We start from the raw sequence: 71,710 nt of genomic DNA, 5'->3' as shown, positions 1-71,710 counted from the left end.
GGTATGTAAATTTGTTTCGCGCTTTTGGTGCAAACACTGCAATTTACTTGGAAGCGTAACACACCAGCAAGGAATACAGCAAGATTCATCTAGGAGACAGTAGTCCAAACAGGTGCTGTGTGAGGTTGCCACAGTAGCTGTGTTTGCTGGCAGGGGAGGAACAGTATTGGTTTGTTTGTTTATTTATTTATTTAGATGGAGAGAGGTTTTGTAATTAATTAATTTGCCCACAGGTGCCCCAACGTTCCTACTTGTGCCACAGAAGCTACCTGTCCCTTTCAGGCTTGTAAGGGGATACTGCTTTCTTGCTGTTTGAAATGAAAAACAAAACAGGGTATTAGTTTGAGTGGTGGAAATGAATATAAATGGACATTAAAAGTCTAGAGTAAAGGGAACCTGTGGTAAACAACAACAAAACCTCCCAAATTTCTGCTATTTGCATGATGATTATGTGGTACTGTTATTTCCTTAGTGCCACTTTCCTGTTCTCTGATAATTTTGACCCTGTCGTCTGTGAACTGTTCAAGCCTTGGAGAATGCCTTTAATTGTTGTCTGAGGAACGCTTTATCAGAGCCATGGAAATAGGCTGGTGCCCGAGACAGGGAGGGATCGTTGGGATCCCTCCTGGGGATCATCGATCCTGCTCTCCAGAGCAGGGACAAAAAAGGGGGGGCTGCAGGCTCCCTACTCTGCCAGCTGCTGGGGGGCAGACACAGAATTATGCCGAGGCTTCTTTTGACCCCATCAGATAGTAAAGTTTAAATCCTCATTGTCCATTTAAAAGGAGAAAGTACCCATAATTTCTCAAATAAAAATAAAACCAAGATAATATCAAAACCATATCAGAGTTGCAGCCCACTATATACCTGCGTTATTGCCTACTTAGAAATTTCAGCCTTGTAAATGTTTAATACTAACATGCCATCTATTACCGGAGAAGGCTGAGAAATAGAATTGGAGAAGCATTGCTGGTATAATAATCAGTTTTACAGACCTGTAGGGCTGCTTTTGCGCTCTCCTCCAGCAGCTGGAGTTTGCTGATCACAGTACAATGTTACACCTTCATAACCTGGAATAATGCTATGCTGGTGTTCAGACGGTTCCCAGGCTTTTTATCCTGTGAACAGATAATAAAAACATACTCAAATACATACAGATTGTGCAGTTTGTAAGAAAAATACCCAATTTTTTTTTTTTCCCCATAGGTGTGATATTGAGATGCTAACAAAAATTGTATTTATTATCAGTTGAACACAGTGAGTTATAGAGGTTAACCAGGAGAGCTGGGACTCGGGATGCAAGATAATCTCCCTATTAAATGGCTTTGGGGAGAGTTTTTAAGAAGTTTCAAAAATGGTAAATGACTTGGCTTTCTGAGTATCTGAAAGGTCATCGGAATTCCTGTATCTTTGAAGGAGTCTTCATATTAATTTCATAAAACTCAGAAATGTTAAATAATGATAATTTAAATCATGCAGAAACAGACCATTGAGCATTTAGAAAAAAAATAAAATAAAAATACATACCTCGTTGGCTATGATTTTCAATGCAGTAATCTGTAATCTAATGATAGTATACACCGGAGTAGCAAACTCATCGACATTATGATTGCATTTTATTTAGTAATCGAAGGTAAGATTAATTTTGACTCTTTCCTCTCTTAGACTATTAAAATACTTGTAGTAAACAGCGAAGGTATTCCTGGATGATTTTAAGTAAAGAATGTTGCGATAAAATGGTAGCCTGGAACATCATGATCGCTGTGCCAGAGCTATTCTAAACTCGACTGTGGGGGACATACCCCCCAGCTCCCAAAATGCTGCCAGAGCAAGTAAGTAAAGGGAATAAGTGTTGGGTCTTAAGCCCTGCTTGCCGTGGGGAGTGAGCTTGATGAAGCTCTACCAGCCGCAAGCCTTGTCTTCCTGTAAGCGTGCTGCGCGCTTTCGGAGCCTCTTTTGAGGATAAAATACCAGTCTTCCTCAAAAAGCGACATTTTTAAGTATTGAAATTTTTCTTTAGCGGCATCACGAATGTTTTGGCACATGCTTGTGGCTGTTGCCGGGGAGACAGAATTGGTTTGGGGGAAGCAGGTCAGACATAAATCTCGTATTTAATAAATTATTTAAATATTTTTTTTTGCTAACACCTCTCCCGTATTTAATGACTTGTCATCTCTACTCGCTGGCACGAGGTACAACAGCAGAGAAGAAAGCACCCACGGATTTCAAAGGCTTGACTTTGTGGAGTGCACCGGAGTGACTGAACTGCAGCTTCAGCAACTGCCAACCGTAAAAGGCTGTTAAAACTTACGAGAATTAAATGAAGTGAGAAGAAATTTAAAACTTTTCTTCGTAATGCAAGTCATGCAAGTCCATCTCGGGAGGAACGTCTTGACTACAACCAGAAACGTTCTATTCTGTCTCTGGATGAAGGTTTAAAAATAATAATAAAATTAAATGCTGATATTTTGGAATACAGCCCCTAGGCAGATATTTAAAAAAAAAAAAAAAACTCGGTAGGAAAAGGTTTTTATTGCATTAAGACCGTGTTATTTTGCTTGCCAAAACAACAGATCATTTGATAAGGCTCCTTCTTGAAACTTATGGCCAAAGTAAATCTGCGTATAAGGATATCTAAAAGATATATAGTCCTAGTTTACCTTCTCAGTAAATTAAGCACAGCTTCTAATTGAATCATCTGATTAATATGAAAATTACATACTTCCATTCAGTTCTTTATAGCTGAAGCGAACGTCTTTAGGCTGACTGCTTTCAAACACCTTTTATTTTCTCACTGATGTTATTTTCTAACAGCTTGTGCCTTTCTTCTCTACCTGTTTCTCCAAAGGTGTTGTGCAAAGGCGCTCTTCAGCAGATGCTTCATCTCCCACTCAACAGCCTGGATAAATGATAAGACCAAGGTACAATTTTAAATCATGGCCTTGGCAAAATAAGGAATCTGCACAAAGCAGGTTTGGTCTCTGTTCAGAAGCTGGCTCTATTGAAAAAATAAAGCCATAATGATGTTGAAACTCTTTATTTTTGCCTTGCGTAGCAAAAATGAGGAGAGACAGGGGGTATAAGCTCCTGAACTAAAGCCAGTCATGGCTTTAGTGGCTAATGAGATGGCACCAAGCTCATTCATGTAAGATACTACTTGAGTTGTGAGCAAAAACGCCCAAGTTTCTACTGATGACTCAAGTGCATCAACCAAAAGCATTTAAGATACCCTAGATGAGGTCATCTAACTCAAGGCTCTAAACCAGCCAACCTTCTGCTGGGTCAGGGTTCTTCAACTCCACGGGGAGCAGCTGAAGCAGTAAATGTGGTACTGCTACTTCCGCTGCACTTTTCAACCACGTAGGGAGATATAATATTTAATGGAACATTGTGAGTGTCAGTTGAAGATGGTGCTGATTGATAGAAACAACTCCATTAAAATAGACTGTGTAATAGCTTTGGCATAGTTTTATTTCAGTGTACAATTTCAAGCAGATCTCTGGTCAAACCTTAAATAAAACCCATTAGAGATCACCATGTACGCTGTTATACTTGGAAAGATCACAAAACAGCACAACTGGAGAGGCTGACTGGGCTTCTAATAGCTCTAAATAAATGGCATGCAGAGCTTCTCTCAGTTGTCTCTCATTACTACTGTGCAAGCCTTAAAAACATTAAGTTTCTTCTAATTCTTATTTTGTCTATGAATATAGACACTGGAGTCCTGTCACCTTCTACTGGAACCTCACTGGGTAGCCGGGGCTGGCTGGCTGCTTTGATCACTGAATTTTCCCTAGATCTCTTTGTTTGTTTGATGCTTGGGCTTCTAAATGGTACCTTCTTCAGCTCAGAGCCTCCCCATGTTGTTTGTCATTACTGCGATTAGATGGAATGATCATCATCTGCTTCATCTGGGAAAAGAGGGGGCCGTTCACAAATAGTCATACTTAAAACCTGAGTCCCATCTAAAGAGAGCACTGATCAATAAAGATGACACAACAAAGCCCAATTTCCAACAAATCATGCAACTCTTCAGTAATGACTGCCCCATGTTCCTGCTTGTTTCCGGTTTAGATCAGAATACGTAAGCAGAAACTGATGTATTTGTAATTTTAAACTATCGATTATCTGTCATTTGTCTCATTTCTTAAGGTAGCAAAAAGCTGGCAAGATGACCAACCGTTGTTTTATTGTACTTAGTGAAAGGATGCGAGTGGAAGAAAATGATGTAAGAGTCATTTTGTTTGAAAAGATGACTCAAAGTAAGTTTCAGAAACCTGCAAAATCCTTGAGTTATCTTATTCTTTGCATTTCATGAAGTTACTTTATCAGCATTAGCCAGCTTCCTTGATTTTTTCCTGTCTGGGTGAGTGATTCTGTAGAGGAACTTGATGGCTGTGGAGTGTTCCATTCATGTAATAACAGACGGGGAACATATTCAGGAGTTTACCTGTTTTCCATCATGACTCCAAAACCTTCTCTACTGGCATCATCTGTAATTGTCAAGCAGTACACATCTGGCTCATTTTTCAATTTTTTTTTAAACCTAAAATTTGGAAAAATAATAATTTTGAGTATCTGTCAGACAAACACCTCTACTATTAATTTGATATTAATCTTAAGTGGGAGGTGTCCCTGCCCATGGCAGGGGGGTTGGAACTGGGTGATCTTTAAGGTCCCTTCCAACCTGAACCATTCTATGATTAAGGAATAGCACTTAAATTATTATTTAATATAGTACAATAATCAATTTCAATAAAAATCCCTAGGATTTGAAGGGAGTAAGATCAACATGTCACTAATTTGGCCCCATTGCAAAAAAAAAAAAACAAAACAAATGTTGTGAGATGAATAAATAGAAATGCTGTTTTAAGACACTAAGTAATTAAATGCTATTCAGTTTTGGAAACCACACTTTAGGGGGGAGGGAGTTCAAATAAGCAACAAGATAGAGAAGAGTTGTAGAAGACAATGACTTCTAATGAAAAATAGAACAAAGCCTAGAAACAAGAGGACTGAAGTCAATAGTCCGCAGTAATGTGAAAGCTTCCACGAGGAAATGGACAATCTGTCTAAGTGAAAAGGGCGATAATTAATGTCCTTTGGATGGAGCACTGAAGGTTTAAATAAGACACTAGGGAGAAAACAAAACAAAAAAGAACTGTTCAACCAAAATGACAGTGAAGCACTGGAATATATTACTTTGGGAAAGTAAAGATCTCTGGTGATGAAGATGCTATGAGACAGGCTAGACAATCATGTCAGCATTGGTTTAATTGTAACCGATCCTGCCTTTGGGCAGGGGAAATGGGTTGGATCAGCTGTTCTTGAGCTGTGGGAAGGCACTGACATCTCCTTGGAGGCTTAGACAAAGCACCAGGAGAATTTAATCTGATATTTCTCCTTCTTCCTACCTTTTCCCCTGAAAGTCCTCTCTGAAAACTAAATGGATTTCCAGCTCAGCTTTCTACTTCTTGCATATGTAATTTATTAATAACTAATTATATTCTCCACACTCGTAGAAAATCAGATAGATGTTCAGGTATTTTGAGAAGCAAACCTGGATACTACGCTTTGGTTTCTACCTATTCAAGAAACACTGGAATAATGTTTCACAGAATTTTCTTTGGTGTTAATTTTTGGTGGAAGGGACTGGCAAAATGAGTACATGAATTTTTAGCAACTAAGGAACATGTTCAGTAAGTAATCCTTGCTGCGCTGATCATTTCTGAGTAGCTTCAGGCAAATAGTCACCATCCAAGCTCTTGGCTATTTTTGTAAATACCGCATCTAGCAGTCACTTTTCAAGATGAAAAGTGCATTTAAGCTTACAAAAAAAAAATAATACCTACTGTTCCGGTTTCTATTCACATTCTGATAAGGTTTTTTTTCTCTTCTTCATTGCAGTCTGGGAAGCACCAGGTAGTGGCCAATGTAGGTCAAGGCAGTGGTCTATAGAAAGAGGGTGGATGTGCTGGTTTCAAGAATCATGGAATGGTTTGGGTTGGAAGGGACCTTAAAGATCATGCAGTTCCAACCCCCCTGCCCTGGGCAGGGACACCTCCCACCAGACCAGGTTGCTCAAAGCCCCATCCAACCTGGCCTTGAACTCCTCCAGGGATGGGGCAGCCACAGCTTCTCTGGGCAACCTGGGCCAGGGTCTCACCACCCTCACAGGAAAGAATTTCTCCCTAATATCTAATCTAAATCTCCCCTCTTTCAGTTTAAAACCATTACCCCTTGTCTTATCGCTCCACTCCCTGATAAAGAGTTCCTCCCCATCTCTTCTTCCCAAGAAGCAGAAGCTTGGTGAATGCAGAGAGATGGTGCACGTGGTAGGAACACACTGCAACCATGGGAGCAGGAGATCGACTGGCAGGTCAGTCACAAGCTCAAGAACTTTCTGCAGAGTTATAAACGAGATTTTAAAAGTGCTGACATATCTAATTAAAAATACGTATCCTTTTCTCAATTCTTAGCATAATTATTTCTATGAGTCGTTAAGCAGCATTGGTGTTGGTCAATGAACTTTAAAACCAAATGGACCTCTAGGCGTAAAACCCCTTCACATGGACATATAAATTATTGCATATGTACACATATGTACATGTGAAGAACGACTCCAGCTGATCTCTCTGTTGACCTGATGCAGTGATGACAGAGACAATGTGGGTAAACCATGTCAAATGAACACAGGACAGACTATACAGAGTAAGTCAGATGGGAAACTATTCATAGCAAGGCCAAACACAGGCCACCAGTGGTACTTTGTATAGGCACATGGCAATAAATAGCAAAGATAATTAATAAACTTTGAAAACTAGTGAAAAAAAGCATTCTGGTTACAACAAACTATGAAAATCTTATTACAATTTAAAATTTGATCTTTAGGAATAAAAAACCATAGCGTTTCCGCTTGGAAAATTAATCATCAGTGTAAATTAAGCAATCAAAAGGTGGACTTAATTATGACTATGACACCAAAACACTCGCCTATTCAAGAACTTCCTGATACTGGACCACAATGGAAACCATGGAGTGAAAACAAGATAGAAACAAGTAACATTAAAAAAAAACAAAAACACAAAAAAAAACCCCAAAAAACCAAACAAAAAACCAAACAAAAAACCAAGACAAAGCAGCTTCTCAGCATTCCAACAGGTACTGCATAACTTATCCATCAGTAAGTGGAAAAACATCTCGAGATTTGAGTGAAACTGTAATGGTGTGAATTTTGTGTTGTGTTAGGAAAAGAGATCTGCATCATACCGAATGATAAAATAGTTTTTTTCATTCTGTGATATAATTTATCCGTTAGTATGATGACAGCATTTTTGATTATTTGTATTCTAGCATCTACAATGCAGCAGATGTCAATAAATATAATTGCAAATCCATGGAAATAGAAGGCATGGGCAGAGAGTGATGCCACTCACTTCATCTGACACAAATTGTGCACATGTGCAAGAAAATGCATGTACACTGTAATTAAAGAAAACACGATATATTCGGATGTTCTCACCTTTCCATCTCCACTAAGCAAGTACTGATCAACGGCGTTCCGTTTTTCACTAGCAAGTTGCATTTTTCCCATTTCTTGTTACGCTTTCTTCTCCTGTCTTCATTTCCTTGCACCTTTTCCATGGGGCCCAACATTCTGAAAAAATATTGAATATTGACATTTGTCACCCGATACAACCTTTTGATTACATTCATTGTGGCAAAATTCCTCGGAAGGATGCACGATTCACTTAATGGGTGGCCACTACAATTTTAAGACTTCAGGACAGCTCACTTCCTTCTGATCTTTCGGATATTATAAGCAGGTGGTGAAAAACTGCACCTTAAATTATTACTGTGAACCACAATAGTAGATTCGAGATAAATTCCTTGCATTTACTCAGAAGTCAGAATAGTCTACAAATAAAGACTTTACGAGGTCAATAGAAAGAAGTGAGGAAAACTGTCCGTACGCTTACCTTCACTTCACCCAGGACAGCCCTGCCAGTGGAGGAAAATCTATGGGTTACAGATGGAAAAAAGATTGGAAACCCCTGGTCTAGAGTGATGTCTAAAGAGACAGTGATGCCTCTTAAATAGTATTTAAGTGAGCATAGTCACAATTCATCCCTCTCACTTTTCAGGCAGCTAGAGGGTCACTAATTCTTGCAGTTGAAGGAATATAATAATTGTACATCACTCTGGTCTTCGTTTCTTTGATCTCCCTGCTTCAAGACAAGGACACTCTGGCCTTGAGCTGGTTTATTTATTACAATAATTCATATTTCTGTGCCAATACACAGCCTGGACAACCAATGTTTCAGCTCCAGCTCTGCAGTGCTAAAGAAGTTAGAGTTGTCTAGACCTGTCGCTCCCTTCCTCATTCTCCTTTTGGGTGTAGTCTCCTGGTAGAGGTCCCTGGTGGCCTTTGACAGAAGATGGCCTGCCAGAATAGGTTGCTCAGGAGTTTTGTCTTTGTATTCTGGCCTCAGCCAACGCCTTACAAACCCAGTCTCCAAATTCCCGACGACAAAAAAAAGGTCCCTGGCAAAAAGTCAGGATTCTTTGACATCATATGAACCATGTTCTGGGAACAGCACCAAAAGATCTTATCCAAACATTTCTCACAGGCCTCACAAACGCTAGGGAAAACCAACTCAGGCCAACAGGCAGGGAAGAACAAGTTGCATCTTTCTGCTCCAGTGAGGTCTTTATTACTGTTAAAGGGTTTTATCCCCAGAAAGTGACTTCATTTGTCTTCCTCCATTTCTGGAAAAGGGATCCTGAGCTCACAGTTGGGTCCCACAGCAGCTTTGAAACTAAGAAGTGCAGGTGACCTTAACCAGACTTAAAGTTTTCCACTCAGATACACAATATGCTGTAAAGAATTGCTTATTTTCAGATTTTAACTTTATTTAGAGACACTTCCATAAGTTTCTGATGGATTTTAGGAGAATGCCCTTCTCTTAAGCTGATGACTATCGTGACTCAAAAAAATAAAAAAAATAAGAATGGATGACTGAACAATCATTCTATTTAAAAGTACTTAGCGACTGGTTGTACAGAGTGTGAACATATGGTTTGTTCTATATGTAAAACTTTGTGGATGATGCAGGCAGAGCCAGAGACAAACTCCTACCTGTTCTCAGAGAGGCCAAGCAGTAGCCCTCCCTCAAGAATCCTGTACTCTTTACTTTGGCAAGAAACAAAGTAATGACCTCTGACTGTTTCCCCACATCCTTCTTTTTCAAAAGGTCCTAAGTTAACAGGGTCTAGTAAAAATATATTAAAAAATGCTCACCTTCCTGCTCTGTGAAATTATGTAATTAAATGTCTTGATGAATTAGGTTTTACAGAAATGTAAAAAAATGCACACCCCCCAAACTTACTTTCTGAACAAATTTGCATTTAGTACCTGAAAAGTGAGTCTCAGAGAATCTCTAAGAGAGGCCAAACCCTTGTCTGTGAAGACAAAGAGTTTTGTATCCCTCACCAGCACCATTTCAATGCTTTCTACGAGTCCCTTTTCCAATCGAACAGCATGGCATTTTGACTGAAATCACTCCAGCACTGAGATTCCTGCATACAACAGATCTCCGAGACAAGAAAAAAAAACCCAAAACACTCACCGATCTACAAAGTAATTATTCTGCCTACAGAGTTATCCCTGTTATGTTTTAAAGTTTGTAGTGACTTGGTTTATGAGCCTTCTGAACACCCCAGTGACAATGATCTCCAATGCCCCAGCATAGATGTATAGGTATCCAGTTGGGACATAGGGCTGAAAGCCTGACTTCACTGAAACCAGTGGGAATCAGGAGTTCACTTTTGGAGTTCTGAGCTTTCATCCATTAAAAAACCCCACTATTTTTCTTATTTTTTTTTGCTATAATTTGTCTGAGATACATTCTAAAAAAGTCCCCACATCAAGGTGTTGCGAGGATGGGTCCTTCGGCAAACTCTTTACGTTCAATTTGTTTTTAACCGGGTGATTCCCACAGGGCTCAGAATCGTGTTCATTTATGTCAGTTCTGAATCCAGCCCTTTGTGATGTGTAAACTACTTCAGAAACAGGCAAGGCAATTCAGGCACAAATTATGGAAATTACTATATTTTGTCTGTTTTTAAGGCCGAACCAACTTTTAAAGGTTTCAGTCATGATTTCAAATGCAACGTTGTGCCTGTCATGTTGTCTTATCACAGAATGGTTTGGGTTGGAAGGGACCTTAAAGATCACCCAGTTCCAACCCCCCTGCCCTGGGCAGGGACACCTCCCACCAGACCAGGTTGCTCAAAGCCCCATCCACTCTGGCCTTGAACCCCTCCAGGGATGGGGCAGCCACAGCTTCTCTGGGCAACCTGGGCCAGGGTCTCACCACCCTCACAGCAAAGAATTTCTTCCTAATATCTAATCTTGTCTTTCAACATCAAATAGCATTCAGTTTACTGATAAAGTATTGAGATAGCAACAGAAGGTTGAATTCAGCACTGAAAATCGTATCTTTGGCTTCCAGAATGTGGAGTTTTTTTAGAATTAGAGAGTACATTTCAGTGATAAGGAGCAATCATAACCTTTGGAACTTAATTTAAATTCTCTTAGAGTTCCACAAAATTCACATGAAATGTGGTTCAGATCTCTCATATTCTCAGAGGAATGTATACACTTGTTCACCACTTGTGCCCATCTCCTTTGTTGCTTTGAAAACAGCAATTGTTTCTAAATCTGTAACACTATCTGAAAAGAAAATGTGCTCTCTCAAGTATATTTTAGGGTCAAACTCACCTCAGCGTGAAGCAAGGGCAGTAATTACTGAAAGTAATGGAGTAACACAGGATTTGCTCTTGGAGCCAGGCATGGTAGGATGCAGGTAGCAGAATGTGGAAGGTTTAACGAGGTGTGAGAGACCTGAAGCCTCCTGCCTTCAGACAGAACACAGCTGGGTGAAAAAGTTAGGGGGAAAAGCCCAGATTTTTAGGAGGAATTAGACACCTAAAGTTGCTGGAAGGCTGCCAGCGTGATTTTCAAACAACTCCGGCAGAATTTAGAAAAGATGCTCCTGAAAACCCCAGGGGCCACCCAAATATTTTAAAAAATATTCTCCTCTTTTGGAGAAGCAAGAAGATAGTTTCTAAACATTCATTACCTACAGATCCCAGGGAAGCAGTCATTAGTTACAGCTTCTCCCTGAACAGCGGCCACAGAGCCTTGGCATTTCAGCTTCACAACCACATCTCCACTGAACACCGTGGCTTCTCTTCTATTCCCCTACAAAAGATGAGTCAATTAAACAGAGAAAACATACCTGTAGCCTTATTCTGTCACACTACTAAATAAAACCTGAAGACTAAGTGCATGTACAAGGAAGACTGAATTGTTTCCGGGTGTGTATGCACAACCCAGAGCAAGAGGTATATGACAACATCGAGTCTATACTGTCAGAATTAACTAGACGAGCAAGGTACAGAATAAACCCCAGATGCTCTGATGCAGCCTGATTTGGAGTTTTTATACCAGCTATGACATGACCGGGAGGGGGAGGACTGGAAGGGCAATCTTGCTGCTCTAGCAGTGACAGTTCAGGAATATAAAAACCTATCAGGTTGCCAAATATGCTAGTTAACTGCACATTTTAATGCTATAAAAGATTGTAGTGTACAGTAGTTGGGATTTTTTAATGTGGTTTGATTTTGCTTCTTTTGAAATATTTTGTCCCCATCTCTTCTTGCCCTGAATCTAGATGCCACATACATTATAATTTATTGTGCTCCCAATGTCATTACCATCTGCAAATCCAGCTTTTAAACCCTTCAAACATACCAGTGATAAAATACGGGACTGAATAGGGACATCAACATACACTTTGGATGATTCTCTTTATAATCTCTTTTATGTATGGCCTACTGCCTCCTTCCTCTTTCATCAATTTTCTTTCTAACACTTTGTCTTAACTCCTTGCTGCCGGATTTACCACTGCAAACTATTTCTGCCTTTGATATAGAATATTGCCAGCGCCATTTGAAAAATCAAATTAACGTGAGTGGCAGACACTGGACTTCTCCTAAACCTCTTCATTCAAGTCCCGTCAAACGTACTGCATAAATAATTATGTCTATCCTTTCCTAACGTTATATGCTATAGAAGTGGACTAGTTACCCTTAGAAAACCTAATATTTTTTAACGTGGCTACTATATTAACACAGAGCAAAGATGAAAAACAAACTCCCAGCTGATACAGGGCATAGGACACCAGCTGAGAGAACACTCCTGCACTGCACTAGCAGAAACTTCATAAAGGAATTATTAACAGACCTGACTTTCATAAAAATGTAATGATGGAAGGCTGATATTCAGTTGAGCTACGAAGGGGAATTTTTTAATCCTAATTTCTCACCGGTGAAAAATACCTCCTACTCCTCTATAAGAGGAGTATAATAGAGGAGTATATATAGAATATAATCTTTCACTGAATTTCTTGAAATAAGTATGGAGCAATCCCTGGATACAGGAAGATCTCGCTGAAGAAATGTGTATTTCATGCAGCAGTTGGCACTAGTCCATCAGATCAAAACTCTGAAATAATAAAAAAAAAGTATAGGTTCAAACACAGAGCTGAGTGTATTTCCTGAGTCTGCAGCTGGCATATATTCCTTTCGCTTCCCTGACCCCAGAATAAAGTATGAGGCAATAAAATTCTGAGGGAAAGGGAAGTCAAACGTGAAAACAGAGAATATGGAAGTCTCACCGCCATGCAAAGCAAGAGAGAAAAATAAACCCAAACAAGACAGAGAACTGAAACAAAGATTGAAATGACAGCAGGGACGAAGTGCAGAGACAGAAGAAAAAAGCTGTCAGAAATAATTAGGAGAAGCCTAAAAAGAAATCCAAGAAAACTAAAAAAGATACACAAAGGGTCATTTTATAGCTAGTTAACTGCATCTGAAAGAAATTACAATATAACGTATCTCCTCTTCCAAGAAAAGTTGTAAGATTTTTCTCCTCTTCTGTTTGCTTTAATTAAGAAAATCTTGAACTGCACTTTGAAAGTGTCAAACAGCACTGTAATTCATTCAACAGCCACTGCTGAGGAGGTACAATTGTGAACTGAATAATTTAACGTTTGTTTTGTTTTTCAAATTTGTGAGTCTCCTGCTAATCTTTTTGAAATTTTTACATTTTCCTTTTTCTTTACTACATTTGACAGACTAATTTCCATTGAGATGTTGGAAAACACTTATTAAAAATCCTGACAAGTTATGCCATTATTTAACTAAATTGACAGCAAAATAAATACAGAAATAAGTCCTCCTCTCTGAAATATGGATAATGAGCCCTTCGTAAGTTAGATAGGATTCAGATATTAAAAAAATAATCTGTTAAAACCTCATGCTCCACTATATAAGGAACTTCTAACTGAGGAAGCCATAAAGCGAAGTCCATTCGACAGCAATTTGATATAAACTGTTTTGTACCTTCCCTTGAACGACATGACAAAATACCATCAAGAAACAGAAACAGGAGCTGAAATTGAGGTTATTTGATGTGACTGTTACCATTTTTGTATGACAAGATTTTGAATTTGAAAAAAATTCCCCTAGCAGGTCTACCAGGCTGTTTATCCACAATTGGAGGTGTAGAAAGCAAATTTGACTATTATCTAGGGAAGTTTCAATGTCTCCCATCGGTCATAATTCTTATGACCAATAGACTAATGGTTCTGCAGAAGTCAACGGATGCCACGGCACTGAGAACTACAAATGACTTGAGCAAGTAGCAAGTAGCTTAGAGGCAATAAGGGCCATTTTTGTATATGATTGCTCAGCTATAATTAACCGTGTGAGCAGCTTTCCTGCCTTTTGTAGTACATAGAAGTCAACTCCACCTATTCCTAAAGACTGTTCATGGTCAGCTACAACTCAGAAATGGCAGAAGCTCTTCCTTACCACCTTGCAGCTGTTCATCTCCATGTCTCAATATCTACTTATTTCTCTGTGGATGACTTATTCCAAGAGCAGAAGGAAACATCTGGGAAGAAGCTCATTTGTCCAGAAGGACCAGCACCCCTCCTGTCCTCTAAGTCAAAGGAAGATTTTTATTAAAAGTTGAAGAAATATAAATTGATCTTATGATTTAACGAACAGAAAGAAAACCAAGAACAAGAACAATAAAATCCCTCTCACCTTGACCAATAGGTTACCATTTAAAAAAAAACCCAAGGAGTTCCCTGTTCATTGCCCATGTCACACCCAAGGCAAGGAGATGTATGGCTTAATCCCTCATGTTTATCGATAAATAAATTAGCTATATCAACATTCTCAAGATTTATTTTTTCTAAAATTGCTTTTTATGGGACTTGTCAGGCTCCTAACCTGTTCACCATAGCACAAAGACTTAATTTTAAATCATTTGAGAGGCCTGGGGCTTTTACATGTATTAATAAAAACATAGATCTATATATACATATAATTATATATATATAAAATTTAAAAATGGCTTGAATTTTAACAAGCTTCTATGAATATCAGTCTATCAATAAGAAACCACTGCAGTTGAGCTGCATAAAAATTGGCTGATTAAAAAAAATCAGAACATTCTTCAGTATATCATTCCAATTTATCCCAATTCATGACATGTCAAAATGCTGTGATTTTTAAGGAAAAATTAAGATATATAAGTTTGGAAACACATAAACAGTTCCAAAATTCTCTGTCAAAATAAACACTTTAGACACTTGACACATATTTCCGTGCTGAACAAAATCAAAACACACAATATGCATTAACTATACCTTCTACATCGCTTTTTTCAGCCAATTTATTTCTTGATAAGCAAAACATCAGTTTAATACATAGCAGAAATATCCTCCAGCCTGTTTGTAGTCAGGAATTTTGGGAGATTTCCTTTTAGAGACACAGATAACCTATTCACCCCTGCTTCTACCTGGCCTAATTTGCTCAGGGATAATTAGTTTACTCTCAAAGTTCTTTCTATTTTATACAATCTAGTTGTCCTCATTCATGATGTGAAGAAAGGCATAGATAAAATCCAAAGAACGATGACACCACCAGGTTTTTCTTTGCTTGCTTTGACACCAAAGCGATGGTTCCCAAAAGAGGTCAGAACTTAGCACAGGGAGGTGCACTGATTTCCTGCCCAGTCCCCATCTGCTCCCAAGCTAACTTGAGGACAGATGCCCTTGAGGATCCAAAGCCCTGTGAAGTGTAAGAGAGGACCTTCACCAGGAAACCCCCTGGGAATTGAAAGGCCAAGTCAAGTTGCGTCAGGGGACATTTAAGATGGATATTAGGAACAATTTCTTCACCAAAAGGGTTGTCAAGCTTTGGAACAGGCTGCCCAGGGAAGTGGTGGAGTCACCATCCCTGGAGGTATTTAAAAGATGGATAGACGTGGTGCCGAGGGACATGGTTTACTGGTGGTTTTGGCAGTGTTGGGTTAACGGCTGGACTTGATGATCTTAAAGGTCTTCTCCATGATTTTCTGAAAATCTGTCAGTTCTTGGCTTCGGCTCCCTCTGGTGGGTAATACACACTCCAGAGAACAGCAACTACTGCTAAAGGTAACCACCAGGAAAAAAACCCCAACAGGCAGGTTGCTATATTTTTCTTAAAATATACAGAAATACAGTAGCTGAGTAAACCACATTACAACTGAGGTCTGAGCTTTAGGCTACAACTTGACACATCCGTCCCAAAAAGAGGAAGATGCAAGGCTCCTGCCAGAACTGAACCCCCTTCAAATTAAGAAAAGAAAAAAGATGGGGGTTTTGGTCCAGGCAGAAATCTATTTTCAGCACCTAATGTTGATTAAAATAAAATAAGGACCCAGTTAAACACTACTCTTTTTGACGAGAACATTCGCTTGGATTTCTGTTCTTGACTGATACTTTGAGACCTAAAGTTTGATGTCCTTTCTCAAAAACATTTTGTTTGCAGGATTCAGAAAATATTAACTATTTCACAAACCTCACGCCTCAAAGATTCTTGATTTGTTTCAAGGAGTTTAGTTCCAGTGGAAAAGAAAAATGTGCTTTTAAATCTGTGATATCTTACCTACAAACCATACACATTTACCAGCTGAAACAACTGAAAATTAAAGCATATTTTACAATTTATATTTTGGGGCACAAGAACTACGATGATGTGCACGCTGTATTGCAGTATCCCAAATACATGGGCCCATACAATGGCAATTGTGATAACTATAATATCAAAATAAGCACCAGTAATGTCTGCACTACAAACCAGTACCGAAATTTTCGTTACCTCAGAATTAATTGGAATTCTAAGCAATGGACGAAATACCCTAGAAACCGTTCCTAGGATTATTTTAATTAGTTCCCTCTCCCCTTATGCTGCTTCATATGTTTGCATCTTACGTTAACTAAGGGGTTTACGGGGTGAGGGGCTTAAATGCAAGTCATGGACAGTAGAGGCTGACTTGTTTGTAGACACGTAGGACTGGATCCTCCATGTGGCCTCTGCTGGCGAGTTAATCTGTACATTCATGAATCCTCCTGCTTGTGTATCATGGACTGGGGACAGAGCGGATTTGTATCAACCTGCTTAAAACACTCATAGTTCTGTGCTAAGATAGTACATATTGAGCAAATCTCATATGTAGAAAGGTTGATCTTATATCAAGAAATTGTTCTCCGACATCAGACCGGCAACAACTTTGGAGGATCTTTCTTTGCCCCTGCAGCACTGAGAACGGTGTCCCTCCTCCGGATCGTAGGGAGGGCTCCCTTAATAAACTGGTGGGGTATTATTAAGACAAATCACACATATACTTTTGAACCAATTTTTTTGGAGATAAAAAAAAAAACCACAAGGGAAAGAAAAAGCAAAGAGCTACTCTCAAAAAGAATAAACCTTATCAGTTTTTACAGACAGGTGAGCTATTCCAAGTTTTCTCCACCACAGCATGTTCTACTTAGCTTTGTGCCGACAAACATTAAATAAAATTCAGCTTGCTGCGGAACTCACAGAGCCAGACCCTGCTGAACACGCACCAGAATTTCCTCATCCCTGTTGTAAACACTTCCCCTTTCCTCCTGACATGTAGCATTTCTGGGGAAAAACTTGGAACCGATCATTCTAGGTAAACAGGAGGAGAGAAAGCCTTTGCTAAACGTTTTTTCCTTTTCCTTTATTTACAAAACTACCAGCAGTCTTTGAAGTAAATAAATAACCCTTCCTGAACAGCAAACCCAAACACCATTATTTCATAACGACTTTGGAAGCACACATGAAAGTTACCTAATATGCAAACTATGTTTTGAAACCAGCTGCCCTATCCACAAATCCTTCATAAAATTGCAGAGCCAGGCCCCTCGTAAGTACAGACAAAATATGCCACGACTCTGTCTGTTGTATTTATTTATTACAGCAGTAACACACTCACTTAAGTATTGCTTGTCTGACCGCAAGACTCTGAGGAGTGCCAAACCTGGTGATGTCTCTAACTCCTTTAACTTAATCTGTTACTGAAGCTAACCTTTCTCCTTTTAGGAAATAACGTATTTCTGAGCATTCCAGCTCAGCATTCTCTTCATTTTGGGCTTCTAGTCTCACCTGTCTCAAGCAGCTCTGTGGATGCTTCCTCCCTGAGAGCAAGCAGAGCACTCTTGAAAGATCTGGTGTAGTTTCTGGAAAGAACTCAACCATTTGCTCTTAGCTTGCTGCCTGCGTGCAGGATCACCGCTGAAAATACCCTGGTAAAATATGCTATGGAGATGAGTACAAGACAAGCTGTGAGAACATTCCAGAAAATTAAGAAGCTGCTCTAATCAAATAACATGATTCAAGAACACCATTATTTCAGATCGGTGCAGCTACCCAACTGCTCCACAGTTTGGCAGACGGACAGATAGAGGTTTGAGTCTTATTATCTTCTCTATTTTAATACGTATATATCTCAGCTGGGCCTCAGTTACTAAGATGGGGATAAAATCTCATGTGCCTATTTGATGACAGTGTTATCAGCATCATTAATAAAGATTCAGGGCAAGTTTTCCTTCAAATGATACCTTCTAATGCTGCACTTCATACTATAATGAGAAAAGCAGTGCTGCTCATTTAAATAAAGATACTATTCATTTGTGGGATGTAATGTTGAAGGAAACTCTCCAGACTTAGCATTTCTTTCATGCAAATGCTTAGCAATAAAACTTGCAGTGATTAAAGAAGCGAACCACTTTCAGACTAATGAAGAATAAATTCATCTTCTTAATGGACTGGAAAGAAACCCACGTTTATTCCTTTACCAAACAACTTCTGAAGTTGTTTGAGAGAAGGAACTCGTCACTAACCTGGTCGGCTGCGGTTTGTAAATGCTTGAAACCAGATTTTCCTCCTGTCCGTACCACTGGTTAAGAAGCTGCAGCTCTTTGTCACGCTCAACGGCAGGTTTATGCTTGAGGAGTGAAGATGACACATTAAACAGATCCTCCTCATCTGAAATGTTTGAGTCTGATTCTCTCTTAGAGTGAATTCCAGTTACATCTTCTTTTGATGACTTGCCAGTTCCCCAAAAGCGTTGAGTAACACCTGCCTGACGATCATCCGTCTGCGCTGCTTTTTTCACTCAGAACTGTCTCTTTTGATTCCCCACGAGATGCAACACTTAACATTTTCTGCTTTTGCATTAATTCAGCTAGTTTCACTCTTCCAATTATACCTTTAATTAATTCTAAGTTTTTCTTTCATAATATTCCTGGGATGATGGGATCATTGGGCTTTCACCCAACAAAAACCTGAAAGCGATGAAAAAAGGGAATACGTACAGAAAGGAGACAAATACAACCCTGATTTGCATACAGCACAAAAGCCAACCCAACAGGTTTCTTATAGCATGTAGCAGTCAAGAATTCACTTCACCCTCCCTTCTTCTTTTGCATTCTAGGTTTACAATATGCCCTTTCTTTATATAATAAAACCAGTAATACACTTATTGTACCCTGAAAATAAACTGAATTCCAAAATTACATAAAAAGATCCTGAAAACCTTACGACAAATGTTTGATGTCTCATCTCTTGACACTTCTTCAAAATTTCCAGATGTATGAAAACATCGTGGTGATCACTTCCGACACCACCTGGAAGCCCCCACCTCAGGTCCAGCAGCTGGAATTGCAACTCTTTCCTTACAGTAATTGTGTAATTGAGGATAGGATTCTTCCATTAATGCATTTCTTTCTGCCTTTGATTCTAGTACAAATAAGCATAATGAGATCAGGTTGTTGCAATAAAAAAACCATTGCAGTTGTGATTATTTTGCCGCATTTGATGGCAACAAAAGCTTTGAATGAGGGTAAATATTTCTCAAATAAGACAGGTATTTATTTTTTTTTGCAGGGAATATACTTTGCACATTCATAACTTAAGTGAAACGATGTAATGATGCACTCTACCAAGACTGTGCGTATATGCACGTGTGGCAAATTGCACTTTAACCATTCTGCTCACAGGACACACTTTAATTGGAGATTTAAACACCTATGAGCCAAATTTGCATGTGCAAAAGGTACATCTAAATCCAAATCTTGTGCACTACCCTTCCTTCCAGCAGATAAAATTCCAGCAGCTCAAAATATTAAACTACTCAGAATCTGGCAGGAAAGACAAAGCTAAATTGTAGAGTTGTCTCCATCTCTTCATATAATGGAAACTGCATTTGCTTGTAATTGTGTTACAGGAATGTCACAGCTTCAAATCAAAATGTCCAGATTTGTTCCTGTGTGTAACTTTCTTCTGGTGACATTCTTTCCTCCCCTCAATGGTTTATCATTAACACCTTCCAAAATGTTTTATCATCTTTTAAAATAACTTTGAGATGTTTTAACAGGCGAGAAACAACGTATGTTTACCAACTGTATTTTTTTTGAAGAGTAACCAACCACGTTCTTAAGGCTCCAGACCTCAAGCTGTTCCTCTCTCCTTCTTTCACCTCTTCCATTCTTCTGTCATCTTCTCCCCCTGAACAGATATCCAAAGAAGTTCAGTGTTTGCTTTTCATATTTAGCATGTGTCTCCCCAGAGAATATGTTTCTTCCCCGTTTCCTGATCCTGTAAGACCCTGACAGCCCCTGCTTCCTTTGAGTCCATTGGTACGACATCTAAGAGTGGGGACGTGTCTGTGAAACAAAGATTACTGTGATGACCATGGGAGATTCTGCCCAATCTTTACCAGTCAGAGTCTGGGGCAGAGGCCTCAAGTATATACATTTAAAACAGGAGAAAATAAACCATGAAGGAGACATATTCTAGCTCGAGCATTACATTACATGCAATGTGATGCAGATCGTCTTAATTAGTTCCAGGTGTGAGGCATCAGTACCAGTCAGTAGTTTATATTAAATTTTTGCTTCCTTCCCCACCCAATATATCTTTCCATATAAAAGCTATGAAGGAAACATAGTGATGCCAAGTACCATTTTTTGCCCATGCTGGGAAAAAAAAAGACAGGGGAGGGATATTATTTGTAGGTACACACCATGAAAAGAGTCGGAGAACTCTTGTCATGCCATGAAATTAGGAAAGAAAAGGTAACTGCTCTTGAACTCATCTGACTCAACAGTTACATGACACACACACACACACTAGCCAATAAGCTCATGTATCTGCTTGCACTCAGAGCATTTTAAACATCACAATAAGCAAGCTGGCAAAGAAAGGAATATCCAAAAATAGTGGATCCACATTCATATAAGCTACTACAATTATCTTGTAGAACTTCACCTTTTTAACTCTTTCACATTGATTGGTGACCAAGTGAAGGTAGCCTTCGTTGACAGCATACACATGGATTTCTTTCATCCCAGAGAAGTAAGCAGTTTATCTCCTCTCCTTCCATCAGATGAAGAGGGATGGAACTAGAGGTCATTACCAACACGTTAGAATCTGCACCAACTTCTTTAACACAGATTTATTGACAGCAACGCTTAATCACACCGACTGTAGCTATACAGTCAACCTAGAATTATCCATAAGCATTTATATGTCACAGGTGCACTGCATGGAGAGAGACTCCAAAGCAGGCACGAAAGCCACTCAGATCCAGTCAGTTTTATTAAAGCAAATCCATTTGCTTCTATTCTTGGTCATCCCATTTCAAATGCCCACTTTTTTCCAGGGACAGTTTGGTTACTTTATTTACTTCTGCAAAGTGAAAACTTTCTTCCCTTTTCAGATTTAGGAGCAGACTAAAACTCAGGTTTTTATACTGCTTTTCTACAAACAGGGACTCTAGGAAGCAAAGCACTAAGCATCTGCTTGGACACTACCAGGGGGAGAAAAAAATACCTCAAAACCCCCTCCAGAAAAGTGTAGTCAAAGAAAGAAAATCTTCCTATGCATTTCTTCATATAAACACCACATAGGCAGCTTTAATTTTGGCACATCCTTACTTCTGAGTAAGACTGATTTCCTTCCTTTGAGTGGATTTGTAACTTTAGCACTATTTTAATTTAGGAAATAAATTTCTATACTACATCCTGTACTTTTATCATCCAAAGACATATGGCATGAGGAGAAAAAAAAAAAAAAAAAGCATAATCACACTGTATGCCAGTGGTAATATTCTAGTGCTAATCTTCAGAGAAAAAATATGAAACTGATAATGCTGTGCGAATTTGTTAACCATCTGTAGAGGCTGTGAACTTTTATCAATGAGCTTCTACATTTTCCTACATTTTCCCTGTACTATTATAACATTTCTCTCTTCAAGGTCAATTGAAGCACAGTTTTCTCTACAAGTAGAGATGAATTGGTTCCCTACAGTGGAGACAGCAGCTCTTCAGACAGTAAAGCTTTCTTCACTTTTGTTTTTCCTGCAGGAAATCATGAAGTGCATTACTGACAGAGACACTTACTTGATTTAAAGTAAGATCCTGCTCTGAAGAGTGACTCCACACAAGACTATGTTTATGTTTATCGCCTCTCAGAGACACTGTAATTGTTTGAGAGGGAAAAGATTATTTTTTCTGGAATAGTATCTTCCAAACTCACCCTAGACCGACTTTTCCCTTTCACTGACCATTACCAGTAATAAAGATACTGCAGAACATGAATACTTAGAACACATATTACTGTAGGAACCACAGGCATGAACGCTCAGACACAGTAGCAAGAGAAAACTACGTAAAACTTTAAACTAGATGGACAAACTTTCAGTCTGACACAGGACACCGATGTCTGGATATAAATTCTCATGTAATTCAGCCATTTGTAGTCACTCCTCACTTTGCTCTGAACGAAGGAGAGAGAAGAGACGGTTAATTCTTTCTTTCACCCACAGCAAATCTTCTAACGTGATTTTCCAGTGCTCAGCCAAGATGTTTTGTCTTAACTTACTTGTGAGAGCACACCAGCCTTTCAGATGTTGCTTCCACGGGCCCAGAAAGAGTAACAGGAAGCACAACAGTCAGTCAAACAGAAATTCTCACAACCGTGGAGCAGCCCCGTTGTGAGATGAAGGCAAATCCATGTTGGAGAAAGGTGACAGCAATAGAAAGAAAATCTACAATCCTCTTGTCTTTTACCATAACCCAACCTCACGCCAGAATTTATAGCTCTGCAACCATAAGCTTAGGTTTTTGTTTTGTTGCGTTGTCCTGCAGCAATGAAGGTTTATCCCCCGTGCTCTTCTAGTGTTGTGTAAGAGGATGTTTTTCCCCATCCACTGCCTCCTCCAAGCCACCCAGAATTCTCACACTTCTGGTATTTTCTCTGGTGAATGAATGTTTCCTCCCCCCCTTCATTTTGTTGTTAACTACAAGTGCTTAGGGAACTGCCCTATAAGCCACAAAACACAGTTGAAGGAAACAATTTCCAAAGGGGAACTATTTCTGGTTCAGACCAGTTCAATGACTTTCACAGCATGAAATTCACAGTATAACCCAAACCCGCTTGTATTGCCTCAGATGAAAGGAGTATAGCATCCTTACGTTGGCACTTCTGCCAAGGGTCCTATATGAAGAAATGCTAGATTTTCTCCTACTGTACTTTTACCAAAATTTAATTGCTCATTGGTAGGGCATGCCTTATCTATCCACCCCACGTACAACCAGGGGAGGTTTAGGATGGATATTTGGAAAAATTTCTTCACTGAAAGGGTTATCAACCACCGGAATAGGCTGCCCAGGGAAGTGGTGGAGTCACTATCCCTGGAGGGATTTAGAAGACATGTAGATGTGGTGCTGAGGGACATGGTTTAGTAGAGGACTTGGTAGTGCTGGGTTAACAGTTTGACTCCATGATCTCAAAGGTCCCTTCCAATCAAAACGATTCTATGATTCTATAAAACCAGCTGCAGAGATGAGCAGCCTTGATTTCACCCCTCTACCCAACATACATATTGGGAGGCTGCATTATCCCCTGGGATTCGATACATGACAGTGCAATGGAGCATCTTTGGTCTTGGTACTAACAGCACTTGTATTTAACATCATGCAAATACAATTAAAGATTCATCTGAAATTTCATCCAAAATAAAGTATAAACTACCAATGCGATAGTGACATCTCTTGTGCCCCTACTGTATTTTTTTTTTCCTGTATTCTTCAAATACCCGCATCAACAAGAGAAAGAGCTGGACAGATTTTTGAGAAAAGGTCCCTGTGTTTCAGAGGTACCAAACCATTTTGTAGCAAACCCTGCACATGTCCTAAGCTAATAGCTCCTGTAAGCTGAGGCTGGAAAGTGCACTGCCTAGTGATGTGCTCCAGGGCACCATAAGGACTGACAGAGAAAAAAATATTTTAAGTTACATTTCAGTTAAAGAACCCTAAACTTCATTTAAGCACTGGCATTGCCATCTCAATTTTCTGCACTAAATTTGTCCCAAAAAAAGATTCTCTAAGACAAATTTGAAAAAAGGGAAAAAAGTAAGCTGTGCTTGATTGAATGAGATTTCCAAGTGGTTACTGCAACAACACTATAGATAAATAGTATTTTTTTTTAAAAGCCCTTTCAATTAATGCTTCAGTAAGGCAATTAGTATCCACGCAGCATGGAAAATTTTGTAAACTGATATATTCCTTTTTAATCATTCTGTATTTTGGACATTTGCTACTTTTACTTTACTGTTACCAGTATTGACACATCTTCTCAGGCCAACCAAAGGTCCACTGCAAAACCCATGAATTCAAATAGAAAGTGCAGCCCTGCAATCAAGAGACTTTCGCCCTACTGAAATAAAGCATAAACCACCGTTTTTCCACTGCCAATGTTTGGGTTTTTTTACCTAAAAAGGTGGGTGATGGTGTTGTTTAGAATTCCTTCAGTAGTCATGATTTCTATTTACAGTTGTGCCCTTCTTGATAACATAATTTTTGATAAAAATCATTACATTTTCCCTCCCCTCAGCTGTCAGTGCTCAGGCCTCCCCATAAAATCAAGGACCTACATTCTTGAAATGACCCAGGTCCAACCATCATGCCATATGAGAAAGTGGTTTAGTGACACCTAAGCGTTTACCTTTCAAAGTAAAGAACTGATACAAAGTAGACTTCCAAACAAACACCTTTGCTAACAAAACCAGAGGAGATTCCTCAGATATCTTCACGAGAGCATGAGGTTTATAGGCAGAGTAGGAGCTGAAAAATTAGGCATTTCACAAGGTTAACAAGTTTGCCGTTGCACACAGTGACACTATAAAAGCGAGAGATGTGTTCTTATTTGTCCTTCCCCCTCTCCTAACTAATCTATTCAGATAAATTGTCATGGCAACGTGATTTCTACACCAAGGATACCAGCAAAGACAAGTCAATTCCCCTCAGAGAGCCCGTGAATAGAAAAAGCCCTGCCCATCCTGATGCTGGCAGAGCCTGAAGCTAAATAAATGCCCTTCCCTCCTTTGGAAATAAAGAATTCTGTAAGAATTAATGGTATTTTCCTGATTGAGGAAGCACATATATTTACCAAATTTAACTCGAGTGTTTCAGGAAAAACTACAGCTTCTTGTTGGCTGACAGCAGTACAGACCGTATTTCTTCCAGATCTCCCCAGTCTCTCCAGAAGAGTGAAAAGCACAGAACACATTCAGGTTTTTTTCCTTCACTTGGAGTCACATTTCATGTAAACTTCTTTCCTTTCTATAGGAAGACAAGCAGTAATTTTGCAACTTAAGAGAATTTAAGAGGACTCTACTAACATACACTGTATATAAGCTCTCTTGACATAGGCAGTAGCATAAACCCTTCCACTCCTTCAACTGAAGTCCTTATGGTGGCCACGTAAACTACGCTGTACCGGTTACAGAAGCTCTTATCTCAGCACCACTGATGGGAGCATCCAACATCCCTCTCACCAAGGGATGCTCCCAGCGTGCGCTCTCTTTCAAAGAGACGCTGGATTTGCCACGAGTACTGAACGTAATGGATATGTTCCTATGACTCTCAGCAGATTGACTGACCCTCATATTAACAGCAAACATTTACATGAAGAACATGTAAACATATACCAAAAGAGGGAAGATACAGTTCTTCCATCAGTTTTTAAGAACGCTTTCCTTTCTTTGTAATAGAAGATCCTTTGCAAATTCAAACTTGGCCCTAGCAGGCAATACACAATTTAAAAAAAAAAAAACAAACAAAAAACAAACCCAAAAAACCACATACCACAACAGATAAATAGGCATTTATTAAAGTTCATCTCAAAACAAACAAAAATTATAACGGACATTAAGGCATCTTGTATTCAGTAACTGTTCATATAGTAGAGATGACTTCTCTTTCTGATACAAGAGAACAAATTAGGTGAAAAAAACCCCAAAATGTTCTCCCAACACCTTTGGCAGAATGCTAGCTTCTTCCCACCATCCCACTGCACAGTCAGCAAACCCCTCCAAGGAACGCCCATTTCTCCAACGAAAGAGCTACAGAATCCCACCACTCACCGAGACACCTGCAAGAAAGCACTTTCCTCTCCCCACAGACATCCATCCGACCTTCTGGAAAGATGCATGCCGGAGAAAGACTAACAGATGGGTACCGCAGAGAATAAAGAAGACATACTCCTGCTGTAACCACTCATTTGTGAGCAGACTAGAATACTTGGCCTTGCTTTCGCTAGTATTTACTATTTCAGGCAGTAACTAGTGAAAACGGGACCACAGAGCTCTAGTCTGTATTGCAATGTAACCATTTTTATGTTCTCCTTCTACATTCATATTAGATAAACAAATGACAAAGGTCTTGTTTCCATGGAATAATTTATTTTGATGAATAATGCTGTCAAGTGACCAATCACTGTTATAGTGCTTTTTTTTCTTCAATTGGAATAGGAACATCAGGAAATGTTTACAGTATCATCGGGTTCACTATAACAGGATTTTACTACAGAGTAAAATATAAATTAATAAACACTGCAGATAGCACTCTTCACTGCACCACATTGGCTCTCTATATCCTTTGTCACATTCTAACCTTCATTTAAGGCAAGTTTGTTGTGTTTTGTTTTTTTTCCAAAAAAGACCACATAGTTTCTAGACAAACTTTTGTGACTAGGTTTGCAAGTTAGGAAACTGAGCTTTATAAAATGTTTACTTTGACAAATAAGAAAGTTCTTAAGAGAAAGATGGTGACCCAAAATTGCACTGTATTAAAAGGTGGAGTTTCCTTGTACCAAAGTCCTTTATTCATCATCTTTAGAACCAGTTTTGCTTAACTATAAAAGAGACACAAAAAGAAAGTATTCAAAGTTTAGACTGCCATTCCATTTATTAGGAAACAAGAACATTAGCTCCATCTTACATAGAACACGTGTATATTTAATTAATAATACAGACTGATTGTGCTACCATACCAAGAGACCTCAAAACATCAAAAATTACTTCTTATGCTTAAATGCTAAATAAGCTTATTTCCTAAATGTGAAAGTTGATTTAAAAAACCCCAAAAAACCCCAAACAAAAGCAATACAAAAGCCCAGAAAAAACTCAGAGTACTGTTTCTATTTAATTTGAAGACTCCGCCACCAGCCCTCCAAAATAAAAAAGATGAAGTAATGGAAAAAGTATCTCCACACACCTCTGAGAGAATTCCCGTATAGAGATTTACACAATACAAAACCAGACATTAACTTACTATTTCACTCTTTTTTAAAGCTAAATTACTTCTAAATGTAGCACATCTACAGTGAAATCTATCTGGAAACCAAGACATCCACTACAAATAGCCACTTTTAACTCAGAAGGATCTGCCCCAAACCACCATCACTGGAACCGGTGTTAGGTCCTACACCGAGAATTACTTATAGTCGTGTAAAATAAAACAGTTTGCTTTCAAAATTGTCAAGCAGCTGCACTGATTTCCACTGAATCAGCAAAGACAAGAGGGTGGAAAAAATCAGTGCTGAGGCAGCAAGTAGAGAAGTATTATTCACTGGAGGAGTTGTGGCAGAGAATGCTCAGGCTTGTAGGAGACAGCAAGGTGCTCCCACTTGGAACAGCTCCCGGCAGCACCACTGATTTGATTTTACATCTTGGTGCCATATGAAGACAGAATATTCGCAGTGCACTTGGCTAGCAAAGCACTCTCATCATAAAATTAAAATTGCTCAATAAATAAAAAGAAATACTAACCCAACAAAGTTCAGAGAGGAATCAAAGTCCTTCTGACCCTAATATTCAGAAGGACTAAGCATTTTAGAGCCTTTGAGAAATATGTAAACTAGAATCCAAAATGAGCAACAGTTCTTACTATTTCTTTCAAATTTTTAATGTTGAAAAAAGAAAACTTGAAAATACTTACATGCTGGATGCATACAGAAATGAATAAGACCCCACAGTAAAATCCAAACAAAGTTAGGAAGAAAAGCAAGAACAAAAATCAGATTAGTTTTCTTCAGATATAAGTCAAATGATTTTTAATGTACATATGTAGTATTTTCGTAATACTGCATATAATACAGTCATGTTACCTTAATTACGTCCACCCAGTTCCATCCTCGTGGAAGCTCCCCTTTGTTATCTGCAGAATAAGAAAGTTTTATTTTCAACACACAAGCCAAGGGGAATCTTTATCTTTCTTTAAAACCAACACACAAAACTCTAAAGATCCAAACCCCTTAATTTCTCCGCTACAAAGCCATGAGGACAAAAATAGATATTAATGTCTTAAAAACATCTTCAAAGGAATTCTGTTTGAATAAAAACACTTCAGTCCATCTGACATTTAATTTAGAAGGCAACTCCAACATGAGCTGGGATAACCAGCAATGATGCATTCTGTTAAAGAACAAAATTTTATGCAGCTTTTCCTTTATATGGTCAACATTTAATCTGCCAACTATAATTAGGTTAGGTACATTATATATAGAAATTGCTATCACAGGGTACAACTTCTTGCTGCAATTGGACAGTATTATCCAGATCATTATTAAAAATTGAGGTTGAACACATAAAAGTCATCAGCAGGATTAGCTGAAATATTAAATGCTTTTCAATCAAAAGCCTACCACGTCATTGAAAGCATAAAGTATCTGAAGAAGCACCTCTATTTTGAGGATACAAACTAAATTAAATGCTTTATTTTGGGTTCCAAAACAAATACTTTGATTTAGACATTACATTTTTAATGATGTGAATTATTTACGAGGGCCCATCAACAAAGCATGTCTTCTGTTGAAAGTGAATTTTTAGAAGTCCCAAAAGCTCTCCTCCCATAAGTAATTGTTGAATTTTTTTTGTCACAAACTAAAATAAAAAAATAAAACAAGACCAATGACATCTTGAAATCCCAACTCTATAAAAATTTGCTTTGACCAGAACTATCGTCTCAGGCAAGAAGTATTCATCTAACACAAGTAAAACAGAAACCACAGACTTAAAAGTAGTTAATCTTATAAACAAATGACAACTGATTTCAATGCTAGCAATATATCACTGCTATAAAATTTGGATTTTCATACTGCTCAAACCAAACAATATTATCGTGAACAAACCTGTTTTATCAGCGAGTTTTCGTTTCTGGGTTTTGGATAACTGCTCCTTTTTATCTTTTTTCTTACTTGCTGGTACATCAGGAGTTCCAATTGCAATACTATTGCTTACTGAAGTCTGAGGAGGATAAAAATGGTTGTTAATATTTTGCATATTAGTTCCACAGACACCTCTGTGGAACTCTGTGTGATTATTGAACCTGACATACTGAAATACCTTGACTGTCAGAAAGAAGCAATGCTGTCAGCAGCCTGCAGCTTTTAATCAGTGTATAATCATGATTTTAGTTTTAAAAAACGTGTTGGGGACTGGAATGATTCCCTTTCAGAGTTGCAAAGGGCACCTCTTACACTTTTTAAATTTATCTGAAGGGATTCAGACTTCCCAACCATGGAAACCATTCCTCTTTTTCTCAATCTGCAGCACCACAAAGGCAAATAATGTCCTTACACCGAAGCCACAAATAGACCCAGCCTGACTCATGCCAAGAGCCTGGAGGTACACTTATGCAATCCAGTGCATCCCAGGAAGGTTGCAGTAATTTGCCCCCGAGCAGACGCCTTTCATCTCTGTTTCAGCTCTCTTTCTGCTCCAAGTCTCCATTTTTATGTTACTCTGTGGGACAGAACTGCAGCCCATAAACATTCTGGTATAACAGCAAAATAACAATTAAATATAACAATTGTGGCACCATACTCTGTGTGTCACTGTTTAGCCACTAACATGTATACACCCAACACACCGATTAACAACTTCAAGACAGAGCTATGAAGTATTTAAAGAGTTGTAATAACCGTCTTTTACAGTTTTAAAAGCAAGCGATTAAAATCTGAATTTATCTACTTACCACAGTGTTTACAGGCTGATTTTCCATGAACAACTCTTTATTATCTTTGGCATATTCAAAAAGTGTGTATGTCATTGCAGTTCCAAGATTCGCTTCAACTTCTACCATTAACTTATCCAATATACTTCGTTTAATAGCTGAAGATCTAAAAGAAACCATGAAACTCAACTATAACCTAGACAGATGAAGAAAAGCTTGTCAACCAAGAAGCTCCCCCACGTACAAGGCTAGGGAGTGAAGCTGTCAGAAATACCTACATTGTGTTGTTGAAGAAAGCATCCATTGATATAACTGGTGCTGTTTGTGGATATGTTTCCGGCCAAGAAACTTCTATTAGAAAGGCTTTGGGATCTCCATTTTCACCTATCTGAAGGGAAAAGAAAAACTTATAAATCAACAGTTTCCAGTCACTTATTAAGCATTACAATGCCAATATGAAAGTCTTTCACTTCGGTAAGGCTAAATTCCTTAAGATTAAGATAATAACTATTTTTATAAAATTATCAGTTAGAAAATAAAACTGTTATCTATAAAAAGTATTAAATTTATTACATCAATATTAACCTCTATCCTGCAGTTTTCATCCTAGGAAAAGCAGCAGAAACATTCAAAGCTCTTTTTATGGGATTTTTGGTGTTGTGTTTTGGTTTTTTTGGGGTTTTTGGTTTTTTTTAATCACTTGATTTTAAAAGCTGCTTTGTAGTATCTACAAGTCAAATATAATGACTGAAAAGGTGAAGTCTTCTTCCTCCCCCCTCCACGCATCCAAGCTCAGAGCAATATGAAAACACAAACCAGCGTTGAAATAAAGACAATGATAAACTAGTGACCTAAGACAGCAAAAATAACAGTCAAGAATTTCAATATTTACATCTCATCTCTACAGATATTTTATTTCACTATAAGAAAGAATAAGTAGTAAAAGATTTAAGAAGTCAGCAGAATGAGACTGGGTTTAAAAAGTATAACATAAAAAGGGCACACTTTAATATAAATTATCATGCACATGAAACCAATTTAGTGAACCCAAATTACATATACAATCTTTACAATTATGTTAAAGAAAGTACACCTTTTTTTTTTAAAGGTGCTACTAAAGGCATGCTATACAAACAGAAATAACTGTTTCACATAAGGATTTGGAAGAGGAGTGCAATAAAGTTGGTTAAATCTGTATTCCAAAACCACACGAAATTCTCTTATTTCCCTCACTTTGGAATAGTCAAAATCCGATTTCATCAAATTACGTGGAATGAAGTGTAGCTAGAAAAATAAAAGGTCCTTATCAAAGTAAGGATAGTGTACTTTGAAATTAAACATAAATAAAGGGAAAAAGTTGGTGGTTTTTTTAGTTACAGTGTCTGTTTCAGCAGAGTGGACTAACTGACATTCAGAAGTATCTGTTTTAGAGGTGAAACAAATAATAAATAAATCAATTGGGAATCTGTAACATTTATCAAGATACCACCTACAGTGTTGCCGCCCAGTTCCCACGGCTGCCAAGAAGGGAGCTGGCGGTACGGTTTACAGAGCTCTTCTCTCAGGAAAGCTCTGTCTGTGCACTGAGCAAATCCCTACAGAGAGCTGCGTGACCACGCTCCTCTTCGCCAGTGCAACCTAAAAATCAGTAGCCTTGCTTAATTACAAAACAGCTGGTTCGTATGTAAGATATGTGCGAGACAAATGAGGCTCAGAAAAATGGCATAGTAATTCTTTCAATCTTCTCACGCACGTACTTGCACTATGCCTTCTTGTAATACAAATTCTTCTTTGTGGGAAAGATGTGTGATCGCCTTTGTCTGACACAAGGTTTTACAGTATTTAAATTGAGTTTTAACTTTTGACAATTATTTTTCATCTAATAAAAACTAGTAAAATGTTGAATGATACACTGTAGACTTGTAGGCACGTCACATTTGCTCTTTTGAGGAAATTAAATTCACTAATAACGGTCCTATCAGTGGAGGAAGGCTGCACTTACATGGATGGGATTCAAGTGCTATTAATTAAATTGACTTATCTCATTCCAATTACTGATGTTACTCTGAAGTTACTTGAGAAGTCAAGGAAATGTTATTTTAGATGCCTCTTCCTCACTACAGGGATATGGCATTGTCAGAAGTCTCCCTTCTGTCTCATGGGTGCCTAAGTTTTCATCAGTAAAGTTCTCTGGCTGTCCAACGATCTGCCTCAGTCCATGCCCAGAAGAACTTCCAGAGCTTTAAATGTGAGAAAGCAGGCGAGAATTTCATGCCAGAATCTAGTCACATATCTCAAGTTCAGCACTCCCTGTATGTTTCTGCTGAGCAGATCATATCAGTGCACGTGCCCAAAGCATTTTGTGCATTTCCTCTTTAGCAGGTAGACAAGGCACATCAACTACCTCTGGACAAGCGACTAGAACCCTGTAACTAAGCAATAAGGGAGATTCAGAGCTTTACATATAGAAGTCTATATGTATTTATATATATATGTATATATACATATATAAGTGACATTTCTGACCAGCTCATTTAAGTATTACTCACTGTGCTGGCTCCTTCAGCCAGTTTGACAGTTCTAGCTATGCAGTACACAGACAAGCAAGTAGGATGCCTCGCTAAGGGACAATAAACCCATGCTGGGAGCAGGTTCCTAAAAACTATGCATTGTGCTATCAAGCACCATCGTACCAAAGATCCTGAAATGATGAGCTGTGGAACAAGCCTTTTGTCATGGTTTCAGTTGGGACAGAGTTGACTTTCTTACTATCTGCTGGTACAGTGCTGTGTTTTGGATTTGGGATGGGAAATAATGTGATAGCACACTGGTGTTTATAGTTCTTGTTAAGCTCTCAAGGCCCCTTCTGCTCCTCACACGACCCTGCCAGGAACAGGCTGGGGTGCACAAGGAGTTGGGAGGGGACACAGCTGGGACAGTTGACCCCAACTGACCACAGAGATATTCCATGCCATGGGACATCATGCTCAGTATATAAAGCTGGGGGAAGAAGAAGGAAGGGGAGGACGTTGGGAGTGATGGCGTTTGTCTTCCCAAGTCACTGTTACCTGAGATGGAGATGGCTGAACACCTGCCTGCCCACGGGAAGCAGGGAATAAATTCCTTGTCTTGCTTTGCTTGCATGTGCAGCTTTTGCTCTACCTATTAAACTGTCTTTATCTCAACCCACAAGATTTTCTCACTTTTCTGATTCTTTCCCCCATCGCAACCAGGGGCTGCTAGCTGGGGTTAAACTACAACACCTTTACTGCCCATCGAATACCTGTTTGTTCTAGAAAAACCCTGGTACATCAACTACAAGGCAGCAGAGGAACTTCAAGGGGAAACCTGCGCCGCAGCCACCCGCAGATCTTCACCTTGCCTTACCCTGTACTGGAAGGAAACGGGGCTAAGCTCCCTGAAGCACAGGTCTCCCTCGTAGATGGAGCGCAGGGCTTCCAGCTCCATCTGCGGCAGGGAGCAGAGAAAGGGGGTTACCGACCCCAGCCCCAACACCAAGCTCCCACCCAACCGCGAAGCTGTGAAGGGCCCCCCGCTTCGGTTTCCCACTCTCCCCCTGGCCCCGCCGCCATCCGCCTCCCTCCTCCTCCTCCCCTCCAGCTCCCCACCATCCGGGCCGACCCCCCTCCAAGGCCCCTCTCCCCACCGGGGCCGCCTCCCCAGCCTCCTAGGCCGGCTCCCCCTCACGGCCTCCCCACCAGCACCATCTCCCCAGCCTCCCGGGCCTGCTCCCCCTCACGGCCTCCCCTCCCGCTTACCTCCTGGTCCTCGTTGGCCGCCATGGCGCGCGGAGATCTCGCCCTTCCCCTCACGGCCGCCGGGGCGGGGCGGGGCGGCCCCGCCGGTGTCCCGCCGGACACACCTCCCCTGAGGGCAGCACGGGTCACCCGGCCGCTCGCTGCGATTGGTCCTCTCTTCTCCTCGTCACCTCCTCCCCGTCTTCCCATTGGCCCGCTCCTCTAGCCTCCCCTCTCTTCCTTCTTTACCTAACTGGATCCTTCGCTAGTGACGCAACCGCGCGGGCCCTCTCTGATTGGCTTAACGGCAAAGCGGAGGCGCCGATTGGTCGCTTCCGCTGTCCGTCCCACGCCCGGCGCTCTCTTCCTGAGGCGGCGGCCCTCCTTCACCCTGCCCGCCGACGCCTCTCGTGACTGGCGGCCGGTCCTGAGCCCCGGCAGTGAGTGGTGCCCGGGGAGGAGGACGGGCCTAGCGCCCTGTCAGCGCCCGGCGGGGCTGCGGGGAGCTGCCGCAGCCCGGGGGGGGAGGAGCGGCCGGCCGGGTCTGTGGGAAGCTTCCGCAGCCGCGGAGGAGCGGCCGGCCTGGTCCGCGCTGAGGGCCGCCTGCCTCGCAGGCCGCCTCGCCCGGTCGCAGGATGACCCCGACGCAGTGGGACTTCCCGGTGGAGCTGTGCTGCCGGCCCATGGCCTTCGTCACCCTCACCGGCTTGGACGTGGTGTACAACGCCGTGCACCGGGCCGTGTGGGACGCCTTCTGCGCCAACCGGAGGGCCGACCGCGTCCCTATCTCCTTCAAAGTGCTGCCCGGCGACCACGAGTACCCCAAGTGCAGGACCAAGGTAGCCACCGGCCTGTGGCGCCGGCTCCTCGCAAAAAGCCCCGGTGGAAGGGGGGATGCGGGAGTCGGTGGCTCCCTGAGGGAAGGGCAGTAGCAGGGCCCTCAGGCTGGGCTGAGCTGCCTGGTTTACTGAGCAGCCCTCAGAGCTCAGTAAATCTTATGTATTAGCCCTTAATGCTCAGCCCGGCTTCTGCTGCCTCTGCCCCTGCTGTTGGAGGGGAAGTGGGGGAGAAAAATTGTCAGGGCTAAGGGTGTTGTGACAGTGCTGAGGATGCCCGGGAAGCCAGGGAGCCTTAGCTCTTAAGCCAGAAGTGGAGAAAGCCAATACGACTTGCTTTTTGAAGTACTTGGTGTTTGTTTACTCAGCGTTGAGCTGCCTGGTTTACTGAACAGCCCTTGCACTGCTTAATGCTCAGCCCGACTTCTGCTGTCTCGTCCCCTGCTGTTGGAGGGGAAGCCAGGGAGCTTGAAGCCTGAGAAGAATTGTTAGGGCTGAAGGTGTTGTGACAGAATGCTGTGGACACATAGAAAACCAGGGTGCCTTAGCTTGTGAGTCAGAAGCAGAAAAAGCCACTATGACTTGCTTCTTAAACTGCTTGCTGTTCATTTACTCAAGTATTAAGGCTTGTAAAATTTGAGTTTTAGTGAAACCTGGAGTCTAACTCTGGAGAAACTAGATATTTGAAATTGGAGTATTCTGAAAAAAAAAATGTAGAGCCTTTAACTAAGTGAAATGCAGCAGAAAAAGTATCTCTGCTCTACTTCCTGCTTTGCAGTGGCAGTTAAGAAGCAATGTCAATGGATTTAAGCGTTGGAAAACTACGTAATTCTGTGATGCTGGCAAGGAACAAGAATGCTAATTGAATTCTCCTGGATCTGCTTGAGAGCCCCCTTTTAAAATAAACCTAATTTTTCACGAAGGTGTGTGAAACTTGCTTCTGAACTTGACCTTTTTCTCCAGTCTACCTGGAATCTGCTGGTTTTAGTTGGCAATGTCTCAGGCATCAGGCCATGATGCCAGGGAATGAGGTGTGTGTCTTGCTTGAGGGGAAGAATGTTAAAAGAAAGATGACAAACATATCCACAAGTGACAAGAATGTAGAGGCAATTCCCCTTCTTCGGCTCTACTAGGAGGCTGGTAAGTGTATTTGGTAGCTTGCTTTAATAACCTCAATATTTTCAGAGGACATCCTATGAATGGTATATTCCAAAAGGAATCCTGAAGACTGGTTGGATGAACAAACACCTGAATTTGGTTCCAGCACTTGTTGTGGTGTTCTATGAGCTAGACTGGGATGAGCCGCAATGGAAAGAAAAACAGTCGGAATGTGCCACTCGAGTTGAAATTGTCAGGTAGGGTTTTTTCACTTGGTGCATGATGTGCTACAGGCTAATGGTAAATGTGAATTGCAGAATCCCTTTTGCATTCTAGGATATATAAATGTATTATTTTTTTTCTTAGACACAAATTGAGGGGAACTTGAGCTTTGCTTTTTGAAGTACAACTGACAGTAAAGAAACTTTTTTTTTTAATGGTTTATTTTTATAAGTCATATAAGTAAAAACAGCCCCTGTAATTTTGCTAGCTGAACTCTGCACAACTATGTTGTCCCATCTGACCAAAGAAAAGAGCACAGCATTCTGGGGATGATGCAGCATGCTGTTGGTTTGGTTTTATTTTTCATATAGCATTCTTTCAGTGCTTCCATCTAGACTGAAATAATTTTTTTTGGTGATTATTCACAAATAAGAAGTAAAACCTTGACACTGTGCTGTTTTGGTTTTTATTTTAGGCAAAGTTTGCAGGGAAGAAACACGAAAGTCGCTGTGGTTCTGATCCAGAAAAAAACACCGTTGCCTCCAGGTACTAGAAGACTCTGTGCACAGTTGTGATGATCTCATTTGTCAGAAGACCCGATGAACTGAGCTGACTATAGTTTGTCACAGTATCTGCAGTTCATAATATAATGTTATCCACATAGAATAAGTGCCTTGTAGCTGCAGGAAGGTGTACAGATGGAAAGAGTGCTCAGGACCCTAAACTTTGGATACTTTTATCCTTAGCTTCTTCCTGTGAAGTCTGAGTCCATCTGTTAATACACAGTATAAAAAAAAAATGTTCTCTAGTGTAATACATGTGACATGCCTCCTCGTAAGCAAGTTGCATTTTACACCTTGTTTGTTATCAAGAAAAGCTGTAGAAGCAATGAGAACTCCGAGGAAGGGTATTTGGTACCTACGGAAGCTTTTTAGTGTAACTTGGTTTTAATCAATAACATTTTGGAGTCAAGGGCAGCTGTGAAATGTGATGTGTTTTAATCTTATTTTTCTGTAGAGCTGCTGTTTCAGCAGTAGCTGCATACTTCCTAGTGTCTGGCAAACCATTTTTTGTCTTTGTTTTTTCTCTACCTGCTATATATGTTTGGTTTTTTTGGATGCTATTGTATTTTTCAAGACATGGGATATTTAATTCTGTGAGAGAGATGAGGAACTTGCGTCATACCTGTAGGTTGTGGCTAGCTAAGCTACTCCTAGAAAGTTTCTGCAATGTCTTCTGCTGGATGAAGCATGTAGTACTCTGAAAGAACGTGGTCTTAGTTTTATCTGTATTAGATTTTTCCATACCTTGGACTCATCAAGCTTCTAGAGTTTGATGTTGCAGCACTGCATCCCGCTTACTTGTGCTTTCCTTGACTTCGCCAGGGGAAGATGTTATTGCATCGGAGAGGGCAGCGGCTTTGTGTAATGCTTGTGACCTTTCTGGAAAATCCCTCTTTGTACTTCCACACACCGATCACCTCGTTGGTTATATTATAAGGTAAGTGACTGTAAAGCAATGTTTTGCACTGTTTGCTAACAGAGATGTTGGGAGAGTTGGTAGGTTGGGGTGCCTGCTATGTGGCATGCTAGTTACAGACCAGCAGTGGATGTTTTATCTGTTTGTTAGAATTCTTCAGGTTATTCTGCAACCTGACGAATTCCACACAACTCCCCTTTCTCTGTGAGGCTGAGTAATGACTGTCAGACATTGCTTTTGAAGAAACATTATTAGATACCCCAAGACGTTCCCTTCCTCAAGTTGGATAGAGGCAAGGTGTGCTTTTTTTACCTCTACAGTGGTTGTGGCCCTGCTGGTTTCACATAGTTTTCCCTACAAATGTTTTGTTAGGTGTAACTCTGTATTAGCAGGTGTTTTTTTTTCTCTCCGCTTCCTGGCTGTATAGGTATCTCTCTCTTTATGCTCACTGGCGTTTAGCTGGTTGCAAATACTGTATCTTTGTCAAGATATAGTATATCTTGGTAATATAGGGCTATATCATTAGGGATTAATAGCTCTTAATACACATTTTTTAAAAAAATGTTTGGGCATATGATCATGTCAGAATTCCTCGTATTAATCTTTTTGGTTTGATATTTTATACTGAGATTTCATAGTAATAAAAGAAAATATTTTGTTTTTTACCCTTCAAATTGGCCTGTCTTTTCTTATATGGCCGCAATATACTGCTAAAATAAGTATGATGGGTAGACTTCATTTATCTGGTCTTCCTTTTGTGGCTGAACTCATAGTGAACAGTTGCTGTCCATTGGTCTGCCCCGTTGTTTTCATTGCCACCCTCTCTGTTGCGTGGCGAGCAGATCACAAATTGTGGTCTGCCTTAATCAAAGTCTGCAGTGATCCCTTCTTGGCCAAATCGGAGGTCTGGTGCTTCATCCTTTACTTCCTGCGTGCGTCAGTGCCATTGAATATATTCCTATCCTGGATTTTGGTCTCGTTCTAGTTGATTTTGCTCTTTATAATTTGATTGTGCAGCATATGCTTCTTAGATCCTCCTCAGCTTCGTACTCATACAGGTAGCTGTTGGTGTTTGGACAGGGTGATGAAACCTAGTCTCTGCCCTCATAATTTTATTTACTGCTGTCTTTTCCTTCCCACTCCTCCTGCCGCAGTCCAGCAAATAAGATCCTGGACCTGTTCAGACTTATCCCAAGAGCCTCTGCAAAACTTGCTAGTTTTGATGAGGAGTCTCTCTACTTTCTGTTGCCTTATAAAATCCGAATAGCTTATCTTCAGACTTTCTCACGTTAAGTACTAGAGATTCTTGTATGAGAAATCAATATATAAAGCTCTCTAAACATACTTATTCTACTTCATGCTACCCCTGTGTAAGGTTTTGTGTGAAGAGTTTTTGTCTGCAGAGTCTTGCCCTGTGTGGCAACTTAAAGAAGACTTCGGTAATACTTTGAGCTACTTTGCCAACCCTAACATAAGCATGATTAAAAGTAACTTCTTCTGAAGAACTTCAAAATTTCTTTGTATGGGGGAGAAACTTAGTAAAACTTATGAGCGACTTTGTTGCAGGTTGGAAAATGCTTTCTATGAGCATGCACAGACTTACTATTATACAGAGATACGAAGAGTTAAATCTCATAAGGAGTTCTTGAACAAAACCACTCATCAGGTAACGTTTCCCTATTTTTGAAATACTGTGCAAGTTATATTGCATGTTAAAACATGAAAATAAGGGGGTTTTTGTTGCTTAAACTTTTTTTATTCCCCCCTTCCAACTTGAGATGCCTTCTTTCAGTATAGGAAGTAAATCTGGTTTTATTTTCTGCAACTTAAACTTCGATTGGTTTTGTTCTTACGTTTGTCTTCCTCATATCTTCCTTAGAGGAAAAGCCTACAGGAAGAGCCACAGCTTGAAAATTAAGTTCTCTGATTTAAAAAAAAAAAAAAGAATTAAATTTTCTATATGTGGGAAGTGCTTCCCTTAGAAGCTCAGAACTTTAAACTTGCCCTTGATTTGGCTTTTAGCTTTTGCTTTTCAAATTGTTAACATTGCATGTCTGAGCAGATATTTTTGTTGCAATTGCCAGCTTCCCTCTCTTGGAAGCAACAGTTGACGCTGGTGTAGAGGTTTTGGGGGTGTTACAGAGCCTCTCCCCTTTTCCAGGTGAAAAGCTTGGAATAGATAAAATCTGTTTAAAGATCACTGCTGCATCAGGGTGGCAGAGAGAACTATTAGGAAACATTTGCACGGTCAGTTTTTCAAGTCATCTGCTACATTACGTAAACCTCTGGAACTATCACCTCTATCAGCTTTGTAGGTAACAGATATGTTTGGATGTTTGTGAATGATGTGCACTGGTTGTGTTTTGCAGCTTTTATTTGTTAGACACCAGTTCAAAATAGCATTCTTCAGTGAGCTGAAGCAGGATACACAGAACGCTCTCAAGTAAGACTCCCTTAATCTTTCCCTGCCTTCTCAACCCCAAATTCCTGCTAAGCCATAGACTAGGATAAATATTTTCCTGAATGCAAAATTAAACATGTATGTAAAGGGTGAGCTCTCCACTGGGAAGAACAGTCTGATTGGAAGGCTGTCTTGTGCTGTCAGCAATTCTGTTTTTAAGTTTTATTATCATGTGTGATTTAACTCTGATTTAAGTATTCCTCTTTAGAAATTACAGAACTGCCTATAATCTTGTGCACGAATTGAGGGCTCATGAAACAAACATGCTGGAAATCAAGACCATGGCAGGATTTATAAACTACAAGGTAACAAATGTACTTTTAATCTTTCACAACCTTTAGTCACGAATAAAAAATAAAAAAGTTGGTATATCTTTAATGTATAAATGTTTAAACGTTCAATTTTATATTGCTTTTAAGGAGATGGATTAGAAACAGCTATCAGTGGAACGCCAATTACACTGAGACTTGCAAAGACTTCCGAATTCCACACAAAAGATAGATCCTTAGCTAAAGTTTGGGATTATCTTGAAGGACTGGAGTTCATTTGAGATGAAATCATCTGAAAGACTAGATTTTCTTTAATTCTCACTCTGTGCAGGGGGAATGAAAACAAGGGCTGCTTGTTCCTTGAATATTTTTTGTCATCTTGCAAAGCTTAAGCCAGTCTGGTTCAGTTACTGCTTGTTAAGAGGAGGCAAGTAACTCTTAAAGAATCAGACCATACTTCTGTGGTATTCTGGAGGCTTCTAGGTAAAACAAAACTACCCCACCATTTACAGCAATCCTGGGGTTGGACTCCATCAAATTCCATTTGCAGACTGCCTGCTTCAAAGATAATGATCTTAGTGGCTCTGCAATTCCATCTTGAATTTGGCCTTGAGGGACTCTTCCATTGATGACTTGGGGGAGAAGGGGAAGAAAAATAATGTTCGATAAAATAGGGGACCATGGTTTCAGGTGTAGTACACCGTGGTTTACATCTGTCTTTCCTCCCTCTGTTTTCTATGCTATTTGAGCTCTTCAAGAAAGATGTAAAATTAGTTTGGGATTTTGAGTGTCATTTTTAGTTGTGGTTTGGTTTTTTTTTTTTAAAGCTAATCCTTAGCAGCCTAACACAGTTGTTTTTGTGGTGTTTTTTTCTTATTTTGATTTCTTCTAGATCTGTCGCCTCTGTTTTCAGCATAATACTCCACTGGATGCGATTGCTCAGTTCAGGAAACACATTGACTTGTGCAAGAAAAAAATAGGGAGTGCAGAATTGGCTTTTGAGCACGCTGCCTGGATGTCTAAACAGTAGGTTTTTGCGTAATAATGTTTCTGATTTAGTTCTTGTATAACCTTCTGAAGTTCACTGTTACACTTGACTAGGCAAGATACAAATTCTGAGCTCTTTATCTAAGAAAGAGGTACACTAGCTCGTAAAAATGGTATGCTATTATTCTAATTTGCATTGACTGGTTTGCATAACCTTGGCTATGAATTTTTTGAATAGATTTCAAGCTTTTGGTGACTTGTTTGATGAGGCGATTAAGCTGGGATTGACAGCAATTCAAACGCAGAATCCAGGTTTCTATTACCAGCAGGCAGCCTACTATGCGCAGGAACGGAAACAACTAGCAAGTATGCTTTGTAACCATGATGTAAGTTGGGAGGGGAGAAAAGGCTTTGCGAGTAACCAGATAGTAAATTAACTACTGCCTTACCCTCAAATGGTAGGGGAATAATCTGTAATATGCATAAATGAAACCTAAGGAAAGGATTATGTGTTTTTTCTGATGCTTATTAACACTACAAGTATTTGTTATGTATCGGAAAAGTTACTCCAGAACACATGAATTAGTGTTTATTTTATTACAAAACATTCTGACATGTTTTAAAAATACTTACTAAAAAAGTATATTTTCTACATTTCTGGATGCTTGAAAACTTACTGTTTTGGTTTTGGGGTATATTTCTCTATACATGCGCTATATCTGGTGACTTACAGCAGAGAAACAAGAGCATTAGTACTAGTGTGTGTGTGGGTGGTGGTTGTTGTTTTGGGGGTTTTTGGCTTTTCTTGAGACTTGTGTGGCAGAAAGGGTTGCATAGGAAATTGATCTTTGCAGTCAATTAACCATATGTGCTAATTATATGTAGCTGCTCTCCACTTGACGTGTCCCAGTTATTTAAAAATGTCTTTGTTCCTATTGGTGCTATTTGTTTGTTATGCTTGGATTATCTTGTTAGAAACTAGTTTTAAAAAGGATTACCCAGTTATTCTTTAACAGTATTTGAGTTGAAAGGTGAATGAAGTGAGGTGTCAGATTGAATGAGAAATATTTAAATGTTTGGGTTTCCTAAAGTACTATTTTTATACAGGTGGCCAGAGAGGTTTTATGTTTCAAAGCAAATGTCTTCTTTTATGTGCATGCTTATTGGAGCATCAAATCATTAATGTTTTAAAATGAAACCTGAAACCTTTTTACAGTCCTCTGTGATATATCCAAATCCGGATCCCCTGGAAACGCAAACTGGAGTGCTTGACTTCTATGGGCAGCGACCATGGCGGCAGGGAATATTAAGTATGTTTCTGTGTCTTATATCTGTGGAATTCAAACAAAATTCTTTAGCTGCTGATCCTGCCAGCTCAATTAGTGGGAATCAGCATGTAATCCTCTTTTAAAGAATTTTTTTCATTTACTGTGAATACAGTGCTGTCTAACCTCTCTTATCTTGAAGTCTTACTGTTCTAAAATTAGTTAGAATCTACTGCCAGGGTTAAACAGTTCAAGATGAAAAGAAGCTTTACCTGTTATAATATTATATTCAGGTGGGTTTTGGTTCCAGCAAGAGTTTATAGTCTTTTAAAGCCTATACAGCTTATATATATCTTTTATATATAAATCTTACACAGCTCTTTGCATGTTGGCATTCTCTACTGCTAGAGAAACATAAGCTTGACTCCTTACTTGAGATCAGATAGGAAAACAGCTACGAATTTGTCTTAAAATATGCACTTTAAATGTTAATAGATGCAGTCTGAAGACTAGGTTGTCTTACTGTAGTTTGCTATTTTTTGGGTAGCTTAGGATAACTTTTTTTTAACAAAAGGCAAGATATTTTTTCCAGAATTTCCCTTCTAGAACATGGAGGATGCATGAGTTCTTAAAGCCGTTTCCTAGACGAAAGAATGTTTAAGAATTTGAGTGTGCTTGATTTGGAGCTTCCTTTGGGTCTGGACAAAATACCAATTTCATGGATTTTTCATTGTCTTATTCAGGCTTTGATCTTTCTGATCCTGAAAAGGAAAAGTTGGGGATTTTAGCCCTACAGCTGAAGGAGAAAAATGTCCTTCACTCGGTAAGTTTTATTCTACAAAAAAAATCCATTTTCTAACATTATCCTAATGTTTGCGTATATAATGGTATCAATAATATTTTTTCCTGTTAGGAGCTAATAATTGCTTTGTTGAGTAATGCTGTTGCGCAGTTCAAGAAATACAAATGTCCAAGAATGAAAAGTCATTTGAGTGAGTATAGATAATCAGATGCATATTTTTAAATTCAGTTTGCAAAGACTTTCAGTATTGATCTGATACTTTTTTTTTCTATTAGTGGTTCAGATGGGAGAAGAATATTACTATGCTAAAGATTATACCAAAGCTTTGAAGTGAGTACCACCCATGATTGCTTCTTTCACGTGCTGTTCTTCTCACTAAAAACCCATGTCTTATTGCTATGGAATAATGCTGGAAGCTCATCTAAGATGCTCCTAGTAACTGGATTTGATCGAAGTACAAGCTTTGGAGTCTACGAAATCCACTCATACCAAAGAAAGCAAAAAAAGATACAATGAGTCAGTTAGTAGAGTAGAAAGACTTCCTGCTGTAAGCTGTTGTGGGGATTTGACTTATTGGGCAAATATTATTTATTTCTAGCTCACTGAGTTCTGTCTCTCTCTCTCCCAGAAGTGATTTCTGAAACTTGCCTGCTACTGTAGTGAGAGTATAGTTACATTTAATTACAGACTTTGTAGTTATAAAATTCAAGAAATATGGAAACGTAGCTGAATTTAATTTCTGTTTATATACCAGGGAGTCAGCAAAAGGAATTCTTTGGTGCAGTTTTCTGCTATTAATGACTAGAGAGCTAAGAAAGCTTGGTGCTGAGGTACAGCTACCGTCTTTTCTGAAGCACGTGTCTTACGCTTTTAATTTCTTAACCTTGTATTTCTAAGGAGAAAGAGTCAAGGTCATGTTAATTAAGAGTCCCATAATGTTTTCATTAATTAGGTTTCAAAGAGCTCATGTTGTAAAGGGAGTATGTTTGAGGTAGGAGAGATGTGTTTACTGCTGTTACTGGCGGACTGGAAGCTACATGGAGGAGAAGATAGACTAGGATAAGCAGGTCAACTTTGTATCAAGCCTAATTTTTATATGAAGAAGCATTTCTTATTTATGTTTAGGTTTTTCTGAAGTAGTCGAACTCTTCTGTTGAATGATTGAAAAGTTTTTAAAAAATTTGCTTTTCCGCTTCAAGTAATATAAAAAGCGGCTCAGTATTAAAACAGTACTAAGGTGTGTAGTTTTGCCTGATAAAGATTGATGCATATGTTGTTTGAAACCTTAAGATCTTTGAAACCCTTGAAGGGAGCAGGGGATAGGAAGTAGGAGGGAAAAGAAACATCTTGGCTTCAGGAACACTAAAATTCTTCAATTTGGAGGGGATTTTATTGTGGGATTTTGGTTTGATTTTCTTAAAATGTACCACCTACTCAATAGTAAAGTGTATTTTTAATGCAATGCTGGACTAAGACTCTTCTGTCCAGTTGGTGTTTTGCTAGTTCTTTATGTGAAGGCAGACGACAGGAAAATGGCTAAAAATTGTTCTAGCCTGGAAGAGAAAATTCATTAAATAAATGTGTTTCTTTACAGTAATTTCATGATGATTTTAATAAATCATGGCCATATGTAAACAGTAGACTTGACTTGAATCAAGCATTTATATTGACAAAGATGAATTTTGTATTAATGATAACAAATAAATGTGAGTGTCTAAAAGATATCAGTATAACTTGTTCTTCTCTCAATTTTGCTGTGTTGCAGGCTCTTGGATTACGTTATGTGTGAATATCGCAGCGAAGGATGGTGGACTCTTCTCACTTCCATATTGACAACAGCTCTGAAATGTTCATATCTGATGGCTCAGCTAAAAGACTATATAACGTACTCTTTAGAACTACTGGGTAGAGGTATTTTTTTAAGAAATATACTCACCCTATACAGGAAAACTATAGTGCATGTATTTGGATGTCTGACAAATCCCTGCCAGACACAGAGCTTACAGTACTTCAAATGATTTGCCTACAAAAGCACTGTATACCTGTGCTGAATTTTTGCTGCCTTCTCTCAGGTGCTGGAAGTTGGATTTTCTTGCTCTTCTATTATAAAATTCATTGCATTCAAATAGATAGTGTCAGGATATCTGAGGCATGGAGCTTTGTTTGGCACTGTTCAAATAAAGTAACATAAATTTCCTGAGCTTTGGGGTAGGGGAAGAACTCTAATATAGCTAGAGGGGGAAAAACACTTTTCCAAGTAAATAACAGATCTCGTACCATTTTTCTGGACTTTAAAATCCCAAATGTGCTTCAGTCAGACTCTTCATCAGCAGAGTGCTCGTAAAATATGCATGTGGTATGTTTTGGGGAAAAAATGTTTCATAGGGTGGCTTCACAGTAATAATGCAAGCACTCTGCTTCATATGTCTGTTACTTGGCGTTGCAGAAATAATCCTGTTGTGCCCTTAACTGCCAGCTAATACCACTGTTAGAGTAGGTGTGAGTAAAAATGGGCTTGCAGCTTCTGTTAGCTGGCCAGGCTACTCTTCATTAAAGAGTAGCCAACAAGACAAACCCGCTTTTCCTCATCTTCAAGAGAAGAGTGCTTATTTTAATTAGTCCTTTTTTCCTCCTGTCTCTATCTCTAGTTGTTGCTTCTAATATTATCTGAGCTGGCCTCTTTGCATGTTGCAGACTTTTCTACTGTTTCTTCCATTTTTAAACATAAATAATAAGAAGATAGAGGCATTATTCTCCTGGGGTTTTCCTCCAATAAATTACAAAATGTTTATGCAAGCAAAAAATATTTTACTTGGTTCCAGTGGAATTAAGAGGAAACACTTAAAATGGGTGAAGTTCTGAAAACTGGATGAATCCTTTGTTACTGGTAGATGTATGTTAGAATTTGTTTTCCCTTTTTTGAAAGATGCAATCTAAAGGAAAGATTTACTTCTAAGTTCTTGAAGTTCAAACGCAAAACCAAAACCAACTTGCTTCTGACTTGTAATCCTTGTTCTTGTTCTATTTGCCAGCATCTACTCTTAAAGAAGATCAGAAATCTCGAATAGAAAAAAATCTGATAAAAGTTCTAATGGTAAGTGGCAAAACTCCTATTACTCTTTTAAAAAACTTTAAAGAGTGGTCAGTGTTTGGTAATTTTCTTTTATTGTTATTTGTAATCTTCTCTCTGGATACAGAATGAAAGCCCTGATCCTGAACCTGATTGTGACGCTGCTGCTGTGAAAGCATCACAAAAATTGTGGGCTGACCGTGTTTCCTTGGCAGGCAGCAATGTTTTTACAATAGAAGTCCAAGATTTTATACCATTTGGTAAGTAAGAAAGCAAACTTACACCAGATAATAAATTTCTATGTGGTTATATCTTGAAAATAACTAATTAGGAAAACGCATGAAGTACATATTAAAGCCAGCAGCACATACTCTCTTGTTTCGGCACTGCTCTGTTCTTTATCTAAATCAGTAAGATAAGAAATCATGAGAGAAGCCAATGATCTTTTATCCCTAATGTGGATATGGGAAGAAGAGTCCCTTGCTTCTTGAAAAACTTCTGCTGCTCTGGCTTGCTTAGAGGTAGGATTCTGAGAAAAGAGGGCAGAATGTGTGCAAAGTAGTATTCCCAGTAGAAAGGGGGCATGAGGGAGCATTACCTACAAAGAATGTATCTAAGTGTACAGGATTTCTTAATTTTTTTCCTGCTTGACGTCTGCCTCTCGTCTCTTCTTCAAAGACTTAAGCCAAGTGCTGAAAAGTGGCTTTCTGTGACAGTACTAATAGCCAAACCTGTCCCATTTACATACAAACCAAAATTGTAAGAGTATCCACGGAACAATCCTTGCCACAGTTGTTTCAAGAGTGTGCTTCTGGGATTTAATGTTGTAGTTCGTGTTTAACACCTACTTCTTGTTTCTTTTTTTCTGTTTTCCCTTTTTTTTAATTCCAGTGCAGTGCAAAGCAAAATTTCTTTCTCCTAGTTTTCACGTTGATGTTCCTGTGCAGTTTGATGTATACCTGAGAGCTGATTGTCCTCATCCTATCAGGTTTTCTAAGCTCTGCATCAGTTTCAATAATCAGGTAACGATCTTCTCTCTATCTCTGACCTAGTGACAGAAGTCTGTTGTAAGAAGAGAATAATATCTATTAGTGGGCTTAAATATTAAAGAACTCAACATAGTTTTTGGAAAAGAACTTTTAATACTTAAGTTGGAAAGGTATTTTTCCTTTTTGCATTATTTATCACTTTTGACAGCTATATTGATACTGTGATAAAACTCCCAAATGAGTTTGATTTGGGAGACAAAACCTATCATGTTTGTCTTTCTATGACGCTCTCTAAAGTTTCAGAAGGATCATTTTAATGTCTTATTTCTTTGTGTTCTTATATGAAGTTACATTAACGTAATGGGTATATTGTGTCAAAGAATTGCAGTAGATTTCACAAGTAATTACTACTTTAATAGTGTGAAAAGTAACAATAACCCATCCAGTTTGATCCAGAGCCTTAATACTTGCTATTCTACAGTTACTCTCTAAAGATGTTTTAAGCCTGGTTTTATCACCTTTTTTTCTCTCCACTCCTCCATTGCAGGATTACAACCAATACTGTGTGGTAGAAGAAGCCTATCAAAAAAGTGATATTCTAGAACAGTCATCTCAAGGAACCATGTGCTTAGTCCCCGGCAAAACCAGAAAGTTCACTTTCAAATTTGTTGCAAAAACTGAAGATGTAGGAAAGAAAATTGAGGTTTGTCAGTTTGTTTTATGCCTTTCCTACTGGTGCTGACAAAGAATTCAAAACTACGAAGCTGCCTCTAAGCTGGCACCAGTTACTAATGTCACTGCAGTTCCAAATGTTTGAATTCTTGAAACTAAGTGCTAAAAATGAGAGTAAAATTTTTGCTGACAATGCCAAAGCAAAAAAATTAGCACAAAAACTTTAAGTATTGCTTCAAGTTTGTTTTGTTTTTTAAAATACATGCAATGCATTAAAAAGAGGAATGGTATAGAACTATGGGAGGGCAGGAAACTCCAAAATACTGCACTACACACACATGAGCACGGATACTTTTCCCACCACTGTCTCATTAAATGAAATCCTGGAGCGGTGAGGTGTCCTCAGTCTGCAAACCTGCCAGAAGCCTTTTGGCAATACACATCTTTATTGTGCCTGTATATGTTGGAAAACATATTACATAGGAAGACAAAGTTAATGATTTAAATTGGTGTCTATCAGATCACCTCTGTGGATTTGATCCTGGGGAGCGAATCTGGCCGATGTGTGATCCTGAACTGGCGTGGAGGAGGTGGAGATGCCGCTTCATCTCAAGAAACGTTGCAGGCAGCGCGTTCCTTCAGGCGAAGACCTAAGCTGCCAGATAATGAAGTGCACTGGGACAGTTTGACTATTCAGGCAAGCACTATGTGAGTAAAAACTTGGAAAGTATATATGGTGTATCATGGTGAGTCTCTTGTGAAGATCACTCTGCCTAAAAGAAGAAAAACTTGTTGGGACTTCTTTAATATGAGCTTTTTAGTATGTCTTTGCTCAGCTGGGGATAAGATACATACTATCTTTATTCTTTAGGATTTTTCAGGTTCCAGAATTGCAGAAAAAGCTTGCATTGATCTCTGAGCATACTTTATGATTATGCTTTTGTTCTGCTCTTCGCCTAACTTTTGCTAGGCAGACTTTTCCCAGGTTTTTGTGCAAACTAGGAGGTGTTCTTGTTCTCTTACAAAAGCCATCACACAAACAAAGAATCCCTAAGAAACTGTATTGGAAAGTAATTATTAATAAACAGTCTAAGGCTAATTTAAATGTATTCAAAAGAATTAAATCTGATTGCTGTTAGGGGTGTGTGTGCTTTTTTCTTCTTTCCTGGCAGAACATCTGAACCATTAATGCTTATTACTGGGAGTTCCAAACTTGTTCCCATCAAGCTGCTTTTCAGGAATCTTGCATCTCCTAGTTGAATAGGCCACTAATTGTCAGAACTTAAACAATAGGCTGTTTTAATCTCCTTTAAACTAGGGCTTAAAAACTTGTTATTTAAGAAACATATAATAACTGAGTCTTTTCTCTCATAGGATTATTTCTAGAGTGCCAAACATTTCTGTTCAGCTCCGTCATGAGCCTCCCGCCCTGACTAATGAAATGTATTGCTTGATTGTGACAGTCCAGTCACATGAGGAGACAGTGGCCAAAGATGTTAAACTCACAGCAGGTTTAAAGCCAGGTATTTGGGGTTATTTTCTTTTAACTCAGCAGTCTCTTAATTGACTTGTTGTTTGTTCATGATGCAATGCAGAGAAATGCAGTAAATGGCTCTCCTGCGGTAATTAAGAGCCAAACTAAAGTGAAGGTTGGGAATGAGATACTAGGGGTAAGAACAAAAGCCAACAGACTTGATCAGTTATGGTTATCCTAACCACTGCTTGTCAGTGGTCCTTACGTGGGTATTTTCAAAAGATAAGTCTTCACAAGTTTGAAAGAAAACATGGAAACTTTTATGTTCCTTCCTAACCTAAAGAGACAGATCTTTTTCTTGTTGAGATGAAAGCATTAGACACTGCTAGGTAAATGTTTTCTAAGTATAGTCTTTGTGGGTTTTCTCCCACACCCAATCCTTCTCTCTTTTCCGCTGCGCTGGACAATGTGGTTTGAAAACCACTTGAAATCTGGGAAGTGGTGGAGAACTGAGGCAGCGTTCCTTCAAATTAAAAAGTGCAAATATTGTATGTTTAGGTCCTAGTTAGCTGTATGTAGTTATCGCTGATGGCTTTCAATGTGTGAAGTCCAAATGTTATACTTGCTACACCTATTTATAGCAATTATCCTAAAAGGCAAAAATATTTTTAAGCTGCTAGCATATAGAATGCAATATGTGCTGTGTACTCTAAAACAGAACCACATTCCCTATATGTTTTTACGGTTCACTGAAGTCAGTGGAGTGTTCTTTAAACTTATTTAATTGGATGTTTGGGCTTGGCTCCTGAAGCAGTGTTTAATAATCAGTCTTGATTGATTTATTTATTTTTGCCCCCCTTGATCTTGACTCTTAACACGTGATATGCAAGGCCAATGCGGGCTTGCTGATTACATTAAAGAACAATTGAAATTTGACATTTCATTTATAGAGAAGGTGATGTGTTTTCCACAGTTGCAACTCTTTGGCAAGACATGGTTTGTTTTGCTTTGAAAATTATCCCACATTATTGCAGCAACGCCATTATTCTAGTCAACCTCTAACTGAAGAATGGTGTCATTTAGCATCTATACATTTGATTTTATGAATTTTCAATACAGATTTGGAAAGCCAGTTTTAAAAAGATGGAAAATCATTAAGCCATGTTCTTGAAAACAAAAGAATCACAGAACAGTGAAACTTCCTTTTTACCTCATACGGAGTACCAAGAAAAACTTGGCTCACATAATCATGTTGTGTGTTGTGTATGGTAGGGAACATCCAGATATGATTTCTGATTTTTGAGATTATTTTTTTTTCCTGGCCTAAACAGATAAAACAAAAACCTTCTGGGACGTGATCCCTCCAAGTTAGAAAACTTAAGGTGTTGTCAAATCTATCCTATGCTGGTACTTTTTGTTCATTTGGTTGAGGGAAGCATTCAATGTTAATTCCTCACATATTGCTTTTTGAGATGAATATCTTATTATTTCTAGTCATTGCTTTCATGCTTCAGTGATGTAAGCCTGTGGGGATATGAAGACTGCTTTTAATCCTAGGGCAAGATGCCAACCTGACTCAGAAAACTCAAGTGACTCTTCATGGAACAGATGCATGTGACGAGTCCTTTCCTGCCCTGCTTCCTGATATCCCTGTAGGAGACTTGCAACCAGGGGAAAAGGTGAAGCCTTAAAACCTTCTTTCTATATCACACTTAAGTAAATGGGCATCAACTAATAAAAGACTTTCGTAGAAGGACCTGTGTTTACGTTCAGGTATCTGAACTGATAAATGAAATACTTACGGCATATTTTACCTATTGCTTACTTGTAGTTTAGTATTTCTTTAGATACCCATTTTGACTAAATTTTGGGAATAAGGTGTATTGTGGGATTGATGATGCAGCTGGGAGATAAGAAATAAGGATAATCTCAACTGTTAATTAAATACACTGCATAATGGATAGCAGGTAATAGCAAGCGTGATTCAGCATGGTAGAGGATCAAACATGCAGATGTTGCATCAAACTGAAATTGTGACTAGTAAATCAGAAGTTGGGTGTATCATGTATCACACAGTAATGGTTCTTTTCTTGTTCTGTTAAGTAATGGGTGAGCATCAGTAGCGAAGTGACTGGAGCTGTGCTACTCTGATTAAAATAATTCACTGCGTGATTAAGATCATACATTGTAGGAGATTCTTTATGGTCAAAATAATATCCATTCTATTGTTGCCCTCTTCAACTAAGTAAGGTGATTAATCAAGTTTTGGGCAGCTCTAGGCCTAATTAATGTAACTGAGGCATAGCTTGGCTTATACTGTCTCCTTCATTTCGCAGTTGGAAAAGCCAATATACATTCGCTGTGGAACAGTTGGTGCAAGAATGTTTCTGGTTTACGTTTCTTACTTAATCAACACGATCGTTGAGGGGAAAGAAATTCTCTGCAAATGTCACCGGGTAAGATTTAAAGATGCACAAATTGCTGGAGATGCATTTCATGAAATGCAAGAAATTTTCTGAATCTAAAGGCTGTAATTCCAAGTCTCTTAAAAGCCTTTCTAGTAGAAAAAAAGCTAATCAGCAGTATGGTAGCCCAATTTAGGGTAAGCAGTTTCATAAGTATAATTAGAAGAAGTGTTTTCCATATTTCTTCTTAAATATCTTAGATACATTCTGCCCTGGGGAGGACTTGGTTAAATTGAAGATTAAAAGTAACTTTACGTTACTAACCTTTGACATCAATACCCAGGTCTGAAACTGAATATAACTTTTTTCCTCCTCTTCTTCCTGCCCCATTTTTTACCTATACAGGATGAAACCGTAACCATAGAAACTGTATTTCCTTTTGATGTTGCTGTGAAATTTGTCTCCACAAAGGTAGGTGTTTGAATAGCTGTTGGTATCTTGGAATCCCACCACTTTGAATAGTCACACCCTGGTTTAGTGCGGAAATAGCCAGATCTTGTGTCTGTCTTGACAGTTGGAGCACTTGGACAGAGTATTTGCAGATATACCGTTTCTACTGATGACAGACATCCTGAGTGCCTCTCCTTGGCCTCTCACTATTGTCACCAGCCAGCTACAGCTGTCGCCTTCCATGACCCCTGTGGATCAACTGGAATCTTATGTGGAGAACGGTAAGTTTTCTTAGATTATGCTATCATGAGGATACTCTTTGTGTAAGTTGGGAGTCAGAAAGGAGGACATCTTTAAACAGCATTTGCTTATCAAACTCTAAATAGAAGAAAGCTCCTTAATACTGTAGTTGCTTGTCAGAACACAACAACAAAAAATGTAGTTCTCGTTCACTAGATCAAGTAAATAGACTTGAATTATAGATGGTAACCAAAATTCTAAATATAACACATAAGGGAAAGCACCTGGAAGTGCTTCTGATATACAACTTCTAAGATATCCATGAAAAGATAGTCAGTATTTCCTGTGTTTATGGGCTGCATATAGTTTCTGGAATGCAAATGCTTTACCACATGATAGAACCAGCATCCAAAGGCTGAAGTGATCCATGTCCATGATTGCAGTCATGAAACAGAAATGTGAAGCTAGACAGGGTAGGCGATAAAGAACAGTTAGAAGTAAGCATCTTTTTTTTTTTATACTAACACAGTTTAATAACTTATTTAAATGTAAAAACAATTTAAATTTACAGATCTCAACCTTCAGGAATGTAGTATGTTAGCTTTAAAGTCAAATACATGGAGTACTTAGCAACAGAGCTAATCCAAAATCTTCCAACAAAACATTGTCTTAGCATTTGCTGAGTCAGAGATAGAATACACACCTTTTCCTATTAAAATGAGGCAGCCTGGATGGGCTGTCTGATTGTGGGGCCACTGTCCACCTCTGTAATCAAGGGCTTTGCAAGACTCTAGTTCCTCTGTAGTTTCAAGGGTTACCTGGCAAAAAGCAATTATTTCCCAGGTCTTTTAGTCTTCAAATGATGAAATTTTGTCTTCGGCTCTGGCACCTTGTGCCTCACGGCTTCTGCTTGATGCTCCTAAAGAGCTAACTGCCAGGAGGTCTGAACCCCTTTAGATACCAGCTATTCAGCTGTCCACCTTTTGGTTGATTTCCTCCTTGTAAAACTTAATAAAGATTAATGATTAATTTTGCATGAACATCTAGTTTCTTAGTAATTTTTTTAAATAACTCTACAAGTGAAAAGGTACTTTATTTTAGTTCATTCAAGTGGAGAAAGAGGGGGAAAAAAAGAAGAGTGAAAACTCAAAGCAACTACATTTTTCTTGTGTTCCCTCTTCCCCACCTCTCATTGTTTGGGTGGGAGAGGAGTTATGCTGATGTCTTGGAACTTGTTGTGGGAAAAGTGTAGAATTTGAGTTGATGCGATTTTGCTTTTTTTTTGTACGTGTGTATGAACTCTAAATTTGCAATGACTTGTTCTATGTGTACATGAAAGACCTCATAATGCTGCTCAGAAAGCCAACTGTCATATATTTTTATATATCACCCTTTCACATACTGAGATACTTCACGATCTATTGAACCTATATATTACATAGGTATAGTTTGCAAAGCACTTCAAAGGCCTTTCTGGCTGAACTCCTGTTGTTTGTGTCATTGGATTTTTAGACTTGGTGGCTTCTGCAGGAATGATTACGCTTTGATTTTAAACCAAATCTTGCTGATAGTTGTTTTACAGACAGGTGAGAGTGCCAGTGAGTGCTTTTGCCTCCGATGTCCTCCGGTTACTAATGCTACTGGGGTGGCAACTGGATGTTACATCATTTCCTGGAAGAGGTAACTGTCTCTTGGCCTGGGTGGGGAGAGGAAATAAATTGGTTTGGTTTTAGGGATGATGGTGAGTTGGGTTTTTTTGGAGAGGCTTTTTTGGTTTTGGATCTTCCTGTGGCAAGCACTGTCTAGACTTTGGACCTTACTAATTACTGCTGAGCTTGTTAGATTTTTTGAATAAATATGTATTTCACTTATATATGTAGTTATGGTTTTAACATTCCATGAAGCTTTTTTTGTAAGATCTTCTGTCAGTTACAGAGCTGTTCTGTCACCTTCCGCTCCCTGTTCTCTCCAGTCACGAAAAAGTTCACCAGAGAAGCCAAGTCAAAGGAATAATTTTGTGATAGTAGAAACAAACAAACTTTTTAGAAGGGAAAATTAACTGTTTTCCCACTCTAGATTGTGGGTTTATGTATTCACTCAGTTTTCAAAGACAAATGTTGAGCTATATCTTTCTTCTAGATTTTATTTAGATCTTTTATTTACTTTTAGAGCTATTTAGTATTCTTACTTGACTTTTTTGCTATTTTATCTGTGCTATGGCACGTCTTTTGCTCACTTCAAACAATCCGATTTGGATTTTTCCTTTCCACCACTGAAATGACTGTAATTTTAGTCACGTATAAGGGATGCTCTTTTGGTGTACTCCCGTGATACTTTGTATAACTCAGTGTGGTCTGTGTTTGACTTTTTCTTGCAGAAGCTCGCCTGTGGAGAGCGTACCTGTTGTTAGTACAGTCATCACGCTACCGCATGTGATTGTAGAGAGCATCCCCCTCCACGTTAACGCAGGTAACATTAACTTGGCAGCATACGTGTCCCCATTAGAATTTTAAGAACCTCTGAGGTTTTACAGCATCTAGACCTTGCGCTTTCTGCAGCAAAAGACAGAAAACTGGTGCTGGGTATTATGGAACTGGTGAAAGAAACTGTACCATCGCTTAAACTGCCCCAAGCCTTGCCCCTCTTTCCCTTCCTTCATTTCAACAGAAGAGCTGGAAGGGAATAACATAATTGTGTTCTCTTAAAAGCTGTCAATGCACCGACCTGTGTTATGTGGCAGCGCAGAGGCCAGAGTTACCTCTGCAAGATGCTGCCTTCCCGGGAGGTTTCTCTGGATGCCTGTGGCAAGAATTATTCCATCCACCCACACCCTGGCTGCATCCCAGGAAAGAAACAGCCTGGAGAATTGGAACTGCTTACGGGCAGGGGAACTGTTTCTCTTCTAGCGCTTCACCAGCACGAGAGCAGAGGGGTGGTGGAGAGCTCACTGAACGCGCAGAATTCCTATGTGTTCCTCAGTTTGGTTTCATTTATACTGAGTTTCTTCCACCATCCTTTCCTGTTATATTTTGAAAATCGGCAGTATCAGAAAAGGTTTTTGGTAAGCTGAAAATACCCAGCAGCAAGTGACTTCCTGTTCCTGGACAGTGTTAGCAGTTGGGGGTTTTGTAACTAGATGTTGAAGAAGCTTTATTGAAAAGTTGTAATGAAGTTAGGTTCTGTTCTTCAGTCTTTTTTTTTTTTTTGAAAAATCTTGTCAGAAATGCTTTAGATGCTTAATTATTGTATCTTTTTTTTTCTTCAAACTTTTCACTGCTCTTTGCCATTGATTTTTTTTTTTTAATGTATGGAACTTTAAAATGTATTTTGTATTTTGAGATTATTTACTTTCTTTCCAAAGATCTGCCATCATTTGGTCGAGTCCGAGAATCCCTACCTGTCAGATATCACCTGCAAAATAAGACCAACTTAGTCCAGGATGTGGAGGTGTCAGTGGAACCCAGTGATGCCTTCATGTTCTCTGGCCTTAAACAGGTATGAAATTGTCATAGAATCATAGAATTGTCTGGGTTGGAAGGGACCTTTAAGATCATCTAGTCCAACCATCAACCTAACTCTGATAAACAGCCATCACTAAACTGTGTCACTAGGCACTATGTCACATCTCCTGATCCTGCTGCCTTATCTGGTAGTGAAAAATACATTACTTAGATGTATGCTGATGTGCAGAGAGGACAAACTCAGTGTGTGTTAGATGTTTAAAGTAGGTAAACTCTGGAAGAGCACATGGATGCGGACTCCACTTATAGAAGGGCTAAATGGAAGCCTGATTAGGAACCGTTTGTCGTGTTGTTTATGGGTAACATGGTGTTTAAGTAGACAAGTAATAGTTTAACTAGAACAGGAAAGTAGTTTCATTCTTTCCAGCTCCAGAAAGTAAACAGTGTATAACAGTGAACAGAGGAGTGCTTTTTGTCACAGAACTTATCTGTGTTTATGACTTTTTTTTGGTTTTAAGATCCGATTAAGAATACTCCCTGGCACACAGCAGGAAATGTTATATAATTTCTATCCTCTGATGGCTGGCTATCAGCAGTTGCCATCTCTTCACGTGAACCTGCTGCGGTTCCCAAACTTCACGAATCAGCTGCTCCGACGGTTCATACCGACGCACATTTTTGTAAAGGTAAGACGCTGAAAAGTGCCTTGTGTTTAAAGGCTCCTGGGGGGCTGCTCGATTTTTTTGGGGGGAAATACCACCCCGGCTCTGTTCAAAGCTGGGTGTTTCCAAGTAGACTAAAAGGACAGGATTGTAACAGAGCTGTTTGCTTTGAAAAGTCCTGGTGTCGTCAACCAAAATACTTAAGAAATCTGTTTAAGTGCAACAGGTATTTGGTTACAATTAGATGAACTAGCTGAATGTTTCCCTGTTGTTCTATGTTTTACTCCGCAAAATGAGTTTTAAAATTGTCTATATTTTGAGGGCAATGGAGACTGATGTAATGAAATGCTTTAATGCCATAATTTGTAGCACTCCTGGAAAAAAAGAAAAAAGTGTTTCAGCAACCCTTATGTCTAGGTTCTGAAATACTGTAGCATCCCACACCTCCCTAAACTCCTAAAAACACATCCTCTTAGTGAATCACTCGTTCTAGATTTTTTTTTTCTGAAGCGGTACAACTCTGAAGATAGTTCAGTTGTGTCACGAAAAACAGATCACAGGCTGCTGCTTTTGACTTTAAGAATCATTCAAATCCAGTTGCCCAAAACAATGCTTTCTCATTCCACTGCTGCTATCTTCAGAATATTGTATTTACTTTTCAGTCAGGCTCTTAGCAAGCAGGGAGCCTGAAAAGTTTGTTTATATGACTTGGGATGGACTTGTTCAGACATCTGTAATCCTGTTCCCAGGAAACGGGCCTGGCGTGCTTTCAGTTTTGTTTTAGCCAAAAGAGATAGGCGGACCTTACCTTTCTTGCATACACTGTCAGTTAGAGGCTCTTCTGGATTGGTTGTCAAGGTGTTCTAAGTCAACGCAAAAGGCTTTTTTCCTCAAAAGCGTGGTGTTCTCAACGCTCCTGTGGAATCTCTCAGGCTTCAGAATTCTTGGCTTTTGCTTTGGCGTTGTCAGGATGCCAAAAAGCCTTATTGTAAGGATGCCTTTTCTTTAAAACTTACTCCTTGCACTCTCCTATCTCTTGTGATTCTGCTTAAAGTTCCTCCAAGAAACTGTCAGTCTCATTCCTGTTCTATGCATTGAGAACTATTAGCTTTTCATAAATACTCGGAACTCTGGTCAGCCAGGCCTTGTGCTAAGCTGGTGTCCAAATGTGTACGGAGATGCTCTTAGCATTTCACAGGGCAGTTGAGGAGCTCAGGCCTCTGCCAAATGCTCACTGGGCCAAACTGGCATCCCAGTTGGATGTCCTCTGTGGTACAGTCGGAAACCCTTAGGAGTAAGGACAGGCTTAATGCCACGCTTGAGATCAACACAATGTATTGCAAAGTGACTTTCATAACAGCCTTGGTCTTTTGCCTTTTGGGTTTTTTGTTGGTTTTTTTTTTTTAATTCTGTCTTTATTTTTCTTAAAGCCTCAGGGTCGTCAAGCGGACGATAACTCAATTGCAGCTGCCTAACTCCGAGACCTGTAGCTCTGCACTTAAAGGAAATGGGATGTTGCACAGAAGATGTAAAGCTTAATTCGGAAACGTGGCTTTGATCAAACCATAAGAATTAAATTTTATTCTTAAATTACAACCGCTAGCAGAACTCATGTTTTAAAACTAGTCTCTCGTAGGCTTTCTTTAAGGAATAAACATATGAGGAAAACTTGGTGCTTTATTTAACAGGAACATTCTTTTGAAGTTAACTTTGAATGTTGAACTCTTAAAAGTGTTATTAAGGCATATTAAATGTTTTGAGTATTTAAGTGAAGAAATGCTAATTCATTTGACCAAAACCAAAAGACGTTTTTCATAATTAACAGTGAGTCGAAGCGCGAAAGTTAGTACTTACGATTGGAGATTTACAACATTGAAAATTATCTTTTACAGCAGTTTGTTCTGTGCCACTTGTGTTGAGGGGCAGAACAGGCTGTGCAGCAGCAGCACAGTAAGCTACAAAGGGTTACAGTGAACTGTTGGAATTGAGTGGCTTATTTCTTTAAAACCCTAAATCTAAAAGGCACTATTCCTCCTGGGTAAGCCACACATCTGAATTTGAATTGAGCTGCTGGTCTCATGAATGGGGAGATTCATTCGTAACAGCTGGACTATCCAACCTGAAGCTGATATGGTTTTTGGATTATTTTTACACACGCAGCTTCCAGATTAAAGATACGGCTTCGTAGTCTCCTGCTGTGTGAATTGGAAAAAAATGGACATCCCACTGTTGTACAGCTCCAGAGGAACTGGTGTTTAAAATACAGTAAATTGTGTGTGTATATATATATATAAACAAAAGCATTGTGAAAACTTCAGTTGTTTAACTTTCTAAATAATTACATTTTGATTGCTTGGGAAATACCTTATTTATTGTCAAAGTGAAGTTCTAATAAACAGCTTGTAACAGAATACTTCTGGTCCTTAATTGCATTGTTTCATAGCTCTGGTCTGTCTTGTGGGCTGATACATTCATTTATGGCACAAAAGTCCAAAATAACAGCTGTAATACTTGGAGAAAAGCATTAGAGAAGGATGTAAACATTCTTTAGCAGTGAGAGGACTGTGGGCTAATTAGCAGTCCTGAAAAAAATGTGCATATACAGCTTTTCCATGGAGTGCAGAGGTAGTTATATGATTTTTTTTTTTTTTCAGTGAGTAGAGAAGGAAAAGGCAAACTGACAAAGCATGCTGGGAAGAACAAATGAAACCTCCCTTATTCTTTGCTTAAATATGAACTAAGTAGCAGTCATGGAACAGGTATCTTATCTCTCTTTTTTTTTTTGAGTGGAAAATGTATTTAATTTCCAGGTATTATTTTTTTCCCTTTTAAGTAGCCACTCGGATTACAGCAACTCTGGCCCTTCTGCTACTGCTTCTTAAAAAGACATGTTGATGCAAGTGGTGTGTTTGGTGGAGAACTGGGGTGCCTTTTTTCTGTCCCCCTTGAAACAGCCAAACAGCAAAATAGTGACTTGTATTCCTCTGAGAAAGGGGAGGGCATGAAATGCTTTCATGGTTACAATGATATTAAAGTCTTAAGTGAATTGTGTAAATAGCTTTCTGCTTAAAATGGTGAGGAACTGTATAAAAATGATATGGAAATATAGAAATGCAAACTTACCTCATACTATGGGGGGAAAAAAAATTACTTGTTACTTTGCCATAGTTGTAATTTCTATTCTTTTTTTTTCTCTTTGCGAAGAGAATTTTTTCTTGGTTTGTGTGATCTTATTGTAGCTGTAAACACTACAAAGCAAAGGTTTTTGTCCTATTTGTCTGTAAAGTGCTAGGCACGCCTTTTATGCTATGTAAATGACTGATGCGAAGGAAAAACATGCAGGAACCACCTTGTTAAAAATGCTTGAGAAGTGATTAATGATGACTATCTGCTTGACTCACAGGACTAATGCTGAGGGGAATGTTTGTGATTCATAACCCGAATCCCTTTGGAAGTCTGGAGGAGATAAAAAAGGGCACATGTATTTCAGTGTAAGCACAGGGGTTTTTTTTATCGTTTATTGTATTTTGATGAGCACCATTCAAACTGCAACGTATACTACTTAAATGTAGTCTGGTTTAATTGGAACTAATTAAGCATCAAAGAAAGGAGAAGCTACTTATAGACTGGTTTAAAAATAGCTTTCAGGGGGAAAAAAGTTTGAGATGAACATGTTCAGGCTGTGGCTGAGCCCTGGCAATATCCATTTCCTTCCCTTTTCTACTACCAAGTGGTGGGAGGGGAAGAACATGTCCCATCACCGTGGATCTTCTGGGCTACAGCAAAGTCTGAAGCAAAGAAGGGTAGTCTGTCCCTTCTTTGCTTGTGACTACTGAACTCTGGTTATAAGAAGTTCAGAAAATTGAAGGATGAAAAGAGACTTGAATTCCTGATCAGCGTTTTAGAGTCTTGAACAATGTCTTCTCAGGTTGTTGGTTTGCACAGGGGTTTTGGAGGTTCTACCAGCTTCCTCTTTGCATGTCCTAATGAATGAGATGCTTCTCTCCGCCTTCACTTGGGCGATTGGAAGTATCTAGGTAAGAATACTTCTGCTGGGACTCTCCTTCAGGTTTGAGGTTGCCGTGTGTAGAGTAGGAAGAAGAAAAAGCTATCTCAGAAGCGCCTCATTCCTTAAACCTGCTCTAATTCCTCTGCTGAGAAGCTGCTTCAAGGAGAGCAGCAGTGAACCTAGGTATCTGACCCCAGCCTACCTTCCCAGTCCTCCTCCAGGGATGCTTTCCACAAGAGCCTGATAGGGCTGAGAGTAGTGATGCCTGCCTGGTAGGTTTGTCATATCGTCCCACCACACTGGGCTGTAAAATTGTTCCTAACACTTCTTACCCCACCAGGAACGTGGTTGTTGAATAGCTGTAAATTGCCACTGGGAGTGAGTTGTGTAGTCAATAAAAACTAGGATCTCTCCCAATTAGCTTCAAGAAGGTTCAGAAAATAAGTTTATATAATGTATAAGAATTTTAGAGGATTGGTTCTTCAGAGCTCTCTGTGGGGATGGATCTGGGTACTGTAGGCTGATAAAAGTAGTTAAGACAAAAAATAGTTTCAACTGCTTTGAGGTTTCTGTTTAAAATAAAATCTAGGATTTACTTTTTTTTTTTTTAAACTGAGGGATGAACAAACCTAGTGGAAGTAATAAGTGCCACCTGGGACCTGTTCAATCCTGCTGGATTTAAGGGCGAGTTTGCTGGGCTACACCTCTGTGCGGTCTGCAAAAAAGCAGGGAGAGAACTTCAGATAACGTGGACATGCACTGGTCCTGAGATAAGCTTTGCCCAGTTTGCGTATCCCAGCTGTTCTGCTCTGCTTCTCAGCTATTGGTGATCTCTCTCCACCGGCAAGGATGCCATCCATGCAGAACGCGGCTGACTGACCTTGCCTTTGCTGGTGGAAGGAGCGAGGTCCCCACTTCTCAAGGAGGTCGCTTGAAGGTTCCTTCAAGCCCAGGCTTGAAGCTTTCCCGCTTGCTCGCTTGCCTGTGCAGAGAGGTCCTTGCTTCCAGAGATCGTTGTGACCTTTTGGTTGATCTCTCTTATGTTATTGTATTTCCCATTGTGTGGTGGGTTGTTTTTTTTTTTCTCAAGGTTCTGCAAGTTTCCTCTAGAATGAGCCCTGAATTTTGCAATTCGTTAGGGAACTAATTGGTCTGCTGTTTTTCCTGGACCCCAGAACTCTATGGCTCTATGCCCCATTGCACTCTAACCATTCTGTGATTCTTGGCCCTGGCTGAGCTGAGGTGTAAATATTTTCACTTGATCCAACAGCTTTATGACTCAAGAAGGCAGGTTGCTTGCAGTAAAGCTACAGAGCAGAGTTCAAACAGCCAGCATTTGTTGATCTCCTCATATGGAGAAATTAATAAAACATCCAATTACTTTGCCTAGAAATGGGACAGCAATGGCAAGCCAAAGTTTACCACAGTGATTTGCATTACAGTAACAAACGTGTAGCTTAATCACAACTGTGTGTCTCTATTTCCATATAGAAAATGCTCTACTCTCTCCCCATCATCGATAGCTCATAACTGATAGTGGTTTTAAGTAAGGCTGCTTTTCTCCTAGCAATGAAATCCCAAGGAAGTCCCATGTTTCATCCCACCACGTGACCCCAGCACAAAGAGCATTGTGCCGCATTTCCCAGCTGCAAATGGGCACAGCTCCTTTCCAGACAGTGGAGCAACCTCAGGTTCCTCCTGAAAAGAGCACGGCAAGGAAAAGGAAAAACATTTTTGTTAAATCACCCCATGGACTCGGTAGTACCTGGCTGGGGGGGATAAGAGCATTCCTCTCTCACTACCTAAAAACTCCTTCACCCACTTCATTAATCATTCTTATCAGCATCCCCTCTGCTCCTGGGCTACGGGCGTATTTGAACTAAAAACTTCTCAAGTCCAAATCCACTCTGAGTGATGAGTATCTTCAAGGTTATAAATTAACATTGGCAATCACTATGTTACCTACATGCAAGTCTTCAGTGGAGGAGCCGTGACCCTGAGAGAGAGAGACTTTTTAAAAAGGTAACATTTTTCTGACTTCTCTGCAACCTTCTAGACAGGTAAATGTCTTATAAACAGGCTGTTCTGTAGAAGATACAGAAAAATTAGTGTTTTCTGTGTTATAAAGAGGCTGTTAGTTCAAAACTGGATGAAAATTTCTTTTTTCTCTTTAGCTTCCTAATGTTGGCCCACAGAAATAGTAAGCATTATAATATTTTCAAGTGCATTTCTAATTTTCTTCCCTCTGGTTACCATGTATGTTTTGGTATTTATTACAGCTGTTTGCTCTGTCACTTGTGGACTATTTTGAGAGAACACAGCTCTTACAGCCAAGGGGAGTCTGTTCCTGAGAACGTATGTCCAGATATCAAGCTTCTAGGAGATGTTAAGGGGCGATTCCCTGATGTCAGTAAAAAAAGCAAAAGGATGTGTGCACGTATATATAAAGAATCGTGGAATGGTTTGTCTTGGAAGGGGTCTTAAAGACTATCTAGTTCCAACAACCTGCCCTGGGCAGGGATACCTCCCACCAGACCAGGTTGCCCAAAGCCCCATCCAGCCTGGCCTTGAACCCCTCCAGGGATGGGGCAGCCACAGCTTCTCTGGGCAACCTGTTCCAGTGCCTCACCACCCTCACAGGAAAGAATTTCTTCCTAAAATCTAATCTAAATCTCCCCTCTTTCAGTTTAAAACCTTTGCCCCCTGTCCTATTGCTCCACTCCCTGATAGGACTTTATTGTCCTATGCCCAATAGGACATTATTGTAAAGTAAGAGCAGTAAAATCTTCATAAATGGTGGATAAAGGACCGGATCTGTTGAAAGATTAACGCGGCGCTAAGGGAAAACCTGAGTGCTGGGGGCTGCAATGGCTGAACAGTGTGAAAGAAAGACCTGATGGCCATGGCAAGGGACTCCTCCAAGTGGACGAGCGAGTGAGATTTTCAAGACCCGCCTGGATGCACTCCTGAGTGATGTGCTCTGGGCAATCCTGCTTTAGCAGGGGAGTTGGACTAGATGATCTCTAGAGGTCTCTTCCAACTCTGACAATTCTGTGATTCTGTGACCCTGGCTGTGAAGTACCGCTGCCCGCTTTGGGGCCTGAGAAGTCTTGCTTTGACACCCCAGGAAGAGGGATGACCCAGACATTCCCTCTTTACCCTGGCCTGGGTGCACCTTCTTCCTCCTCTTCTCTTTCTCTGACCCTGGAGAAGGGGAAGATGTTGCCACAGCCACCAGTTGGTCAGAGCAGGATTATCTCCAGCTCTGACCTCTACTGGAGTCTTCCCAGCTGTATCACCTCGAGTGCTTCACACAACCAACAGCGTGAGCGGAAAGGGAGGTAGGGAAAGCCTGAGGCTTCCTCCTTCATCCCCTTTTTCCATAAAATCATGCCTCTGTCAGGCCCGTGTTGGTATGAACTGCCCGGAGCCATCCACCCTTTGAAAGGAGCAGTAGATAGGCCTCAAAAAGGACCACGAGGTCAAGTATGGGCTGACAGTTGATCACTGCAGCATCTCTGAATGTGCTCTTTCAGCGTGGGGAAGCAGGAACACAAAAGCTGGCTGTTGGGTTCTGTAACTCACAGCATTTCCTGCAGCAAAGAGGAGGAAAAAGCCTACGTACGGTTTTTGGTTCTTGTTTTTTTTTTTTAAATCTGCCACATACCCTGGCAAACCTCTTCCCATAACAGCCATGGTGAAAAACGTTCATTCCCACCTCTTCCTTGCAGAGAAATTATCTGATTCTTGGCTATTATCATGCAACTCTCTTCTGCAGTGTTGTCTCTGTTTTTTATAAACAAGTAGACAACCTCATTTCCATGAAAATCAAGGCAGAATTTGTTTACAAGAGTCATCTTTGCCACCTCAGCAGGACATTGTATTTTCTCCTGGGTTTGACATCTGCCAACAAAGTGGGCTGAGATTTAGCTCCTGGAATTTGCACCAGCCCAAGAAATAACCCGGGAGAGCTCAGGTTATTCCCTGGTGGGTCTTAGAGACTCCCCTTCGAGCTCTTGGCAGACGTTCCATCTGAGCCAACCCTCCACATCCCGGTTGGGCCAGGACCCGTGGTGGGGTCACAGCAGTGTTACCACCATCACTGAGGCCGTCCCTGCTCTCCTCTTCCGTGGCACGCTGGAGACGGTGGCAATTGCATGGAGATCCCTAGGGACAACATGAAAAGGAGCGAGGGAGAGGGGAGGGCAGAGGAGGGTAGGTGGTGCTGGAGGGGGTGGAAAGGAAAAGGAGCAGAGTGGAGAAAGAGGCACTGCTCACCGAGCCCGAGATGATTAAAACAATAAGCCGATAATGGCTAATGGAAGAACAAAAGCTAAACTTTCTGGTTTAGCCCGGTGTTTGGTGCGTGGATAATCTTCAAAGAGGAGCTACAAAATTCAAAAGGAATTAAGCTCTGGGAAATGTTAAATCTGGCACACCTGGTTGATGGGTGGTTTTTTGCTGGATGCTGCTGTGTTTTCTTTTTGTTGTCGGAGTGCCAAAGGCGATCCTCCCTGCCAAATGGAAGCTCTTGACCTTCTAGCCGGGCTGACAAGGGAGTTATCCCAGGGTGTGTCCCCACCTGCCAGGCAATATTAGGCGCAGAATAGAGCTGTCTGTCTTCCTTAGCTAAAATGCTTTCACAAATGCTTCATAAATGCCTGTTCTTCAGCGAGAAGGAGGATTGCCTGCATTATCTCTGGTGCACTCAATATTGAGATTGATGACAACCGGGGTCAGTGGTTAAATCGTCTAATCCCGACAAGCCGAGGCAAGGGGAGGAGGCAGGAGAGGGGCAGGATGGCTGCTGGAAAATACCTGTGAGAGAGGGATAGGTCCCCAGAGCTCACGAGGAAACCGGCAGCTCTTTGCCTTGGCTCATCCATCAGCTCCCCCTATTTGGAAACGCTGCCTCATGGACTTGGGTCTCCTTGAGGATCACCAGTATTGACATAGAATAATAGAATCACAGAATGGTTAGAGTTGAAAGGGACCTTAAAGACCATCCAGTTCCAACCTCCTGCCGTGGGCAGGGACACCTCCCACCAGACCAGGTTTCTCAAAGCCTCATCCAGCCTGGCCTTGAACCCCTCCAGGGATGAGGCAGCCACAGCTTCTCTGGGCAACCTGGGCCACCGTCTTACCACCCTCACAATCAAGAATTTCTTCCTAATATCTGATCTCAGTCTCCCCTCTTTCAGTGTAAAACCATTCCCCCTTGTCCTGTGGCTCTCCTTCCTGATCAAGAGTCCCTCCCCATCTCTCCTGGAGCCCCTTTAGGGACTGGAAGGGGCTCTAAGGTCTCCCTGTAGCCTTCTCTTCTCCAGGCTGAACCCCCCCAACTCTCTCAGCCTGTCCTCACAGCAGAGGGGCTCCAGCCCTCGCAGCATCTTCGTGGCCTCCTCTGACCCCGCTCGAACAGGTCCATGTCCTTCTGATGTTGGTGGCCCCAGAGCTGGAGGCAGCACTGCAGGGGGGTCTCCCCAGAGCAGAGCAGAGGGGCAGAATCCCCCTCCTCGTCCTGCTGGCCACGCTGCTGGGGATGCAGCCCAGGATGCTGTTGGTTTTCTGGGCTGTGACATCAGATTGCCGGGTCATGTCCAGCTTCTCACCCACCAACACATCTGCAATTACTGCTGTTGTAAAGAAGTTATAACTTAAAAGTTCTATCAGACCAGGAATAAATTCTCTTACACCCACCCCACCGGCTCCATGTTGCCAAAGGGGACCTTTAAGTGAGCAGCCAGCCCATCAACCTTCAAGTTTCTCTCTTAGTGAGAAGGCAAACGATGGAGGGGCGGAGAAGCTCGCCGATGGCTGGCAGGCACCGCAATCTCAATGTGCCCCAGTTCTATGGCATTGGCCCGACTGGTACAAAACCGGTGCTGTGGGAGCTGCAGCCGGTCCTGCTGGAGAAGGTGGCTGTTACCTCCCTCCCTGCACACACGAGCATTCGCTGGGCTGTTCCACCGCCCCTCACCGCCGAAAAGAGCAAGAGGGGATGATGCACAACACACCGTAACCGGTATCAGACTGGTTTTAAAATTAATAATTGCTTATTGTAAGGAGCTGTAAGGTGCCTGTTACTTTCATGTTTGTACACCAGGCATGGCTTTGACTGAACTAGCTCGTTGCGGGCAAGACACTGAAGGCCTGAAGTGAAGTGAAAGGAGAGAAGGGCATCGAACAGAGCAAACTGGATAAGAAATTTCTCTGAAAAGGAAAAAGAGTAAAATAAAACAACCCATGATGGGAATTTCTTTCTCAGGGCTATCTGTTGTTCTTTTCCAGAGGTGTCTGTACCAAGCAGAGACACATCAGAAATGGGTATCCTGGCCAAGAAAAGACACAGATGTGTTAAATGCACGCTGGTAGGATGTCGGTGGCTGAAGGAGCAGCAGGTGGGAGCAGTGAATTAAAAAGCGGAACATCCAACATCTTCCACTACATCCAGCCTTCCCCGAAGTGCAGAGGTGGTGGTAGTGGTTAGTCCCCCTTTCTATAGGCGTTTTTCCTTGCTTGAGTGCAGAAATCCTCTTCCTGCAAAGCTCAGGGGGTTGGAAAGAGATGCCCTTGGTCTTGGGGAGCCCAGAGGAAGGCTGTAAGCCTGGCTTGCGTTTTCTGAACTGATTCATGGTCAGTGGGTCAACGCAGAGACAGTGGAAAGGTATCACCAAGGGTGAGCCCACTGGCCAGCCTGAGCTCTTCTGGCACTTCTTGGCACAAGTGGAGCCTCCTTGTATCTTGATTTACTGTGTCCCTCTGCTGCCTATCAGTACGGGTGCCTGCCTGCCCGAAAGGCAATGCAAAAACTCAAAGGGCTTTTACTCCAAACCAGCAACACTGGTCGCTTTCCCTTTCCCCAGTCAGAAAGGAAAGGTGCCATCCAAAAATTGGCATGCCGAATGGCCACAGGGCCTCCCTGTCCTGTGACCAGGGAAAGCCTCCCCAGATCTGTGCCACCAAGGAGGTCTCTGAGACGCCAACAAGCACCAACTAGTCCTCCAGCGCCCTGGTGCCAGCTCCCCTCATGCCTGGGGGCACCAGTGAAGGTCCCTCATGCCCACCCTTAGGGATGGACTGTACGGTTCTCCTCAACGCAACATTCATAGCTCCAGTTTTGGTTAAAGACATGGTATTTCTACTCTTTTTAAGCCCACATCTCAGCTGAGACTGATGCCCACTTGTCAACCACAGCTCCATTGCCGGGGCAGAGCCAAGGTTGCTCCCAAGCCCCGTGCCCAGCTCTGGTCCCCACACCCTGCCTGCGGAGTGGCTTGTTGTGCAGAACCCTCTTTTTTTTTTTTTCTTTTTATATTTTTTTTGTCTCTTTTTTTTTTTTTCTTTTTTTTTTCTTTCTTTCCCCCCGAGGTGGGTTATTGCAATAGCAGCCTCTGCTTAGATTCTTCTTCTGGCGGGTGGAAGAGTTCATTTGGTTGCTCGTTTAGAAGTGGTCAGCTCTGCCTACCCCACCTTCTTGCTTATAGAATATACAGAATATACTTCCCCAATGAAGGTGCAGGGCCACCACGCTCTCCTTTCGGTCCCTGGTCTAATGGGGTCCCTGCAGGAAAATCAAGCCAGGAGAGGTTGGAGCCCTGGGCTACGCCTGTCACATGAAGAAGGATTTTCCTTCACCTGGCTCGGCCTGTGTGTGCCATTTACATCTGCATACTCTTAGGGCTATACTTATTTCACGGTAATTTCATTTTTCTGAGCACACCTTTGTGCTGCCCGCAGCGCTTCTTCACAGGGCTTGCCTCGCACGACAGGAGAAGGGGCAGCAGGAGGAAAACACGCCTATTCAAAGCAGAGAAATTCCAGATTAAAACGCCAAGGCTGCTGGAGGCGTTCTGATCTCCTTGGGCTGACTTTGGAATCATTAATTCGGCCATGTGAGAACCGCCCCGGCTCAGCCCCACGCCTTGGCTTGGCTGGGTCGGGAACCAGCGGAGCCCCCACGTTTCGGGCGGTGAGAGGAAATATGAAAGGAAAAAAAAAGGCCGAGAAATAGATTTTATTGCTCTTTCTTCCAGAGCGCTCGTGAAAATTAATGGCCATTTCATTCACAACTTCTTCCCATTGCTGGTAGGGGAACCATAAAACACAACCCCGGCTCTTTTTCGGTGTCTCAGCGCCTTGCACTGCCTGAGTGTGTTTCCCGTGGTTCTGGCAAGGCAATGAGACAAGCAGATATTTCAGGGGAACGGGTGCGCCGTTTCCATAATTAAAATTGCATCTTACCTGCAGGTATTGAGTCCTTTATGGCTCCGATGGAGCAGAACTGCGGAGTTTGAAGCAAACTCCCGTCTCTGTCGAATACACCGTCTAAGCTCCCGCCTCAGTGTCTGGCTGCCATCCGGCCAAAAGCAACCGTCGGTGTCACAGCAGATAAAGGACAATTATAGGTTGGAAGACACATCAAAATTTCCCTGCTCTAGCTAATTATATTTAGAAGGTTAAGATATAAACATAGCCTTTTCCTCCCTCCTCATTCATTTACCGTCAAGAGTTTCCCAGGCAGGGAATCTCTTCTGGCCCATTTACCTGCCCTGGGTACCGGTGTTTGGGCTTCAAAACATCTGTAAGTCTTATTTCCCTCTTTGCAACTTCACAAATAAATAAAACGGAAGGGCTTTCCAATCTCGGGGTTTTAGTGCAGTCTTATTTACCCGTCTAAACGTAGGCACCTGAATTTGCAGGTGAGGGACCTGTCCCCTGTATTACGCCTGTCCTGGGAGTAAAGTGGGAACTTGTTTGCCGTGTCTGCTGGGAGGTGATTTTTCTCCTGGTCAGGGTAACTTCCCCGGTCTGCGTAGGATATTGTTAAGCAGACAATAGATAATTGTCTACCCTAGTCACCTCATTGCAAAGATTTAATACTGTTGCCAAAGGTTTTCCTGAAGAGGAGGAAGATGGGGCCGTGCCTGCCAGTAACCGGGGATCTCCTCTCCTCCCCTGGCTCCCATCCTGCCCCCGGGATCCTTCCCGATGCCAGCAATTGTGAGTCAGGTAAAAGCGTAGAGCTTAAGAAACCCGATGCAGTCAGCTGTTTCCTGCGCTGCTGGTTCGTTGGGTGTTTAGTTTGGACCCAGCTCATCACTCCTCACGCGGGAAACTCCCATTGACTTCACTGGGAACTCGGCCTGAGCGAGGACTTCTGAGCAGGGCTTCGTGATGGAGGACGGCAGGAGAGGACCCGGCAGAGAAATGCTTGGTCCCTGCCGGAGCAGAGGTTGTCAAACAGCCGTTCCCGGTATGATTTTCAACAGCAGGTCTCAAGGGACTTTGCAAATGTGAGAAGTATTATCCCTGTATTACAAACACTGCTTACCAAAACGAAAGGCTAAAGCTAAACGAGGTGCTGTTTTAGGAATTACTGGTGGCAAATTAGTGTCTTCGTGTGATGCAAACCAGGCAAATGTGGAGACATATTTATCTACAAAGGTTGCCACCCTTCTGGGAAGAGCTTTAAGGAACAACTACTAACATCCCCCTACCACCACCTTGCTTTTCTCAGATGCAAGTCACTCTTCGTGATGAAGAGTGTTGAACCTCATGAGGTTCAACAGGGAAAAGTGTAAGGTGCTGCACCTGGGCAAGAAGAATGTCAGGCACCAGTACAGGTTAGGCGTGGACCTGCTGGAGCCAAGCTCCGAAGAGAAAGATCTGGGAGTCCTGGTAGACAGCAAAATGACAATGAGCAAGCAGTGTGCTCTTGTGGCCAGGAAGGCCAACAGAATCCTGGGCTGCATAGGGAAGAGTGTGGCTAGTAGGTCGAGGGAAGTCATTCTCCCCCTCTACTCTGCACTGGTGAGGCCACAACTGGAGTATTGCATCCAGTTCTGGGCTCCCCAATTCAAGAGGGATAGGGAACTACCGGAAAGAGTCCAGCGAATGGCACAAAGATGATTAAGGGGTTGGAGCATCTCCCTTATGAAGAAAGGCTGAGAGAGCTGGGACTCTTTAGTCTGGAGAAGAGAAGGCTGAGGGGAGACCTTATCAATGCCTATAAGTTTCTCAAGGGTGGGTTGAAGGAGGAGGGAGCCAGACTCTTTTCAGTGGTTCCCAGTGACAGGACAAGGGGCAACGGGCACAAGTTGGAACATAGGAGGTTCCACTCGAATATGAGAAAGAATTTCTTCACGGTGAGGGTGACAGAGCACTGAACAGGCTGCCCAGGGAGGGTGTGGAGTCCCCTTCTTTGGAGATTTTCAAGACCCGCCTGGATGCAGTCCTGGGTAGCATTCTCTAAGCAATCCTGCTTCAGCAGGGGAGTTGGACTTGATGATCTATATGGTCCCTTCCAACTCTAAAAAAAATTCAGTGAAATTCAGTGAAATTCAGTGATCTCCGTTGTTTTAGAACTTTCACTCTTCTGAGGTTGCTCCTGGTTTTTCTCGGGGTGTGACAAGAGCCTCTGGGCTGCGTGACATGGACATACCTGCTCCTGGCCCTTCTCCTGCCTCCACATTTGCAGCCAGGAGCCAGTTCACACCAACCCCGTGTCCGAGCAAGGCTGGCCGGGCTCATGTAGGGCTCCCACTGGGGTAGGAGGAGAGGGCAACTCTTCTCAAAATTTATTATCGAGGTCTGTAAGCTCTGGTCTCGTTAGGGATGCAGTAAGTGCCGCATTGGACGATGGCAGTCGCACTGAACTCCATGTCACCGGGCCACCGGTGTGTCTCCAGCTTGCATCAGCCTTCCACATGGGAATAGGTGCAGGTATGTTAAAAAAAAAAAAGCTCTGGCAGAAATATCTTAAAAATCCATCTCATAGCTGGCAGTTTCTTGCCAAATGCTTCAGGCACCCAAACCCCCACGTAATGGTAAGATAAGAGCAGCTTCTTCCTGGGAATGAGGCGACTGGGCTGGGAAGTGGGCAAACTCTCGCCAGACAACAACACTGGATGAAAAGTAAGGAGGGAAGATCTCGAAGGACAAGGGATAATAGTTTTAAACTAAAAGAGGGAGGATTTAGACTAGATGTAAGGAAGAAGTGTTTTACACTGAGGGTGGTGAGACACTGGCCCAAGTTGCCCAGAGGGGTGGAAGATGCCCCATCCCTGGAGGTGTTCAAGGCCAGGTTGAACGGGGCTCTGAGCAACCTGATCCAGTTGAAGGTGTCCCTGCTCATGGCAGGGGGTTGGACTAGGTGGCCTTTGAAGGTCCCTTCCAACCCAAACCGTTCTATGATACTACGATTCTAAAGTGTTTCCCTGAAAATACTGCGCCCAAAGCAGATCACTTGCTCATACCATGTAGGCTGTGAAATTGTGTAACTTGCCTTACTTTGTACAAATCAAGGAGGAAAA

General features: G+C 40.8%; 2 protein-coding genes across 3 annotated transcripts; one reads left to right on the top strand and one right to left on the bottom strand.

Annotated features, from left to right (window-relative positions):
• Positions 1–26,652: 26,652 nt before the first annotated feature.
• RWDD4 (RWD domain containing 4) lies at positions 26,653–33,613 on the bottom strand. 2 transcript variants are annotated; one of them, XM_074154877.1, is made up of 8 exons: positions 33,566–33,589; positions 33,174–33,254; positions 30,065–30,174; positions 29,808–29,952; positions 28,963–29,077; positions 27,940–27,989; positions 27,771–27,773; positions 26,653–26,685 (listed from the first exon to the last, which is right to left on the bottom strand). In XM_074154877.1, the coding sequence occupies exons 1-8, from the start codon at positions 33,587–33,589 to the stop codon at positions 26,653–26,655; spliced, it is 561 nt and encodes a 186-aa protein (XP_074010978.1). The 2 variants fall into 2 exon arrangements, with proteins under 2 accessions (XP_074010978.1, XP_074010977.1); XM_074154876.1 differs by lacking the exon at positions 26,653–26,685 and having other exon boundaries at positions 26,715–27,773; positions 33,566–33,613.
• A 566-nt stretch (positions 33,614–34,179) lies between these two features.
• Positions 34,180–58,795, top strand: TRAPPC11 (trafficking protein particle complex subunit 11). The gene is made up of 29 exons (XM_074154826.1): positions 34,180–34,383; positions 35,566–35,735; positions 36,176–36,246; positions 37,086–37,200; positions 38,746–38,845; positions 39,549–39,622; positions 39,849–39,945; positions 40,802–40,935; positions 41,135–41,282; positions 42,113–42,206; positions 42,905–42,984; positions 43,075–43,153; positions 43,239–43,293; positions 44,729–44,874; positions 45,996–46,057; positions 46,161–46,293; positions 46,925–47,055; positions 47,570–47,725; positions 48,215–48,402; positions 49,069–49,217; positions 50,726–50,847; positions 51,505–51,624; positions 51,979–52,044; positions 52,148–52,304; positions 53,835–53,943; positions 54,641–54,732; positions 55,625–55,758; positions 56,243–56,410; positions 57,817–58,795. The coding sequence occupies exons 1-29, from the start codon at positions 34,180–34,182 to the stop codon at positions 57,859–57,861; spliced, it is 3,399 nt and encodes a 1,132-aa protein (XP_074010927.1). The 3' UTR covers positions 57,862–58,795.
• The last annotated feature ends 12,915 nt before the right edge of the window (positions 58,796–71,710 follow it).

This window comes from Numenius arquata, chromosome 10 (assembly GCF_964106895.1).
Source record: "Numenius arquata chromosome 10, bNumArq3.hap1.1, whole genome shotgun sequence".
Classification (NCBI taxonomy): domain Eukaryota; kingdom Metazoa; phylum Chordata; class Aves; order Charadriiformes; family Scolopacidae; genus Numenius; species Numenius arquata.
This window is presented reverse-complemented; position numbering and strand designations above follow the sequence as displayed.

Bases quoted from the DNA above. Each gene is read 5' to 3' on its own strand.
- RWDD4 (XM_074154876.1), bottom strand. From the start codon at position 33,589: ATGGCGGCCAACGAGGACCAGGAG. The intron at 33,255-33,565 runs GTAAGCGGGAGG...TCCCTGCCGCAG, and splicing joins CGGCCAACGAGGACCAGGAG to ATGGAGCTGGAAGCCCTGCG. The intron at 29,078-29,807 runs GTAAGTAGATAA...TATCCTCCTCAG, and splicing joins ATCAGCCTGTAAACACTGTG to ACTTCAGTAAGCAATAGTAT.
- TRAPPC11 (XM_074154826.1), top strand. From the start codon at position 34,180: ATGACCCCGACGCAGTGGGACTTCCCGGTGGAGCTGTGCTGCCGGCCC. The intron at 46,294-46,924 runs GTAAGTAAGAAA...TTTTAATTCCAG, and splicing joins CCAAGATTTTATACCATTTG to TGCAGTGCAAAGCAAAATTT. The intron at 52,305-53,834 runs GTAAGTTTTCTT...TCTTGCTGATAG, and splicing joins GGAATCTTATGTGGAGAACG to TTGTTTTACAGACAGGTGAG.